This window comes from Lissotriton vulgaris, chromosome 10 (genome assembly GCF_964263255.1).
Source record: "Lissotriton vulgaris chromosome 10, aLisVul1.2, whole genome shotgun sequence".
In the NCBI taxonomy this organism is placed as follows: domain Eukaryota; kingdom Metazoa; phylum Chordata; class Amphibia; order Caudata; family Salamandridae; genus Lissotriton; species Lissotriton vulgaris.
In genome coordinates this window covers 47,766,792-47,826,485 of record NC_141698.1, presented here as the reverse complement: position 1 = coordinate 47,826,485, position 59,694 = coordinate 47,766,792, and the positions used below count along the sequence as shown (strand labels likewise).

Genomic DNA, 59,694 nt, shown 5'->3' with positions numbered 1-59,694 from the left:
ACTCTGTTTCCCTCAGCACTTTGAATTTCCTTAAGGTTTTTTTTTTCATTGTCATGCCTTGACATGTACATCATCCATTATATGCAAATGTGAACCACCTTATTTCCACACTGATTTTTTTCTGACCCGTTTCATAATTCACCTTGGCGATGTGTCACTCGCGTGGAACGCCATGTACTTCTCTTCCAGGCACTTTTCTCTTCCTGGTACTGACAGGAAACCTCGCCCACAGAAAGACATTTGACCTACCTGCTCATCACTGTCTGTCTTATAAAAGGACGTGAGAAGCCTTTAAATTCAAGAGAAGTCTGGGAAGGACACAAACACTGCTCCACCTCCAAGAACTCAGCGTCAAAACACAGGTAAGGAAGGTCAGTATATATTCTACAATTCTGAGTTTTACTGAGGAATAATTTCTTAGCCTCACCATGGGCCTGACTAACAAAGACCTTTGCATCTGTGACTCTGCATGATATGGCTCTCAAAGGTAGTGGGTAGTGTAATGGGCATTTAGTCCATATACAGCATTGTGGTGATAGAAACAGAGATTTTAAACAGCAATAAAATACTTTTGTTGAGCCGAGTTCTGACTTTTTCTCAAAAGGGAATAAGGCTGGGCTATATTTTGTTTTCAAGATCCTAAGACAAGCAGCCATAGATGAGCAGCGGGCAGCTTTCTTTCCTCTCCATGCTTGTGTGAGGGGCATTTTGCTTCCAATACATTAAAATGAGCAGTGTGGCTTGCCATAGTTGAGCCAAACCCACAGATAGTTATAAGATTGACCCTTGTCAGCTGTTGCTCCCTCAACATTACAAACAAACTACATTTTTTTCTGGCTAAGTATGACGTTGATTTACCTCATGTTAAATAAAAGATCATTCTAACAGGTAAACTGTTCCAAAGAGAGCCCTCGCCCCTCTGCAATCCTATTGATTCTGTCCAGGGTGGCAGCCCCATCATTATATTGGAGGGAGATTATGTTTACTTTGGTCAAGGTAAGACAAATCCAGACCTCTTGCATGCTTCCCTCTGGCCTATCGTCATACAAGGGAGATGAAATCCAATGTCATCTCAGAAGATGGACTTTCATCACAGACCTCCCTGCCAGGGAGTCAAGGATGTCTAAATGTGGCAGTCCATTCTAAGCCGGGAGCAGCGGAGGCTAGGGCGTCCAGAGTCTAGGCAAGTTTCCCCGAAGCAAGTATCTCATTAAACTTCTTTGGATAACAGTTTCTTTTGATTCTTTGACTTAACCATAAACCAGTTGCTAAATAATCTCCAATTCTCTAATATGCTTCATGGCCTCTTTAATACCATTCACATAGTGAGAGTCTTCCAGTTTTTTAAGTTCTCCTTTTCTGGCACCCCCTCTTCTGATGGTACCTGGGAGGTACTAATGACATCTCAAGCATTTCCATTGTTGCCAATGGTTATCCCGTTGCCATGTTCGAAGGGAACTAATGTGTGATCCAAGGGACCTGATTCCATGGGACCAATGAGCAACATGTAAATGGTGCCAGAACCATCAGTGTCATCCCAAAAATGTTGGGGGCCCTGGCAGATAAATAATTTGAAAATGTTCAGAGACTGTTATCCCATTATAGACTACTAGGTCTGACATTATAAGGGGTAGCATGAGGTCTGGAGTCATTTAGGGCCTCATCTGCTAGAAAAGGACGCAGCGCAGCTCTGCAAGCCATTTAGCTGCATACGTCATGCTGTGTCATTTTCAAAGCACAGGGATGGTTTGGATTAACGACAATAGGATGCATTCCTCTGCTTTCCCTTGCACTGGCACACACTTGGCTGCCATGCCATGCGCGGGCACCATTGCATCATTTTTCAAGGGTGCCTGCGGTGTGAAGATGATTGTTTTTGTGCGGTAAGGGACACCTTCCTGCACAAACACAATCATTGCAGCGCGGTGGAGAGACAGAATATCGAGAAAAGAAATTAGACTGACACAAATATCAAGTGAAAAATATTGTGGAATGGAAATATTGAATGCAAGAATATCATTGTAAAGGATATCGATTTTAAGGCAAATAATATCGACTTTTATAATATTAAGGTTATTAATATCGTTTTCAATAATATAGAGGCCCATTACGATGTCGTAATGTGAAATACCCCCACCATATTACGATGGGAGGGGGTATCGCAGCGGACGCAAAGTCCGTCCGCTGCTTTTTGGCTGGTCAGCAATTGTTCGGATTGCCAGCCGGGCAGGTGTGGGCCACTAATATGGTGGCGGTGCCCAGCAGGCACTGCCAACCATATTAGGATGTGTGTAGTGACAGGACCTATGTTGCAATGCCACCATAGAAAGGCTGGTTGTGTTTGGATTTAGGGGCCATTGCAGGCCCCCGGGGGTTTGGGAGGGTGCACTTGGGGGGTACCCATGTTATCCCTGGCAGTTGTCTGCACCAAGTGACAGGCAGCGCGTAATGCCATTTGGCACAATCCCAAATCTTTGCATCAAAGTACATAGGAACGCTCATGCTACACCCACATAATACCTAGTAGATGCAAAACACCGCAAGACAGCACTTTGCGCTGCCTTGCTTTACTTTGTATTTACTTAACCACACAAAGTTTAGGGAGAGGATGTAGCCTCATGGCTAGAGCAATCGACCTCGCAGCTGGGGAACCGGGCTCAAGGCTCGCTAACGACACTCAACATCCTGTGATTCTGGTCAAAATACTTAAGGCCAGATGTAGCAAAATCAGAAATACCGACTCTTAATTACCGAATTTTACCGATTCGGTAGTTAAGAGTAGGTATTTCTAATGTAGGTACCAATTCGGTAAATTTTACCGAATCGGAAAAAATCGGTATTTACCGATTCGGTAAATACCGAATCGGTATTTCCTATTGAATCCTATGGGCCTTGAAGCCCATAGGATTCAATATCAAATACCGATTCGGTATTTACCGAATCGGTAAATACCGAATTTTGCAAGGGTGCAGGGGGTGTCACTTTGACACCCTCTGGCACCCCTGTTTTAGGCTTGTGTGCCATGTGGCACACATACATGCCCTAAGGGCATGTATGTGTGCCACATGGCACAGGTGTACATGCACAGATGTGCATGTACACCTGAATCGGTATTTTACCATGCAATTGTATTGCATGGTAAAATACCGATTTTCAAAGCCCTGTGTCAATGTTAAAATTGGCACCTACATACCAAACATGCATTTTCGATAATTTTACCGACCGGTATATTTACCGATTCGGTAAAATATACAGAATCGGTAATTTTACCGATTCTGTAATTTTACTGATTGGTGAAATTACTGATTCGGTAAAATTACCGAAAATGCATGTTTTTTATCCCCCTACATCTCCATGGCCATTTACCGGTCGGTAAATGGCCAAAATCTCCCACCTACATCTGGCCCATAATCTCCCTGTGCCAATCTGTAACGAAACTGGTGCCCTTGTAAAGCGATCTGATACCTGATATCTTCGGTCTAGTTCGTGCTACATAAAGGTCCTAAAAAAACAAAACAAGTGGCTTTATATGGCTTAGTAAATACCAAAAATAGTTTTGCATTGGGGTTATGCCACAAAATTGGTGCAGATTGACACTAGATCATAGTACATTTACCTCTAAGTAGTTGGGTCTAAGTTGAGATGCACACCTAGTACTTGATGTACTGCAGCTGACTCAAGAGTAACATTTAGTAACAAGTAGCAGTACTTACTGTAGGTTTGTGTATGTCTTGCCAGCCTCAGGTTTTCCCAAATGTATGAAGTGAAAATATATACATGTATATAAACAGAAATTATTTGAACCACATTTCTTTATTCATTGCTTTCCTTAGCTATCTGATATTTCGGTTTTTTGTATCAGTGTATTTCAAATATAGGCTTTGCTCATTAAAAACAACAGTGGGTTTGATGGCATATACTTTTATCTCTTTTTTTTTAAACCGTCCGCTAAGAACAAATTTGAAGGCACTTGAATTTACCAGTGGCTGCTAGTCCCTATGTATATATAAGGGTTTCTTCACAGTGTTTCAGAGTAATCAAGACAGTTATTGAAAGGTACAATAGAGACACTGTGAACCATTTTTGGTATATATATTTCACCCACTGAAAACAAGCACAAATTAATAGAGCAGCAAAAGTGTATATGCAAATTTTTGAGTTCTTCATTTTTGTGGAAGATTTCTGAAGCAGTAGCTTCCCACTTCAGTGGTTCGTCTCCTAATGTCTCGAGGGGCTGCAGCCTGGCTGAGTACTTCAAACTGTTGCTTCTGACTTGACAGTGACATTCAGTAGTGACTTGAAGTACTTTATTGTGCAAAATGTTACACCTTTAGACTTTGCCAATGCTTGTTTTTTGACAGCACACTTCAGAAACTGTACCAGCAGCCAGGCTATACCCAACATCAGCTTTTGCCCAAAACCTGAAATGTGGTTCTCATTTTCCTTTTCATTAGAAAACTGCCCCTGCGAGCTACATCTGCTGACCTTCAGAAAAACCATGGACACAAGAAAGTGGGTCACACTAATGGCAGGTGTGCTTTTCCTGGGAGCTTCTTTCCCTGCAGAAGCCTGCAGATGTTTACCCTTCATCCTACAGAACTCTTATTGCAGTTCAAGTGCTGGTAAGTTTCCACATTGCTTTCATTTTTCTGAGATAGTTTTTATTTTGACAACACGAAGGAATGCACTCTCTCTCCACGTATTTTAGGACTTAGCTTGATAGCGCTAGTGATGTCTCATCGAGACATGCTGTATCTATTTTGTGGGATTCAACCTACCTATAGGCTTCCTATTTGCTCCCTCAATCGTCTCTACCATATTCCTTCTCCCCATTTGTCCTTGGCATGCATTTGTCATGCCACTCCCTGTGTTACCACTCCCTGAGAGAAGGAACTAAGGGGCCTATCATCAAGGACCAGTGTTAAAATTATCGCTGTTTTATTGGCAGGAAACTGCCGATAAAACGGCGATAATGGGCTTGATAATACGCCCTTGTTAATTCCCATAGAAGCCGATTTTGTGGTGTGAACATGGGCTTCTATGGGAATTAACAAGGGCGTATTATCAAGCCCATTATCGCCGTTTTATCAGCAGTTTCCTGGCGATAAAATGGCGATAATTTTAATACCGGCCCTCGATAATATGCCCCTTAGTACTAATATCTATCCTCAGCTGCCATTGTAGAATTTGTTAGTGGAACTACTTTTTCTTTACTCTGGAGCAGTCAGGACGAGCGCTCGTGGTTTACAGAGCTCTGTTGTGAACAGGACTGTAAATCTTGCACTTCTCTTCTCACATGTGTTGTGCATTCAAAGACCAAGGTCTATTTATTTCCCCTTGTCCTCTATGCTTCCTATCATTGATGCTTTCCCTGTCATTATGTGGTCTGGTTTCCCTTTTTAAACTAATGAGTCCCCGGGTTTTCGGAGTAGCTGGAAGCAGGAACACCTTCTGGTTTCCTTTGTTGAAGTTTACAAATCTTGGAGGGCCGATAAAAGCGATCACTGCTGACAGACTAATAAGTCCCTGGGTTTTACGAGCAGCTGGAAGCATGAATCCTTCTGTAAATAACTTATGAAGATGCAATCATGTTTTACTGATGTGCTCTCTGTGCATTCTCCAACCCAGTGTAAACAGACCTCCGATGGCTTTGTCGGGATCGCCTCGCACGCGCAGCCTGCAGTGGGCTGGGGACGGCCAAGCTCTGCATCTGCAGTGTGTGACGCATTGTCAACACAGTAATGGAGCACACCGGGGCTGGGCCACTTCACTCATGTACGATCCCGAGATAATAGATATGTGTTGTTGTGTTCCAGCTTACTTATGCTTGTGGCGCACTATGCGTGCAGCGTGACCACCACGTGACCTATCTAATAAAAGGGGTCTCCGCACGTACATACGCCAGTTGGCAACGACGTGCAGAGCCACCAACAGTTCCCCAGTGTCCGTGAGATTCATTTACGAATATAAGGCCACATGCTAGGCCCAGTACGTCCCAGGTGCCCTCTGAGAGTAAATTGCCCCGACACAACATGTGTGCATTGTCCGTGCGGAGAGTTTCCCTACTCCGAGGCAACCTCCCCACCAAAGTCGTGCAATCAGCAGTTCTCTGGCAGAACCAGATTAGCCGCTGTGATACAATGCATGTTGTTTTGATCACATGGTCAGCTCCTACTTTGTGGAACATACCCTGACTTTTTCCTGTTGCCTGTTATGTTTACATTCATTCATTTCTTGCAAACAAACACATCAAATACACACGCATTTTGATTTCCAGGAATACCATGATGGATACACCGGTAACTTTTAGTCTGACCTAAATTGTGCATTCACACATCTGAAATATTTATACACTGCCTGCCAACGTAGACCAGTCACACAGAAATTAAAACCACTAATGTGTACTTGGACCCCTCAGTTTATTCCCAAAGTGCATGAAGGCAAACAGTCACCAGCAGCATACCATGAACATACTGTGAAAATCCCACAGTGCTTGATTATTGGTCAGGGGGAAATCAGATGGGGGAAGCAGGTGGTGTGTCTCACATTGCCCATCTGTTAAAAGGGCTGCACATGGTGCCAAATCACAGAGTTTACCACAATGAGGTCTGCATTCTCTTTGGATTTATGTACCTGTTCACTGACACTTTAATCAGTCAATAATTATGCTCCCAAACCCCCTCCCAGGTCCTGCCAAGTGTCACGCAAGTTGCGTTAGGGTAACGCAGTTTTAGTAAAGTTTCTGCATTACTGCATAATTGGGCATTTGTCACATAAACAAGATTAAGAGAAATCTAAGCGGGATATCTCTTTTTTTCGTCGCTGCCTTGTTGTGGATGGCTGTACTCTGTTAATTAGCTGTCAGACAGTGACACTTAGTAGCAGCCAGCTCAGTTGATCAAAACAGTTGTAGGAGCGTTGCTGACTCATGAACAAGCGTAAATAAACACCTGGGAAGAGGCGCCTTTATCAACCAGGCCCGAGAGTGGTACAGAACTATGTTGCGGCTGCTGGTAAGAGTATTGGGGCCAAGTAGATGGGATGCTTTAACAAATGCTGTCTGTGGTGCGTGGGTGTCAAAATAAATCCTATATATTTATGTTTGCAGGTCCAATTTAAATAAATGAAAAAAGTGCATATCTGAAATGCCTTCAGGTGGGAAATGCCACTGAATGAGAAACACTATTTATATTTTGCAGCCCTTGTGTTTGTAGGCGAGGCAGTGATTGCAAAGAGGCCTTCTCTTATGCTCCTTACGCTTTTTGCCAGTTCTGACTTTGCAGTCTGATTGGTTCCCTATTAAATATATCAGGCTAAAGCACTTTCAGATGGATGCATTAAATGTGAATTGCATTTATGTGCAGGAGCTGGTACATTTCAAACTACAGTAAATAAATGTTGACCCGTCATAGGCATATCTACACAAATTAGCCAAGCTACGCTAATGTTCATTGTCTGTACAAGGTGGTGCTAGTGACCACTCCTTCCCTGCTCTGCAGCCCTGCCCCCTCAAACATGCTGCCGTAGCAGAACACAATAAAATTATAATAACTTTACGTTATTATCATTTTATTTTCTCCTTTCTTTTGCTGCCCGATGATGGTGAGTCGACACTCTTCTGCCTTAGCGGAGGAACCGCCACTGATAGGCACTTGAAGCACTGAATTTAAACCTAAAAGGTAAACACTCTTGTCACACTGCTCTATGTACTAAAACATATGCCGTGTGGGTTGAATGTGTGTGTGTGCATGTGTGTGTGTGTGTGCGTGTGTGTGTTTTAACACAAAGCAAAAGGGGATATATTGCTCAAGATTTGATCTGGGTCCCTCAGTCACTATCCAAGCACTGCGGTTGGAATTTGGACTGACAGGCATATCTGCTAACACTCCTGATGTTGTGATTTACTGTGGCTATGATGAGGTCCATTCTAAAAAGGCATTTCTGTGGGAGATCCTAAATGAACACTTTATAAGATTTAACTCTTCTTTTATTTTTATTTTTTGTAAATCACTTACTTACACGTACCTACATCTAACCGCTGTTAAGAGCCCTAGAAGGGATGCAATTCAACTAGGAAAAAAGTAAACCAAACCTAAACATGGTAGCCCAGAAGAACCCTGCGCTCCCATTCTGAATTGTGGTAGATTTGTTAACTCAGTCCAAGTCCTACACTGTTCACAGGCCAATCCGATCTTGTGTGTGAAATAACCTCCAACAGTCTCTTAGATGAGAGATGAGTCGTTCTGTGCTTACTGGGGTCCCGGAGTGTTCCTTCGGGTTATATGCAGAATTTTCAAATATCTCGAGGACATAGGCTCCCTAAAGTCTTTGACCTGGAATGATATAAAAGGGCCCAAACTTTATCAAACTGATCTAGCTAGTGGTCTAGGGTGCAAAAATGTTCTCCATTTCAAGTAGATCCCATAGTTTATTCAACCAGGATCTTAGCCCCACAAAGCTGTGATGACTTGTTCGGCTGCGCATGAGAGGAAAGCCATGGCCGTCCCTCCGTGGGACTTTAAGAGGAAAGTTTGTCTATTATGAAGAATTTATAGGTGGGTAATGGGAGTAAGCCAGACTAAAAACTTGTATTAATGCACGCCAGAAAAAACTTTGATTTGAGACATAGCCATGGTGGATAGGTAGGTGTTCAAGATCCGCCACACTTCTGCCAACAGTTCTCTGACTCAGAAGTATTCCATGTCCAATCCACACAACTGCACTCCACTCTACACCAAGCCGCTCAACTCTACCCTACTCTACACCACGCCACTCTATGCAACGCAATTCCAGTCAATGTCAATGCCACTCCACTCTACACCACTCCACAATCTTTGCAACGCTGTGCAACTCCACACAAAGCCACTCAACGCCACAACACTCCATGCAAAATGTCTCCACTCCATGCAATGCCACTCTGCTCAACGCTATGCCTTGCCACTCTGTGCAAAGCTGCTCTACACAACTGCAGCCCACTCAATGCAATGCCATTCTACTCTACCCAACTCCAATCTACCCCATACAACTGCACAACACTCTACGGAACTCCACTCTACTCTACTACATGCCACTTCACTCACCCCAACACAATGCCATTCAACGCAACACCACTCAATGCTACGCCACTTCACACACTGCCGCTAGTAAGAGTAAACAAGACGAAGACGTAATCAAAGGGGGTCTATAAATCGTGAAGCAGAAATGGGCCGAGAGCAACAATCAGTTATAAACAGGGGTACACCAGATCCTTCTGGCTTCAGCCCAGTTCTGTAAAGCATATGGGAGCCACACAGTCTCTTGACCCGCTCCAGACTTCCCTAGAAGCTTTCCTCCAGTCCAGTCACTCATTCTCACTCCTACCTGGCCCCAAAAGTCATCAGGAGGGCCATGTAGGGAAAGGGCAGTTGGTCCACCGTGATGGAACCAGGAAAGTAACAAGGAATGAATGGGGAGCAGCATATAGGGGAGCCTCTCGGCTTGAGTAGGCACCCCGCCAGTACACTTGATCAGGGTTGTGACCAGTCAATCTGGGCACACAGTCTGGTGCACATTGAGATCAAGTACTTCAGGTCACACGAAGTTGAGTTTCAAATTTCGTAGCTCCATGGAAGTGAGGCACTATGACCGGCACATGATATTGGTTGCACCAAACAATTCCGGTCACACACACAGGTATAATTCCAGCAATTTCCCACGAGGAAGAATGAGGCACTGCAATGGTTATGGTCCCCATCTCGAGGATAAGCAACCAGTGAATCAGCCACCGCACATAATGAGCATGCAGTCAGCGTGGCGCACGGGAGATATGTAGCACAGTGAACAAAGTGGAACACTTTGGATCCTGCAACCCGTGAATCCACTCACCACTAACAAGACACCTATGCCTGTTGAGTTTCCTGCAGTACAGGAACCACTTTGCTTTAGATGAGGGCATCTTCTTGAGCTCCACACCTGGCGCTCTGGTCTCCACGCACGATTCTTTAGGTCCAAGGTCATGCTGCATTGTCCGTTGGAACTCAGCATGTGATGGGCACTTGAGAGAGCACTGTCCTCCAGATGTCACCGGTAGATAGTGTGGGTCCCTCATAGGAGATCTTTGATGTACCTGAGACCTCTTTGAGAACAAGAGACCTGCGAACTGGTTCTTGGGGATCCCACTTCAGGGGCCCAGGTCAGCCATTATTCAGGAAGGGCACATAGTCCTTTCTAAGGGCAGCACTCCCCCATGTGCAAAACAGAGTCATCTGGCAATGTGCACCACGCAGAGCAGGTTCTCTAGTCCTGCATCCTCCACAAATAGATTTCTCCCTTGCGGTTGGGCGGCAGCTCATATTTATACCAAAGTAGGCATTTGAAGTTGGGGGAAGGGTCATAGGGTATCCCTTTGAACCACGGAGGCGTCCTCTAAAATTCTGTCCTTCTGCCATGAGGCAGCGGAATGCAGATCTCTATCTTTATGGGGGCTGTGATCTGGCTCCGGAGGCCAAGTGTCACAGTCCTTGCCCCTCATATATTCCGCTAGACCAGAAAATGGCTCAGGCAGGCCATTTCAATTGCATGCCCAGTGTTTTATGTTGGTCGCTGAAGAATACCCGGATCTGTCCCCCCGGCCTCCGGTGTTGACAGCAGAGAAAAATCCATGTTCTTATAAGTGACATTTCTACGCAAGTTATGTCAAGTTCGCCGTTACCCCTGGAAGGGGTTTGGCATTACAAATCCAGTGATAGGAATCATCATGAGGCTGCGTCACTTCAATCCACTATTGCACCTTGGCATACGGTTGGCCCATTCCCCATACTAACTCAAGGGAAGAGCAAGCCTCTGCGGTAGGGTAACACACATGGGTATTCCCTACCACCTGGGCAGAGAACACACATGAGTACCTGCCCAACCCTTAATCTTCCACTCTGAGTGGAAGAGAGAGGTCCCTTCAGGGTGGCCAGTGGATGTGCCAAGGCAGGACGAGTACACCTGCAATGGTGCTATCACAAACTTTCCAGGGCAGGTTGGACACATCTTTAAATGTGTGGTCCGTGAAAGAGGACACATACTTAAGCAGCACCAGCGAAGCAACTGATAACTCCCAGCCCACAATGTCAAGCCTGACCCACATTTAAGAACACCATGTCCGCACATCTTCATAACACATGTTAGAAGTGCACTTTCATATTACCCTACAGTGGGATAGTGCCCAGACCCCTAAGGCCATACAAGAGAACGAGTACCCACACTGGCCTGCAGTGCTAGCCTGGGGGCCTAATTCTCACGAGTGTCCTTGATGAGCCTGCATTGTCAGGCCCGCCGTAGTAGTACAGACAGCTGCTAGGCACATCCTTGGTGCCAACATGCACACCGGCTGCCATGGCAGGATGCTGGCTAGGGTCTATAAACATCACTGGTGTGAGTGCATTGACCAACCTGCACAAGCTGGACACATCACTGGTGCTAGTGCACTCATTACTTGGAATGAACGGCAGGTAATCCATTTCACACTCTCAGTGCTCTGTGCCCTATGGCCACAAAGAGGCCTCCGGAACCTCACAAGGTGTCCCATTGAGGAGAACAGACCTCTGATGAAGGGGGAATCCACTTAGGTGTTCTCCCCTGTTTGGCAGAAGACATGCTGTGTCCCTACCTGGCCACTCACCTACCCTAAGCTTCCCCCCTAGGCATGCTCACAGTAGGGGAAACCTTCTCAGGGTTGGATCACCAGTGGAGAAGCAAACCTGAGGATAAGACATGATCGACAGGCGAGTCGAGTGGGGCACGGTCAATACCACGTTCCACTACTCACCAGTGCGTAACCGCCCTGGGTACGTGGTGTACCTTTTTGTAGGGCACTCCCATGGACGACACTTCCATAATCATGTGCTTCCCACTGCAGTACAGTGAGAATGTGTTCAGAGTTTTGGGGTTGTGAACAGAGGGTAGGCAAGGACAAGGACGACCAAATGAAAAACATTCTAGGGTAATTACCTTAGGAAGCCCATGTTCAACATGGTTAAAAAATAATACTGAAGAATTTACCTAAATAGATATCAAATATTCAAGGGTTGTTCTTGCAATTGTTTTAAAATCTAGGTAGAGGAAATTCCTGTAGGATTGTGCTCTTAAGGGTTAAACTAAACTCTAGACATTGAAATCTGAGTCAGAAAAGGATGATTCCAGACAAAGGGAATGGAATTCAGAGAAAGGGAGGGATCTGATACAGTGATCACTCTCTCCCTACCTTTTCTCAAAATTTGCCAGCTATCTCTTAGAGACTTGGGTTTCATGTTTGCTTGTCAACGGTCCCAGATTCTGACAGTCTTTTTCCATATAGAGTGGGAACACTTATCAGGCAGTTCTAATTAGAGAAGTTTAAGGCATGTTGAATGTACCTAGGAGGAAGGAAGTGATTCAGGAGTGAGGGGGAGAAAATGGCCCACAAGTCTTACACTTTGCCTGATGAGCCAGGTGCTATCCATCAATTCCGGCAAACTAGGTGGTAACCAACAACTTGAAATTAAGTATGGACAAAAAATGTATGGGGCACTGACTGCATAGTTTGCGATTGGCATCAGTCTCTGGCCACTACCATAAGGCTATTCTTGTTATGGTTGGATTCATACTTCTTCAGTGGAGCATCCTCTTTTCCTGTGCAATCAGAGAGAGGAGCAGTAAGTGCGGAGTTTTCCATTCTAAGAGGAGAAAAGATACATGTGTTTCCCTGATAAAGTGAATGCAATGATGGTTGTGATGTCTGTGCTCCTTTGTTGAATGCATGCATATGTTTGGTATTTCACAGTGAGATATGCACTACTGTCTCATGCAACATCAGACAAATCTTCAGGGAGTACAACAAGCCCAACAGAATAATAATGCCTTTTCAATGGGGAGGAGGATACATATTGGGAAGATATGATTTAAACAGGTGATGATTTACCTGTCTTGGGAAGGGAACAAGTTAGGGGCTCAATCTAAGGTTGCTAGGAATAGAGACATTCAAAAGGGACTTGGGGTTGGGTGAAATGACTGGTGTTGAGCCTGGCAGATTCTGATTTGGGGAATTTGGAGATATATGCCCATGCTTAGCAGACCTCATATGCAATCACAGATTAAGGCATCAACTTGCTCATCGTACCCAAAAATAATTTGCATTTCATAGCATGAAAAGTGTTTTTCCTTAATTGTCACTTTTGAATTTTGCTAGTTCTAATTCAATAATTATTTTAATTTAAAGTACATTTGTAATTTACGATAATATAGTTTTAATATTGTTTGTATTTCATAAACTTTATTATTTATCCATACATTTCACCATATGGAGATCCCCACCCTAGTGATGAAGCTCTCATCCTACTTGTGAAATGTTGCTAGTCACTTAGAAATTCAATCTTCAGTGTTCTACTCCCTAACTTGAGGGGAGCAGAAATGTAAATATGCACAAATATGTAAATCTTCATGCTGAAATGGTGAACATAAAAAAAAGTGTTGACTTACACCTAGGTGCTGTAGTAGATTTACACATGACTACATCTACACATGCATTTTTACCTTTGTGAATTGGGCTAAATAGGGTGTGAATAATCTTCATGAATCCAATCATCCTGAATCCATGTTGGGTAAGTTCTACAACTGCCCCTCAATGACACACACAACCAGAAACAAAGCTAGGGGACATCTCTATTCACTAGCCCCTTGGGTGGGCTTTTCTTTAAATGAATAACCATTTTCTTTGGTGCTGTCATTTGGTGCTAATCATCTGTGTTTTATCTGACAGTCCTCAAAGTCAAGTTCCTTGAACCCGCTACAAGGCCTGCGCCTGACTCACAGGGCGTGCAAAAGGGCTACAAAGTTAAAGTCAAAGAGGTAAATACTTTTTTCTTTCCCAGAATTCATAGTGGGAAGGAGGCATTAAAGTGGTTTTGGGAGAAGGGCTCTGCTTGGGGGATTTACAAAAGGGAAGCAGATTTGACACCTAAAGTTATGCCTCTTCTAATAGAATCATTGGACTTTAGTGGCCAGGTTGCCACCTGCCCTCCCTCCTTAAAGATCTGGGTTTTTAACCCTAGGAAGTCTATGTCATGCTGAATCATTAAAATGCCAGCGGTAGTGGAGGTGACATCATAGATCATTTTGCCTCCAATCATTTCATGGAGTTGGCCCTTGTTCCCACCTTAGCCTCTCAACAGCCTCCTATTTGCTTTTTTGCAGTATAGCGGGGCTATTCAAATTGCATTATGTTTGTTGGGAATGGGGCTGCTTGGATGGAGCTGGAAGTTTTTATTTACTGTTAAGTTAAAATAATATATTTTATTTAAAAATCCTCCACCATTTATAGTCTAAAGTGCATAGAGTACTGTTGACCCCTCACCAGCAGTTTAGCACACATTACCTTTTTTCTCAAGGGATCTTCACTTGTTCACCTGTCTCTATAATCCCAGTGAAAAAAGACAGTAGGGTAAAGGTCTGTCCCTGGGTCACTTCAGCTCAGTTGTCAGGAGGTAACAGCTTATTTAATCTTGATGGTCTCCTAATGCCACACATTTTTATTCACATCTTATGCTAGGTCCTCAGAGGTGACAAGGCACTGGAAACACTGACGTTCATCGATGCGCAGTCTGGATCCTCTTGTGACTACACTCATCCTTCCGCTGAGTTCAACAAGGATTACCTGATCGTAGGTGAGCCATCTCTGGGGTTGTTTGTGGAAAAGACATCTTTATGCATTTCAAGTGGGGGGGGATAGGCATTCATCATGCTATAGTATCACTGCGTCCAATAGACAGTCACTGTGGTAGTAGTACATTCAGTACTTGAGCCCCCCACTTCCTACAAATATGTCCGTGCACTAGGTGAGCCTCCACCCTACTTCATCCACTTTTGAACATACCCCCTTGAGCTGCCTATACCACTTCCTCCAAACCTGTATATGCATTATGCGAGCCCCCTGACCCAATGACCCCATGGCACACACTCTCATGTGAAAAAATACTTGCTTGTTGCTCATCATAAGGGATGTGTTTTGATAATCATAAGGGATGTGTTACACAGTGATCACTTTCAACAAGGTTTCTAGACACTTGAAACAGCAAAGCTCAAAAGGATTTTATTTGAAGACATCAGATGCAAGAACTGGTGACACCTGGATTCTGAGATGCAAAATGTTGTCTGCACTATGCGTGGTAAGCGCCACGAGCGGTCTCACTGGTATTCATGTAAATATGCAACAAAGAAGGGAAGATACATGGTTTGTCAATGCTGCTGTATACAATTATTTAACAACCAAAACATATCCCACTTACAGAGCTATGCTGTCCTTTGACTAAGTTTGCTCAATATAAACACCATATACTTACATGCATACAATATTCTGTAAAGACTGCCTACTCCTTTATGAAATTGAGAAATTTGTCAGGATTTGAGATGGTTTGGAGAGCAAAGTCTTCACCTCTAGAGTTGTCCCTCTGTTACTAAGTCTGGTTCACTAAAGCTTACACAGTAAGCACAAGACCAGATCTGTGCCTTCACATCCAAACATGCATTATTGTTGGTTAGTAATACGCGTTTACTTCTCAGATGCCATGGCACAGCAGACTCAGCTTCCCGCCCGCTTGAGAAAGAACAATTGATAACATGGGACACAGACATGTCATAGTGCACTTGTTACAGTTGTAACATTCTGCCTGGCATATGGAGTTATTGAGAAACATTGGGCAAATATTATCAATTAAGGGCAATACATTATCGCTGCTTTTATCGGCAGGAAACTGCCGCTAAAGCGGCGATAATGGGCTTGATAATATGCCCTTGTGAATTCCCATAGCAGCCCAGGTTAACACCAGAACCACTTTTTAGTGATTTACTAGCTTCTCTCCTCTAACCTTGGGTTTCTAAGTTGAGTGCTATTCATTGTAAAGTGCTTCAACCCCGCCTCAGGTATAATAAACACTATATAAATACAATTTACAATTGCAATAATGAATTAAGCCTTGACTGCTCAACCTCAGGACCCTGGGTGAGTCAGATGCACACATTTAGCAATCAGCAAATCTACCTGGAGGGACATGGTAGCTAAGCCACTTGTACACTTGAGGAAAACAGTAATTTCTGTGCTCACTATGCTTTAACCCCACAATGCTCAGCACCTTGAGAAATTGCTTCGCACCACAGAGGTGATCCTTTCTTCAGAGCCCTTTAATTGAAGATCAGCAAAAAATGTTTAGAACACATCCCTGCTCATTTTCATTTGCTAAAGAATCTTAGCCTGCTTGCTTGCAATGTGTATCCCTGCCTTCTCCTACCATAAAACATGTTTTTTTCAAATATCCTAAGTAATGGTCTGTGTCAAAATTAGTTTTAAGCTGTATGATAGAGTCAAATAGTTTAGTAACTTTGAATATGTATTTATTTATTGTGCCATATGAATCAAAACATTGTAAATGAGACATGGCCCTTAAGAATTGAAATATAACAGGGAATTTTGATGCACATATCTGAATTCTACATGACCAGGAAAGGTAAACCCTTTTGGGCTTTTTTAGTCACTGTCCAATTTTCCATTTCCATTCATAATTTCTATCCCAAAATCAAGCAAAAAGGCTGTTTTACAGAAATGTGGTACTGCAAGTTCCATAAATCTCTTAATATTAAGGGGATAAGAGAATGTTGTGGTATCTATTTAGCATTTGTTTCATGCCCCCCCCCACAGAAACCTCGAAAACATTTAAGTAACTTTGAACTTGTCATGTAAATCAAATCATCCATTCTGGCAGGCAGCCACATTATTAACTTTGTAATCTAAAATAAGACAAAAAGATGCTGGACTAAATATGAAGTGTGACAAACCCTACCCTGCTAATTTTTTTTGACAAAGTGATTGTCAGACCCACATTTTGTCAGTACAGGCAGACAGGACTGTAAAACAAGGGTGTTGCCTTGATTGCCGTCCTTCGAGAATCTTTAAGGACACCTTCTTGTTCCTGCACTGACTTAAATACCTACTTCCTGTGGCTGGTAAATATCCACCCAGACCTGAATGCAGTCACCATCACCTCTGACACAGTAAAAATGTAAAACTACAGGCCTGTTTCAAGTTTGCAGCAAATGGGTAAACTCCTGTTCTGTAGCAAGGATTAAACCCCCAGATTCATCATTGTCATGTTTTGCGAGTCCTTAATAGCGATTTTTAAGGAATCGCTATTAAAGACTCGCAAAACGGGATTCATGTAGAAATCGCAATATTTATTGCGATTTCTACAGCTTCCTTATTTGCGATTCGCTAATTGCTAATCGCAAATAAGGATTAACTCCCCATTCATTCCTATGGGCCTAAAGGCCATAGGAATTAATGGGGAGTCATTCCTTATTTGCGATTAGCCAATAGCGAATCGCAAATAAGGAAGCGATTTCAAGGGTGCCAGGGTGTCCAAAGGACACCCTGTAGCACCCCTGAAATGGTAATATACACTGGTGTTGCGCACACACATGTCCAAAGGACATGTGTGTGCGTAACATACAACTTAAAAAAATGCACTAAAGTGCATTTTTCTACGTTTTCGCTATTTACCACGTAGTTAGACTTTCGCGGTAAATAGCAGCCCCAGATTGCGAATTCGCAATTTTAAAATGGTTCATGAATTGCATTTAAGGAATCTCAAATTGAGATTCCTTAAATGCAAATATTCGCAATTTAGCGATTTTTAGAATTGCGATTTTTGCAATTGGGATGATGAATCCCAAATGCAAAAATAGTGCTCGCAAAGGAGATGTGGCACTCTCATTCCCTCTAATAGCACTGGCAGGGCCCAACGTGCACGCCTGTGCACCATTATTCAAGGGTGTCTGCATGAGCCTAGGATAAGATTTGTGCTGGAAGGATACACTTCCAGTACAAAATAATATACTTAGACTCATTTTAAAACTTTTAAAACTTTGTATGTGGGCTGTATAGAGCAGCACACATGCAAAGTCGGTCAAGAAAGGAGAAATAAAAGCACTTCTCCCTGATAGCGCCTATTTGAAATGGCTGGTGGTATACAAAACCCTGTCCACTTTTTTTTATTAGATAGGGTTTTGCATCAAGAACCATGGGTGGTTGAATGGGAACGCCTGTGCACCAGCCCCTTAGTTTTAAGTAACACAAAGCTGCACTTTGCATTGCTTTGCATTACTTTTTAAGTAAATTTCCAGCGCAAGACAAGTTGTACACTACATAGTAAATTAGGAAGAAAAGATTTTGTATCTATTGAAATACGGTGCAAAATCTTAGTAAATTTACCCCTCACTCTGCCTTCTCCTCGCCTTTGCAGCAGCCTTCGTAAGAGTGCAGACTTGGGATTGCTTGCAGTCCAATCTTTGACTGTATTAGCACACATTCTTGCACTGTTTCTGCCTTTAGGTCATTGGAGTTGGTCTGAGAGTTAATACATAACTACAAAAAATATTTGTGACTATAAATCAGAGTCAAGGTTGAACAAACCCCAAGGATAAAGTTGAGAGTATCAGTACATTTTAGACAGAAAGGACAATAGGTGGGCTCCATTATCCTCATTGTATTTACCTTGTGTGAGCTGGGTGTTTTTTAAGTACATTGACGTGTGTGGTTGTTTGTGTGGTCATTGCCTCCATAAGTGTGGAATGTAATCTGCTCTTTTCTCCTGCCAGATTACAGAGTCAGAGTTCCTGGGAGTATTGGTCCTCACTGAAGCAGTGCTTAATTTGTAATAAAATAAGTGCCAGGGCTCTCGTCACTAACCCACTGCAGCTTGCAGTACACATTGCCCCTGCCAAGCTGCCAGTAATAGTAACAACAAAACTGCTAACCATCACACTCCTACAAGTGTTACAATTCAGACTAATACAGCCCCCCAAAGCTATAAGAATGGCTTGGACGACAGGTAATAGTCATTTAATGTATATTCAATTAATAATTGACTAGTGTTGTGGTCATCTGAGACAGAGCCACCTTGTGGCAGACCGTCACAAGTGCCGGTATTGACAATTGCATGCTGGTGCTGAGCATCCGGAAAACACCAGCTCAAATTAAGCACTGCACTGGAGGGTGACGAGTTGGAGGCTGAGTAGGTACATTGGCATCACCAACTTTGCAATTGTCTCCTCCACAGTTATTGACCATCAATCTAAGCCGGTCCCTCTGGGACTTTCAGAAACTGTCCCTATAAATCTAGATGTCCATCCACACATGCTGGAAGAGCCTTCCCAGATAATGCAGGAGCTTAGTACAATTCATTGTAATCAATGTATCATGGTATTTCCCTGAAATTCGCCTTAATCTACCTAATCCCACCTTGAATCTAAAATACTGTGCGAAACGAAGGTTCTTCAAATGATGCACTGTAGTACGAGAGGGTACGCAGCAAATGCTAATTGAAATTTGTTCCTTTCTCCACTGTCCATGAGCAGCTTCCGTCACTGCCAGCGGCGTCTCTGTGAGAGGTTGCACCTACATTGCCTCATGGAGCCAGCTGTCCATTGAGAAGAAGAAGGGCGTCGAGGGGGCCTACAACCAAGGATGTACTTGTGAAGTAAGTATGCCTGAGGCGCTGGGTCCTCTTCGTGCTGCTAAGTAAGGTGGAAAAGAGAGTTCCACCAGGGAGTGGGGCAGAGTGACTAGTGGACACAACATGAAGAGGAATTGGATAATGGATTCACACCGGTGCAGCCCGTGCAGGTAAGAGACATGTGAGGGGAATCGACAGACGACGACTAGGGAAAATTATTTTTGTAAATTTTTCCTCCTCCTCGTCTGTCAAATGGCCCCCCAAACACACCCCGCCCAACCACTCTTGCTGCGTGTTTAGATGGCGTACAGTAAACGCACTGATTCTGAATTGAGTTAAATCAATGTTTGCGTTATCTCCAGCCTGCATTACCATTATACACCTTGCGTGTGCGCATGTATCTTCTGAGCAAGCGCTACTTGATTCTGTAGACTTATAAATTGGCAGCACACTTGAAGAGTATACAGTGGCAACAACTACCTGTGTCATGCCATTCAGGTGCAAACGGTGATGCAATTCATAGTAATCGCCATTTTCACATTCCCACTCTTCTCTGATATTAAATAAAATCTCAAAACATATTGTTTGGGAAATGTAAAGATCCTGCCTTGCAGCAATTGCCCCAGTTGTGATCATCAGGCCGTCCGCGGCTCCTTCCTCTAACTCGTCGCCCTGCGATCACCCCACCAGACCTGCTTGCAAACCCTAAGGAAACTATTACTCTTGTACCCTAATAGCTACCCATTCATGCCCTGCCAGTCTCCTCCTGCCCTCATGCCTTATCAATCACTTACTGCTATCATACTGTGCCAGTCACTCCCTGCTCTCATTCCCTTCCTGTCACTCCCTGCTCCATGTCCTACCAGCCGCTGTCTTCTCCCATGCACTTTCTGTCTTTCTCCGGTCTCGCGCCCTTACAGTCACTTCCTGCTCCCATCTCTACCTATCATGTCATCCAAGTCACCTGCTTCGACTCCTAAACCCACAATCTGGGATATTGAGGACAAATCAGATCTGAAGCCCTGATGACTGCAGGTGTCCCTTCCACGGTGGCAGTCCTGAGGCTTCCTCCTATCCCAAGCCCCACTCTCAGCCTCATTGCTTACTGGGAATCTGCATTATTCAGTGTCTGAGTCTTCCCTCTACCGTCCAGACTCTGTGAGGATCCACCCTCATGGATTAAGGACAGTTATGAAGAAACATCAGAAGGAGAGAATTGTTACTATCCCGTCCTCTATGGAGGTCATCAAAGTAACCACAAGATCAACGAAAGAGTGTAGAACAAGATGATTTGTCCCTGCAATCTGGTTGCAGTGTTTTGCTGTTTTATGAGCTGTGAATGAGTTAGAATATGGTGTGAGATGTTTTGTTTTCTGAAAAGAGGTATGCCGTAAATTGGGCCTTCTATTCAGTTCATCGTTAAAGGCCATCCGTATATGGTGCAGGATCCACCCACAAAAGCTCTGACACTTTTCACACCCGGTTCATTGGTTAATGAAAGCTCAGAAACAGCAAATAACCATGATATCTGACCACTCCATAGCAGAGATAATCCAAGAAACTTGGCTGTTTTAGGAAGCTCAAACCCGAACACTACATGTGGAGTGGCATACCACAATTCCAAGGCCTTTTTCTTGACTTACTCATTAGGGCATAACTTTCCCCTAGGTGTAAATTGCAGCCTCAAAAACACTATAGAGCACATAATGTTTACCCTGGGCATAAGTCCCTCTTTGTGGTGCTCAGTATGGTGCCTCTGATGGCCTCTTTGTCTCTGCGCCCACATCCATCTTATCCCAGCCTGATGAGCGACCGCGTATTGCCTAACTCTCTGTTGCGCATCCATCATATAACTCAGGCGGAGGAGCACCTTGTTTCCCTCGAGGGAACATCCTCTTATAATGGCACTTGTAGTCTATGTGTGCTGGTACTATCTGCATTACAGAATGGGCTGCACAAGCAGCTACAGTACCTTCTCTAATACTACAGTGCCCCTTCGGGTGCAATAAATAGCTCCTGTCACAGTGGTTTGCAGAGGAAATGGTCACTGGGTGAGACCTACTGACAAGTTCCCACACACAAAAAGGAATATGCAATGTACTCTCATCCCCAAAGGTGAATAGGCGCCTAAATGGGATTGAAGATAATTTTATTCTCCTTTGCCACTTGCTCACTGATCTAAATACACATTTTAATCAATTAAAAAATATATTGTTTATCGCTCCACTCTCTTCTCTGGGTGTTTGTGGTTGAGGTAACTAGTGGCTGCTATAAACATAGCCATAGGGGCTATTTACTCATTCTCAGGACTTACAGGCTACCAGGGCTAGCTGCTTGCCCCAATTTCTCCCCGATCCACTGCAGCACCATGCTGATTGAGTGGAGGGAGGACTGGTTGGTATACTTGCTTTCGGTGTGCCATTCTTCGGATGCCATCTTGGGAGTCTCCCTCTCAGGCTTCATTTCCTCTGAGCATAAAAATGGAGGATGGTGCCGACGCGCAGCTGATGTTAGCAGCAGGTGCATGGCTGGGGCGCATAAGGCAAGCCCGTCTGCATCTGTCTGTGCCTGGATCGCGCCCAGCGCCTATCCCCCTGGTCAGACAACTCCAGACTCAGTGAGGAACATCAGGCATTCATGAGAAGTCTTATTAGCACTGAGTCTCCGCGATAACTGCCCCCCTCACATTATGTCCAATGCTTCCTCCCTGACCACACTCCATCACGTCTTACATTCGAGGTGCTCAAGATCCAAATTGGCAATATACTCAGCTCATACTGAGGTACCGGATCAGCAGAACAGCAAAAATGCTGGCCCCACATACACAAATATTACAAGTATGCTCTTAAATACAAGGTCCCTAGTGAAGCATCACCTAGAGCTTTCCGGTTTAGTTCAGGCGCAGCACGCAGATATTGTGTTTGTAACTGAAACATGGGCAGATTTCAATTCTGGCCTAGAAATTGTTGCGGCCAGCCCCCCCGGATTTGCCATTCATCGGCTTGATAGGTAAACAATAAAGGGAGCAGCGCTGGCTGTTTTTAATCAAAACCATTTTAAAGTTTCTTTCTAGCCATCAACATCTCCTGGCTTTGAGGTCCTAGGATTCTCGGTGCAACCCCTCAACATGAAGCCCTTTAGGGCCTGTTAATTTACATCCACCGGGACCTAGATGCGGCTTTGTAGAAAAGCTTCACACAATCCTCGAATTACCTATCCTCCATTCCTACTTCTTAGTGCTGGGAGATTACACCTTCCATCTGGAAAATGAGACTGACTCAGACTCTACAAAGCTGATCAACACTATGAATGAGCTCGGACTATCCTCAATCTCTAGAGGTCCGATGCACAGGGCTGGGCATATGCTAGATGGGATTTTTTCAAATCCTTCATCCATTAATATATTACCATCTCTCCCTCTTACCTGGTCTGACCACTGGGCAATTAATTGGCAGATAAAGACACAGAAAACCTCTTTGCACAGAGATGTAGCACAAGTCCCATGTAGAGCCTGGCATACAATTCAGCTGGCTGAACTGAAAGCCATCCTTACAACCACATCCTGGCAATCAGCTGACAACCTGGAGCAGAGTGTTGAAAACTTTTTGCTCTGGTAAATCTCGTTTTTTGACATCTTAGCCCCAGTCAAAGAAAAAATGACGACAAAGAAAGTCTCCCAGCCATTGTACAATGAGACCCCTAGGACATTGGGACGGGACTGGCGCAGGCTAGAACAGACATGGAGAAAAAATTATGAGGTTGAAGAAAGAACCATCTACAAAAATTAATTAGCTGAACATAAAATATTTATTTTAGCTGTGAAAACTTCCTATTACTCTGAGCAGATAAACTTAGCATGTGATGCAAATAAAAGTTTCTTTCAAGTCATAAAAAAATTGTTAGTACCAGCCAATCCCAATCCAGCAGTAATTAATAAAAAAATGTGTGATGCCCTTTTTGCTAGAGTGAATAAAATACTTTATTGTATTAATCATTTGATTACAATAAAACAGAAAAAAATGCGAGCATATAAAAATAAAATAATTTCAGTGATTTAAATTTCCTATACAAAGGACATATTTAATAATTGCGTATTTACACATATATATTTATTTATATATATATATATATATATATATATATATATATATATATATATATATATATATATATATATAAGTATATATATATATAAAGTCAAAAAGTCGTCTAATCAAATAATGCTTTAAAGGCATGCTCTAAGAACAGTACAGCCTTTATAACTGCACGGTCCTCTTTGAGCCTAAAACAGTATTGTACGGCCTCTGCAGTTGTTCTTATTTTAACTTTATTAAACAAGGGACGTAAATATATCCTCCGTATGGGCAGCAGCTTTGGGCAGACGCATATTAAATGTTCAAGAGTTTCCTTACCCATTCCACAAATCAGACATGCTTGTATACCTTAAAGGGCCTGGTTCCAAGTCCCTTCAAACTCACCTATTGGTATGTAAAATTGTCTACACCTTAAGTATTTCCGTTTTATGTAACTGGGTAGATTCCATCCCAAGTATTCTTGAGCCTGTATGGTGTATATATCAATTACTAGGTCCATTTGTTTATGCTTCCCAGCTTGTGGAAGATCTAAATTCCACTGCTTTGTAGTTAGCGTATTACATATTAGATTTTTCTGCCCATCTCTGGTCATTCGCCCCCTCTCCTGTATATCAGGCAGATCATAAGATCCTATTTCCATCATCATACTATATAGTTGTAAATCTCTGACTTTTTTGCTCCAGAGTTCTTCAAATATTAGATGTTTCAATGTGCATCGATCAGCCATGGCACAATCAATAATGCAGTTCACACAACTTCGCTTATGCAACAGTTTCAGAGATTTTAGAGCAAATTCCAATCTTATGGTACAATGTGGAGTTGCCTATCGCAGATGAAGTATGGTGCATACACATTTCATAAAGCATTTCTCAAGATCAAGAATGACTTTCTTATTTATTACTGGAGATGCATATAATAAGTACGGAAACATTTTCATTTGTAATGCTTTCAGTGTTGGATCAATAGCATTTCCTGCAAACATTTTCATAAATCTCGAAATTGATTTAGTAATAGCAGTTGATTTTACATTTTTACTAACTTTATGGCTTGACCATGATAGCTTGTTGCCAAAGATTACGCAGAGATAGTTGTATTGTACCACTACCTCAATTAAATTTTCTCCTATTGTCCATTTTTTAGGTTTTATTGACTGTCCAAAGTCACAATTTTTGTTTTTGACAAAATGGCTATCAAACCATTCACTGTATTATAGGTATGTAGTTGATTCAGTTGGTACTGGAATGCGTTCAGAGTTAGGGACAAAATTACTAAGTCGTCCGCATATACTAGGTATGGTATCTATTTACCTCCTTATTTAGGTGCCACACCCATATCGAAACTTAGCGCCAAATCTATGTCTGAAATTTAGAGAGAAAACAACAGCAGTGCAAACATACAGCCTGCTTAACACCATTTGTGGCATCCATTTTTGGCGACAGTGTATTGTCTTGAGCCAATTTCACCTGAAGCCATGTTTCAAAATGCAGGCCAATAATAACATTCAAAAGATTTTGATCAATTTCCCATGCTGTCAATTTACTCCACAGCCTTTGTTGGTTAACCTTATCAAACACTGTGGAATTATCCACAAAACAGGAGTATAGCGTTATTTTCTGTATGTCTGCTTTTTTTCCTAACTGGGCCAATGAAGTGATATTATCGATTACTTAACACCTTGAGCGAAATCTAGTTTGGGTTATTGGTATTGTGATGCCCTTGCCGACTTCTTTCAAGAAAAAGTAGCAAACATCTTCCACAAATTTGCCGCGGGTAGGACACCCATACAGCCGGAAGGGTTAATCCTGAACGTGGCATTAGGTCAAAACAGATTTTCTACCTTCAATTTTCTGTTTAAGGAACAACTTATGAATCTAATCCCATTAATCAAATCTGGTGCCCAGCAAGACCCTTGCCCTCCAAAGCTAATGCATATGATTCCAGCACAAGTGGCACAACATCTGAGGCAAATTTTCAATACAATGCTTGTGGTGGGTGTTTTCACTTCACATTAAAAATCTGCCTCTGTCCTGTCTCTGCTAAAAAAGGATTATCTCAATGCTCTGGATCTGAATAAATATTGTTCTGTTTCTAGACTTCCCTTTGCCGCCAAGTTGGTGGAAAAAGTAATAAATGAACAGCTATCAGAGAACATTAAAGAAAATTGTTTACAGGTTGATAACCAATACGGGTTCAGGGAAAACTTTAGCACAGAATTTGCCTTGGTGGTAGCCACCAAAGATATCCGTTAAACGCTTGATAAGGGCGGGGACTGCTGCTCTGATTCTGTTGGACTTGTCCGTGGCGTTTGATACGGTCAACCATGAGATTCTGGTTGGTCATATGCATACTTTGAGGATAGAGGATACAGCACTACGTCTCCTCCAATCCTTTCTAGCCAATAGGCAACAAAGCATGGCGTTGGGCAAAATTATATCCAGGCCTTTTCCCTGCCCTGTGGAGTCCCTCAGAGCTCGGTACTGAGCCTGACATTGTTCTATATTTACATCAGGCTGTTTGCTTCACTTTTTAAAAAATCATGCTTTTCTTTAGCATCATACGCCGATGACACTCCAATTGTGGTGTCACGAGCGAAACCTGAGAGTAACTTAGGCTCTGCATTTAGAACGTACATGAGCAATGTAAGCAATTGGATGGACAACAATTGTCTTAAACTGAACGCTGCAAAAACTGAGGTCATCATCTTCGGCAAAGCCCCTTCGTTCAGGAAGCCGAATGGTGTTCTCTTGGGTTAGACCTCCTTCCTGAACCAGCAAATAAAGTATATTTTACTAAAATGCATCACTTTTTTCGAAATGTACATTTGAAAACATTAACACACCTGGAAGCTATGTTTTCATATCTTCATGGCAAACAGCGTATTTATTATTTTATTTTCTTCTTCAGATCCGCCTCTGTTATTCCCAGCCTTGTCCAACGGCACCGAAGACATGCACATTAGAGGAATATACAGGTGGTGATGCTCAAAACAAGCTGAATACCCAGGTCTGTGCCCCCATCAACAGCACCACCTGCATTTGGAAGAACATTGAGTAGGACTAGTGTACCAGAGAGGCAGTCTCACTAATAAGAACCAGTGGATTAATTGAACCCCGTCTCTTCCATCCACCCTGTGGGTGACAAATACTGAACCAAATAAGTAGCGTTGCCTGTAGAGTAGCCTGTAGAGCAGGGTTCTCCAAAGTCGGTCCTGGAGGACTTGATCCAAGCCAGAGTTTTAGCATCTCACCAATTAAATAAATGTTTCCCAATAATCTTTACTAGAGTCCCTCTTAAATAGGGGCAGTAAAATAAGCTTTGTATACATAAGATTAAAAGCACAGAAAAATAATAGATGCAGAAAAGATTGTCCAGATTTCCCATCACATGGGCAAGAGGAAGAATCAAGGTTAGGTTGAAAGCCTGAGGGGAAGCATATCAAATACTTAACAGTTCCAGCCCCTATGTAAGGAGTCACCCTAAGAGACTGAGAACGGGTTGTACACTGCTATTTGTCTATTTTTGGGCCCCCTGCGTGCGGCCTATAGAGATTTTGCTATAATTGTTATGAATGATCTGTGGTTCACAATTAACTGCTTAATAAAAATATATTTTTTAAAACCAGTGCCAGCACTAATGCAGACTCATATGTCCAAAATGCGTGCATTTCGTTTGAAAACTAAATTACTTGCAAAACTTTTAAGTTGTTGAAATTATGTTTATTGTGAAGGGGCTGCTTTCTAACATATCTGTGACTTTGACCTGCTCCTCAATTTCTGTGGAACGCCTCCCTATAATAAAAGAATGTATTGTGGTGGCTTCAATTTTGTGCCATTTAAGGCACTGCTTCACTTGTGTTTCGTAAACTAATTAAGATGTCATAGTATGCAGGGTCATTATGGCTGCTAAAAGATTATATCAAATAATTTCTGTTAATTGTTTTTATTTTTATAACCAAAACATGAGTCACACATTTTCAATGAACTACATCTTGATTTTTGTTTGTATGATCAAAGTCCTATAATTTTAGCTTAGAATGCCCACTAGATGCTGAATTCAGTAATAGACACAATTTCATAAAAAGTGCTTTGCCTTATACCTAAGTCTCAAGTAATATAACGTTTTGATGACTCAGTTTAAGATCACTAAATATATAAATAGTACCCTACCTCTGAAAATACATACTGTCTGCACTTTATTTTTTTTGTTTAAAATGAACAAATGATAGCACATAAATAATGGAAAAATCAAGTGCAAACACTGATCTTACGAATGATATGCTCAGAACACTGCAATGTATTACATAATGTTAGAAATGGGGGTCTCTAATTGGCACTAGTTTGCACCTTTGTCCAAATAGCGACCCTTGCTTCTAGTCAGGGTAAGGGAGTTACGCCCTTCGACAACCCCTGCTCACCCCCTTGGTAGCTTGGCATGAGCAGGCATATCTCAGAGGCAATGTGTAAAGCATTGCTAAAAATAGACACCACACCAGTTTAGAAAAATAGGAAATGTTTATCTAAACCAAACAAGACCAAAACCACAAAAATCCACCATACATTTATCAAAATATGACTTTTGCAAGGTAAAAACAGTTCTGTCCATAGCAAACTATGGATCCCTCACTTTCAACACAGAGTACCTCGGATGCATCAAAAATCGCAAGCAAAAACAGACCCAGAGAAGGTGATGCACCAGTTCCTTACACGTTTCAATGTGCGGCGTCAGTTTCTTGCTCCAGGGGAGGTGATGTATTGGTTCCTTACTGCCACGGAGGGGAGGTGATGCAGTGTTTCCTTACTGGACTGGAGGTGATCCATTATTGTGAGCAGAGGTGATGGGTCGGTTTCTAACTGCGGCCCCAATGTTGTGGTAGATTTGGAACCCAGGTACGATGCGTTGTGCAGCGGGGGTGAGACACAGATTCACGTTGTCCAGCGTCAGTGGTGGTGCCTGTGCAGTGAGGCTTTGCAGGGCTTTGCGTTGTCCGGCATTGGTTGCGAAAAGCACGCAGCTGTGCGGCAGAACTTGGTGAGGCTTCGCATCATCTGGCATCTGTTCTGAGGAGTGCACAGCTGTGTGCCAGTACTTGGTGAGGCCGTGTGTCGTCTGATGTAGGTTCCGAGGCATGTGCAGCGGGGCTTTGCGAGGCTTCACGTTGCTTTGCTCCAGTTCTTACAGAGATGAACTGCAAAATCTGCTTCTGAGGCCCTTTGACCGGAGAGAGGCACCTCAGGAAAGGGTAGGACTCACAGATGGCAGAGTCCAATAGTACCAGCGACGTTGCAGGACGTCTTTTGTGTCCCTGAGACTTCTTAACAGAAGGCAAGCACACGCACACACCCTTGGTGAAACTTCACAAGCAAGATACACAGCAAAGTACAGTCCTTTGTCTTCTCCTTAGCAGAAACAGCCACTGCAGGCCAACCCAGCAAAGCATCCATACAGCAATGGGGCAGTTTTCCTAATCTTCTCAATGGCATAGGTTCCGCTTGAGTCCAGAACTATTCTAAAGTTCTGGGGTCTGGGTCCTATTATTTATACCACATTTTCATTTGTTCTCTTGTGGCAGAAAGTCTCTCAGCTCAGTCCAAACCAGTTCTGTCCCATATGCTCCAGCTTCTTGGCAGCAGGTGGAGCCTGCATTGTGCACAGAAGACAGGGCCTATTCAGGTGCAAGGAAAACTTTTCCTACTACTCTAAAGGCAGCCCATGTCTATTCAGCTCAGCTCTGAGTCATCCAGGAAAGGCAGGACACACCTCGAACCTGCCTTTGCCTGTCTACAGTGAATGCACATCCCCAGCTTCTGTCCCTCCAAAACCAGAGAGTCAATACACAACCCAGCAGAGGCACATAGAATGACTAAGCAAGATAATGCCCACTCTCTGAAAGTGGCATTTTCAAACACACAATTTAAAAAACATCTTTACGAAAAGTGTGTTATTAATTTCTGAGTTTAGAGAGCATAAACTTCATACTCTATCTTGTCCTAATGGAAAGTTAGACTTGTAAGATGTTACAAATAAACTCCCATGTTACCCTATGGGACAGATAGCCTTTCAATAGTGAAAAACAAAATGGTCAGTATTTTATTATCAGGACTTACCACAAACACCAGTACATGTCCTACCTGGCCCGCCACACTGCCCCTGCCCACAGGGCTACATTGGACCCATTTTAGAGGTGATTTAGATGTAAGAAAAGGGAAGGGCCTGGCTAGTGGGTGCACTTGCAATGTCAAAGTGACAGTTAAAAACTGTACGCAGACACTGCAGTGGCAGGTCTGAGAACTCTTTTACAAGCTACATGTGTGGGAGGCACAATCAGTGCTGTAGGCCCACAAGCAGCATTTATTTTACAGTTCCTGGGAAAACTCAGGGATGAGGTCACCAGGTCAACAAAGGCTCGAGGAGGGGGGCATGTGGCTCTCCTTCCCTTTAATTTAAAAACATGGTCCTGGGTAATAGAGTCCCCAGGGATTAATGAATCTCTGAGAGGGAGCCACATTGGCCCCCCTCCCCATTATAAAAATGTAATACCCTGGAGTGCCCAGGGCCTAGTGGCCTTTGTTAGGCTCGGGGAGGAGAAGCCACATGACCCCCATCTTTTAAAAGAAAATTAGGTCCTGTGCCAAACTCATTGGCCTTGCGCGTCAGTGGGTTGGCTTTGCTTATGGTGATAAAATATTACTTTACATTAAAGAAATCCCTAGAAATTCACTGAAAAAAAAACGTTAAAGGAACGTTATAGTAAGGTGAATTCGTCAGTGACAACAATAACATTCTGAAGTTTAAAAAAAAATAGAAATTCACCAGTTATAGTTAGCAGAGCACCCCACCATGCACTGCTTATGACCTCACATATTATATAACTCATAACATGTTCTATGACGTAATTTAGGACATCACTGATGAGATCTCAAATGACATCTCAGGTACTCCCCCAACAGGTTTAAGGTGTCATGGTACAACTACTCTGCCCTCTTATGTCTTTTTTTTAAATGTTTTTTAGGACTCAGGGCGGATGGATGCCACTTCTTCCTAGTTGAGGTGGTGGCAGCCAATCAGAACTCAGTTTGAGATCTGTCAGCTTTGTGGATCCCCCATGGCGTGATATAGGAATTTTTGTGAACCTTAATTTCTCTTAAACTACTGAAATGATTTACACCAAAACACAAGTGGCACTCTTTATGAACCAAGATCTACCTTTCTGCCAAATTGGTGCAGATCCGTTTAGCAGTTGGGCTATAGCTGTGTCTGAAGTTCCTATTGAAAAATGAATGGATAAAAAGTAGTTTGAGGTCTCCCCTTTTTCTCAGCCCCTGCTTGATGGACCACACCAAAACTTTCCATGCACACTCTAGGAATGTTTCGTGGAGATTCGTCAAACAGTACTAAAGTTTTTAGCAACACAAAAATGCATTTCGTATGGAAACATGATCCTAACTCTAACTACCCAGTGGCGACAGCCATTGGGTAATAGATAGATAGATAGATAGATAGATAGATAGATAGATAGATAGATAGATAGATAGATAGATAGATAGATAGATAGATAGATAGATAGATAGATAGATAGATAGATAGATAGATAGATAGATAGAGAGAGAGAGAGAGAGAGAGAGAGAGATAGATAGATAGATAGATAGATAGATAGATAGATAGATAGATAGATAGATAGATAGATAGATAGACTCCTCCCATATACCACCCTGTTATTAACAAACTCTTTTACTCAAGATTTGTCCTATTTGTACCATGTGGCACCTTGTCTTATGGGGAGAGTCTTATATCATATTTTTATGTGACATAAATATGAATAGGTTACTTCTTAATAACCAGGCTTACCTTTTGATTTCTCCTGTTTGCAACATGGGGCACCTCCTCATAGGTGCCTTCTCATATTACATTATTATGTATCATATTTGTACTGTGGAATTGCTTTTACATTCAGGGCAGAATGGATGAATACTCTGTAGATTGTTCATTAACCTGCACTATGGAAGGTTATTAACCCCTTCGATGCGTGTGACAAGGTCAGCTCGTCATGGGCGTTACCTGCGCTGTGCGTGTGACGAGTTGACCCTGTCACGTAACGCAGGATTTTCAAAATCGCAGCGCTCAGCGGGAAAACCGCTAGCGCGCATGCGGTTAAATATCTCTATCATTTTACTAGAGAATTGTGCCCATTATTGTGATAGAATATTGTGCATCAGAGCCACAGGTGAGTCACCAGTCATGGAATTCAAGCCATGGCTACAGAGATTATGCTGAAAATGAACAGCTATGGAAAGACATGGAATGGCGCCCCCGGCAATGTAGTAGGCCACAAATCCTCAGCTGTGTTGATCCATTGTGTTATACTCTGTAGCCAGCAGCTTTGATGCCAGTGGGCTCCTTGCTACAAGTTTTCAAAGCCTGAGCCAGCTCTGCTGTCAGAAATCAAATGGTTGCACCACCCAGAAATGGAGTGGGGGAACAATGGATTTTGTTGTTCTGGGCACAATTCCCCAAATTCTTTTACCTATTTCCACTGAAGCCAATTGTTAAAAGTGCGTTTTTTGCAAATTCTGAAAGAAAATGTTCACCGTGATGCTTGTACGCAAATGAGCTTGTACATGTGGATTTTGCCCCCCACTAATGTAGCAGTCGAGTTAGGATCAAAGGATATGACAGGCTCAGATTTCCAGAGCCTTCCCACTGCTAAACCGAGGGTATTGTGTACGTCTACATTTTTATATGTATGGTCCCCCTAAGGGCCCTATATATTAATGCTGCCTGTGGGAGTGATGTTTGTATATGGGTAGGTATCGCGGACATGAGGAGGTGGCTGCCACCAGGCCCATGTGGCTCACAGTAGCCAATAAATACCAAAAACTTGGGCTTTGAAAGTGTTGATGTGCACTTGCAAGGGGTAAAAGGACCCAGACAAAAATGTGGGTGAGCTTCCTAAATCGGTCCTTTTTATTCCTGAGCAGTTTGCAACTCAGGGCCTGATTCACAAAGGCAAACTTACACTTTCTTGTAAGTTTACAATTTTTTGGGTGGCTGAGATCCAGCACATAAAAAGATAGGACTTCCTGCAGTCATACAGATACTACTCGTAAAATACCTTTGTGAATAGGAAAAAAATTAAACTTACACAAATGTATATGTTTACCTGTGTAAATCAGACCCTACAAATTATATTTTACTTATAGTAGACAGCAACTGGAGGCCTTAAATGGCATACTGAAAACCTGCAGAAGGTTTTATCGGAGGATCCAAACATCCTTGGCCATGAGATGAATGCAACAGCAAACGCTTCTATGAACAGATGATTTATTAATTTGAAAGCGAGGGTAAGCTGAGTTTACACGTCCTTCCTATTGTGTATCATTTTTCAGGCAGGAGTGAAGATATTGTTTTTCCTTAAAGTGAGCATGATGTAGGGTAAGGAGAGGAGGACTCATGACAGATCTTCAGGTAACCAATGATTAGTTCAATAAGTTTCACTGAGATTCATTATGTGTAAAGGTTAATATGCGGTTAACCCGAAAAAACTGAATGAATCAGTCCTCCTGGACGCAGTTGGCAGTTTCTAACAAATTGAGATGACCTTATTATATTTTCTAAGCGTAATTTACAATTGTGAAGAGATAGACTTTTCTAGTTTGGTGACACTGGACTCACAATTTTAAATCACAACCTATGGTGACATTGGATTTTAAGCTACAGTTTAACAAATGCCACGTTTAGAAAGTTTGCATTTACTTACTTTAACCATTTGGTGCCTGCTGCCCTTCTCTGTTCAATCTGGGCTAGGCGACAGCTGGGCTTTGGTCCAGACGTCCACACACAAAGGAAGCTTAGGTGTATCTTGATGAGCCATCCTGGATGACTGGATGGGGAAACTGGGCACAGCCTCACATTTACACCTGAATATGCTATATCCTGTCCTACACAAAAGGCTGCATACCCCCCTGGAGTGATTCTTGGGCCTGGGCAGGAAGTGAGGACGTCTGTGAACTTCAAACCTTTCTTTGAAGTCCCCCCCACTTCAAAGGCACAATCGAGCATCAGTATTGGACCCCTGACACCGTGAATTCAGTACACTTCTGGACCTGTGATAACTCTGCCAGGAAGAACTCCTGTGCTGCTGCAGAGACTGCCACTCTGCTGGACTGCTGTCTCAGAGGACTCTTACCTTGCCGAGCTGCTCTACTGCAGGTTGTTCTCCTGCCTGGGTGAGAAGGACTGGGCCTGCATACGTTAAACACAGAAAGATTCCAAAGGCTTGCCTACTGTTCTAAGTTTCAGGGACATCAAAAACTTCAACTCATCCTGCTAAAGCACCTGGACTTTCCTTGCTGCAAGTTGTGTCCTCCAAAGTGGTTCCAATCCAGTAATGATCCCTTGGAAGTGTGTATAAAGTGCTGCTTCAACCAGTACCCATTCATCCTTATTGGAACCAGCGCCTCTAAGCCTTTGCTTGGGTCAAAATTCGTGCATCCTCCTCGTTGCATGGAGCAGACCAGGTGTGGCGTCTCTAGAACCAGAGCACTGCCTCCAGAATTGAGGCATCGTCTACTATGGGAGCAGCAGCTCTGCATCGCATTCGGAACCAGCACCTCTCACTCAGAACAGACACACAACACATACTTTGGCTGCAACTCGAATCTTCATCACTGACGATGCATCCCAGTTCAAGATACTTTGATTCAATGGGCCCAAGTGGGTCCTTGTATTCGGCCCATGCTCGTGTTGCCCTAAACTTTTGACTTTGCTTCAGTTCAGCGTGAACAAATACTCATTCTATTGATTATTGCTTCTAAAAGCTATTTTTCATTTATTTAAAAAAAATCATATCTCAACTTCTACTTGTAGGATTTTTGTCATTTTTGGTCTTCCTTAACTTATAAAATCATAATCTATTTTTCTCACCTGGTGTGGAATAGTTTTCTGGTGTTTTCACAGTGTTACTGTTTAAAGTGTTGCACAAATACATTACACATTGCCTCTTAAGTTAAGCCTGACTGCTCTGTCCCAAGCTACCACACGGTGAGCACAGGATAATTTAGGGTGTGTTGTGACTTACTTTTGTCAAACAGAATCCCAATTGCTAACAAACACATATTCTCCCGTCACTGGAGGGTCATCACTTGCTTCCCTAAGTCTAATTGATAAAAAGGAGGAAAGCGATGGGTTCAACTGTAACATGTCCACAGGACATATACATTATTTCGTGTTCTTTCGTGGACTTCCTGAAACTCCAGATTTCTACATTACTATTTACTATTTACTTCTTCCGCTGGGATTTTCCACAAACTTTTTGCCTTCAGCCTCCTGTTTTCTGACCCCATTTTTCTTGACTGTTAGGCCTCTGCACACTTTAGCACTGCTGACCAGTGCTAATGTGTATGTAGTCTCTCTTTTAAACATGGTAAAATTGCCTTACACCCAATTGTCACATTTAATTCACTTATAAGTCCCAAGTAAAGTGGCTCTCCATGTACCCAGGGCCAGTATATTAAATGCTACTAGTGGCCTGCAGCACTAATTGTGCCATCCACATAAGTAGCTCTATAAACATGTTTCAGGCCTGCCATTGCAGCTGTGTGAGTAGTTTGAACTGGCATTGTGACCTGGCAAAATGTACTTTTTGCATGCCAGAAATCTTCCTTTTTAATACATAAGGCACCCCTAGGATAGGCTGTAAACAGCCCATAGGGCAGGGTGCAACGTATCTAAAAATGTGGGTATTTAGGGCCCGATTCACAGAACTAACTTAAGACAAAATCCTAAACTTACTACTTTTGGTATTCACAGAAGTTAGGATTTTGTCTTAAGACAGACTTAAGACGGACTTAAGATAAAATCCTAACTTAAGTCTGTCTTAAGTCTGTCTTAAGACAAACTTAAGACCAAATCCTAACTTCTGTGAATACCAAAAGTAGTAAGTTTAGGATTTTCTCTTAAGTTAGTTCTGTGAATCGGGCCCTTACTTTTTAACTTTTACATGTTCTGGTAGTGATAACATTGGGTTACCTTATTACAGTTAAAAAGTGATAATTTTCAAGTGGGAGCAAATAGTAATATCACATTTGGTGTTTGCAAAACTGTACTTTAAAGCTATCTTTAATGGCAAAGTTATATTTTAAGTCACAGTTCTGAAAACACTGCTTATCGAAAATTGGCATTTTTCTTGTCAAACCATTTTTGGCCTGTAGTTTATATATTTAGGCCACATGACGAGATGTAGCTGGCAGTTGGTCTTTCTGATTTGCTCTCAGACAGTGAGACAAAGAAAGACTTGATGTTTGCAGGATGGGCCTTTTCTGACTTGACGAGGGGGAAGAGCTATATTCTACCACACTTGTACATCACAAAGGCTCTGCCCCAGCACACGTGCATAGGGTTTTAAACTAGTCTTTTGTGCCTCCAGGGAAGCTGGGGCCATTACAGGGAAACAGAACTTCCAAACAACTCTGAGGGGGGTGGGGGACCTCCTCATTCTTCTCCTACTTAAAAGTAGGAACCAAATACAAATATTGGACCTCAAACTAAAATCTTCACGGCACCCCTGGACCATTGGAAAACTAAGAAGGGCTGCTGTGTGGCTCTGCTGACAAAGGGACTGCTACTCTGCTGCCCTGCTGCCTGTTGCCGTACTTGTTGCAAAGGAAGACTGAGCCTGCATACTTCATCTCAGGCTAAAGTGACTCCAAAGGTCAGCAGACTGACCTCCTGTTCTCAACTACAGGGACATAACAAGCTTCAGAGGCTTTACTGCATCTGGCCATCAGACCTATTGCCTGGATCTGCATCTCGACCTGCCTAAGCAATGCTGGCCTCTGGTGGAGCATGCTCTTGGTTCCCAAGAGGGGCCCTCAGGTCCTGGACTCTTGGTGGGGCATCAGTTGGAGCTCCCCTTTCAAGTAAAGGGGAAAGCCTGACGTTTTGGACTCTTTGCGACCGCGAACGAGCCCGTTCACTCCAATATCTTGCTGCCCATGACAACCGCCAAGGCAAGGCTTTAGTGAACCCAGCACCCCGCACTACAGCAAGAGCCAGTAACATCCAGCAACGTAAGATCTGCCCCTTGCGAGGCAGCAGCGACAACCATTGGGGACCACCATCATGAATCCCCTGCAACAACTGTCCATGACGACCGACAGGATCTTTGCACTACAGCAACAACTGCCTGCAACCGTTCTTTGTGCTACAGTGACCACTCTCCCTGCTTCTTGCAACTACCTCCACTGCGTACTGGACAGTTCATGTTAGACTATAAAAGGTAACTCTCCTAGCAGGATTATTTGTGTCCCTGTATCCTGCTGATTAGATTTTTGTCCTTTTGGTCTCAAATAATTTATTAACTTTTACTCTATTCTTCTAAATTGGTTTCACATTTTTATTGCATTGCTTTTCTATTTTATTGCTGTTCAAAAGCTTTACGAATACGTTTCACATTGCCTGTAAGAATCGCTGCTTTTGTGCCAAGGTACCAGAGGATTAAGCGCAGGTAAATTTGGGGTTTTCCTGTGACTTTCCCTAACAGGATTGTGGTTTCTGCTTGAGTAGGGTTCCACCCCCTTCAACAAGACACCCAATTTCTGACAGTGAAGAAAAGCAGTGCATCATTGAGGTCATTGACGTTCTTCGATTAAAAGGGAGGTAGCCCATGTGAATACTTGCAGAGGTCCAGCATCTACAACGTACTTGATGACAGGTAATCCATCTCCATGCCTCAGCCTGAAGAAGGCAGTGTGAGCTGTTATTATGAAGGGCATTGTGATTTTGTGGGCCCCATAGAGAGCCCTTTTGCAATGCTCGCTTCTGGTACCGAAATTCCCATACACTTTCTCAGTTGCTTTTCTTTCCACATGAAAACGAAAATAAATGGTGCTCAGTAGCGTCGTGATTGGTCAGGGTAGCCTGAGTGCTTCCTGTTCCGGTTGAAGTGGAGGGATGACGATGAGGGGAGACGCAAAGAGGAAGTACGTTTTATTTATTTTTTTCTTCCCCAATGATGTGCAGCTTGAGTAAAATTACAAAAAAAGAAAAAAACCTTTGGAACAGCCGACTGACTCATCTTGTAGGCATGCACACCATGCATGCACCACGCAAATGGTGCAGGTGATTTTATTTTGTCTATTTAGTTACCAATCCGAGCTGGATCAGTAACTAAAAAGAAATAAAATGTACAAAATCTTTTTTTTTTAATGCGGGTGTGTCAGCAGAAGCAACATGAAGAGGGTAGGAGGAGTAGAAAAAACACTGGGCACGGTTGTAGGAAATGCAGAAAACAAAAATAAATGCTCCATGGAGAGCATTGGGAAAATGACTTCTAAATTATCACATAACAAATGGCAAAAACGTTTGATACTGTTAGTGGTGAGCCCCTAACTGAACCAAGTTGTGGAGAAATTGATGCCTGGTGCGGATGAATTTTTTTAATTTTAGGCATCGCCTGCACAGCGCTTGTGCTGTGCTTGCAAAATCTCTTGTATTTAAAATGTAAACAAATCTTTAAAAGGACATAGAGTCCGTCCATTACTTACCTTTACTTACCATTGGCAGGCTCTCAAGTGGCTCCGATGACGCACTACTTACCATTGGCTGGCTCCCAGGTGAATCCCACATACCTCTGGTTTCATTGTTCAGCACTTTCCTCGCCTCCGTCGTCTCCTGGGCTTGGAATCCAGTCTTCTCCTGACGTTGAGCTTGGCCCAAGTATTGCAATCAGTGGACTGTCATTACACTGTAAGATCCTGAAATGCAGGCAATCTTTATTTACTTTTGATGTGCATCTGTGCATTCGTGGCTGGCGAGGTAAGAGCGATGAGGGAAGTCGACAGAGGAAGGGATAGGTAAAAATAAAAAATTAAAAAATTAATATAACTACTTACCTTACGCTCCCAGCATTGCCGACTTGGTTATACGGCTAGCGCAAGGTAAGTGTTTTTTTTTAAATTTAATATACCGACACCGTCCTCTGTCGTCTTACCCCACCCCTCTCCCACCCCACTGCCTCACCACTCTTACCTGTGCCAGCCACGCCTGCATCTTTGAGGGCACATCTCTGAAGTCCCTTTCGTTCTGCCCTGCTTATAATGCGGTGTATGCTAACTCGTAATCTTTCTACTGAAACTGAGCAAGCAGGGAGACTACTTCATTGGTGATACTTTTGAGAGGTGGCTCACCATTATATTAAACATACACCTACATTTATGAAGGTCTGCTACTTGTTGCCATTGAAAACATTGCCAGCCAAATATAGATATCACTGATCTTTGTTTTGTTTAATACATTAGGCTGCAGTGTGCATTTCATCTCAAAAGTGAGCCTTGGCTGTCACCTTGTGGATCTCTTGTAAATTTCACACCAATGTTAAAAATACTGAGTTCTCTTGTACTTACTCCTCTTTCTGTCAGCAACATTACATTAATAGGGGTGTGCTGCTGAAAGGGCCAGGCCCACAAATTCTGGACCTATTCTAGAATTGCAATCCAATGGTTCTTTTTAGCAGCATGCAAGCGAAGAGGGGAGAAAGTAGGTATTAATGCCAATCTATTCAACAAGAATTTTCTCTGGTCACATAGTCACCACAGAGAACCATGTAAGGTTAGTTAATTTATTACAAAAACCACAGTTGATGGACAGAATGCAGAACAATGTCATACATTCACCCCAGTACAGAGATCTGGGCTTAAATCCATCGTTTTTTGCACTCCACACCACCCCAGTTCAGACATGGCCATATGCAAATCAGTCTGACCCTGTGCCTCATGGGAACAGTCCAGCCCGAACTGCCAAGCCATGCCTTCCCTGGACCGGAAACAAGCTTCCGAGGACCGGTTTCTGGCATTCCAGCCGTCTTCAGCCCGACTTGCTTGAATCCAGTGGTGTGGAGTGCATGGGACTCACGTCTGAGCATACCCATCCCACTCGGGGTGACAAATGCAAAAACCACAGTTGATGTACTGGGGTGAATGTACGACATTGTTCTGCATTCTGTCCATCAACTGTGGTTTTTGCATTAGTTAATTTATTACAAAACCAAAAATAACTGGACATAAAGACATCTCAAAAAGAAAGTGTAAAATACATCGGATTCAGCATAAAGCCGAATCTGCGAATCCAGTGTAAAAGATGTAGCATAAACAAAACAATTAATTCAATAGGAGGCACAGGATCCAAAAGCATGAATCCAAATTTCCCTGTATCGAGGGTTGATGAAAATAAAACATCAATCTATCCCTACCCTAGCACTAAATTGACATCCCTACTTAAACATCTTCAGGGCCAAAAGATAAAAGGTGTCAGCCTGTGGAGTCTTCCTAAGAAGTCTCTCCCCCATCGAAGGGTGGGATAGCATTAAGCTTTTGAGACAGAGCTCACTCTGAGATGCTCTCTCTCTCACAGGGCAGAAAAAGAAGTGGGCACTTTACCCACTTGCAATTTCCCATTATTACAGATATCCTTCCCAAGAGTCCTTGTGGGTCACGCAATCTACTCTGAATATCACCCAAACTGTAATTTTCCATGGGACCACAATGTTCTTCTTCTCACCATTTCAGACCTTGGTTCCCAAGCCTTCTTCTTTGCGGAGGACAACGGCCTTCTCTTATCAATTCAGACCAAACAATGTAACTTTTTCCCTCCTTGCCTGAGTAGTAAAACAAAGACATTATTCTAGGTAACATGAGCGCTTCTTTCACCTGCAACGCAAAATGTGAGAAAGAACAAATTCCATAGCACAAATGAAATGCAGCTATTAAATATAAAGTTAGAGCTTCAAGAGAAAAATACATTTCAAGCCTACAAGATTCAGCTAACATAAGAAAATGGCATGTGAGCTTCATGAAATTGCATAAGAAATTAAGGCACGTTGAATTATATGCTCTTGGGGATATAAGGGGCCTGGATGAGATTAATAGGTATCTTAGCGATATTTCGTCCCCCTCATTGTCTCTCGAGGAGAAGGAAATATTGGACGCTCCACTAGGATTGGATGAGCTTATTGGGGCCTTGGTTAGTCTCCCCTCAGGGAAGGCAGCGGGGCCAGACCAAATCCCTGTCGAATTTTATAAAGTCTTCCAGAATGTGTTAATGGTTGATATGTTCAATATTATGTTACATACACAACGCTGTGAACTACCACCAGAGTCCTGGGGAGGAGCGGACATCGTCGTTATCGCAAAAAAAGGGAAGCCACCAACTCTCCCTGGCTCTTATAGACCCATTACTCTGATGAACTCAGACGTTAAGGTGTATTCAAAAATGCTGGCAAAAAGGCTTGGAGGGTGTATTGAAAAATTGGCAAGCCCTTCACAACATGGCTTTATACCCGGTAAGAGCACAACTCAGCACGTTAGGACAGTAATTACTAGGTTTGATGCTGCAGGGGTCTCGGGCGATCCTATCGCGGCACTCCTTCTGGATGCCGAGAAGGCATTTGATAGGGTCGCCTGGGAATTCCTATGGGCAGTAATGAAGTGGAGTGGAATAGGTAAAGGATTCACAATGGCTATACAAGCTTTGTATAAAGACCCATCCGCAAAGATCAGAGTAAACAGGGGGCATTCAGAGGCAGTTAACATTTTGAGGGGCACGAGGCAAGGGTGCCCATCTTCCCCGCACCTTTTTGCACTTTATCTCGAGCCACTATTACGTAAATTGGAAAGAAATGTGGGGATTCCACCAATGATATCAAATGGTTGTACAATTAAATCTTTAGCTTATGCTGACGATGTGGCTATTTTAACCCCAGACCCAGACGCAGCTATTAGGTGCGTCGAAATAGAGGCTTACAGGTTCGGTCATTTGTCAGGATATAGTCTAAATAAGTCAAAGACGCAAATAGTCACGAACCAGTTTACAAGATGTGTTGACACTAGGGTGGTCGGATCTGCAAAATATCTGGGAATTGTAATAACAGCAAACCTGGATAATTTGGTAGAGATTAATATAGCTCCGCTACTGACCAAGGTAAAAAAGGATTTAGAGAGGATGAACAATCTGCATCTCTCTTTGGTTGGGTCTACTAATGTAGTGAAAATGGTCATGCTACCTAAATTCTTGTATTTATTTAGATCGATACCTCTTTTTTTTAAATCTAAATGGTTTAATACATTGGAAGGCATATTAAATAGGTTTATATGGGCTCACAGGAAAACCCGGAGGGCATATAGATTCATGTCTCTGCCGAGAGAAAGAGGGGGTTGGGGTGCGCCAGAATTTAGGTTGTACTACATGGCGACTGCTCTTCAATATATGCAGGGTTTGATAGGTGGTGGTGGTATTTTACAGAAAATAACTACTATGTCCACAGAAGTTTACGCAGCAGTACTAGGGCCAGAAGCAGCAAATTGTTTCCTGCACCATGTTGATTTAGGATACTTTAGAAGGAAATCAGCCAAAACTGTTCGAGCAGCCCTTAAAATTTGGAACTCCTTCTTGAAAAAGGCTGGCTTGGGTAGATATAATAGATATGTCAAATTATACAACAATAAATCCTTTCCTCCAGAAATATTCTCCGATTCAGTAATGTCTGCTTGGGAGGATAAAGGTATTAGGCAGATCGGCGATCTAAGGAATGCAGAGGGAGTAGCACAGTTCGATAATTTAGTAAGAAGATATAACATAGATAGTAGAGATTTCTTTAAGTACTTACAGGTTAGGAGTTTCCTGAGTAGTAAGCAAGGGGGTCCAGTTGGATATAACAGCAACGAGTTTCTGGAAAATATAACTACTGGAGGCGAGACCACGATTAGATCCGGCTATGCGCTCTTGTAAAGGTTAAATCAGATGACATAGATAAATATAGGAATAAGTGGGTGGAGAAAGTAGGGATAGAACCGGAAGCCTTTCAAGATTCATTGGATCTGGGTCGCACTATTCTGTGTTCAGCCCCCCTTCAATCCCAGCACTACAATACTTTATACTCACTCTATCATACGCCAGCTAGGATTGCCAAATGGGGGGGATCAGAAGGGACAACTCGTCCAAGATGCAATTTTCCTGAGGCGGATATTCAACATATGTTTGCTACCTGTCCCCAATTACATACTCTAATTTAAGGTATTGAGGGATTCTTGGATAAATCATTGGGGATTCAGTTATTTTTGACTCCTAGTTGGATTCTGTTGGGCATGGGAACAGAAGGAAACAAAGTCATTCAGTCTGACTTCATGTTCTTGGCAATGGCAGTCTTCAGATTAACCCTAGCAAGGGCCTGGCTAGATACGACGCCCCCCCAACTGCAAATTTGGTTGGCAAACCTAATAGCTGCTTATAACTTGGAAAAACCCATATATGCTAGGAAGGGAAGGATTGGAAGAGTTTGGGTGCAAGAATATGGGAACCCCTAGCTAAATGGAGGGACGGGATAGGGTAATGTGAGTATGTCTGCGCTGTCGTCTTAAATTCTATTTGTTATGTAGGAATATAAGGGGATGTTTGAGCAATTAATGTATAACACTGTGGCTATAAACTGAATGATTACTTTATTTGGGAAAGGTGCTGTTCTGTAATACTATAATGCTATTGTTTGTGAAGGAAACAAGTTACCGTATGTATAATGTATAATGTGTGTGTTAAAGTATAATAAAAATAAGGTTTAAAAAAAAAAAAAAAAAAAAAATTAAGGCACGTTCATTAAATATTTTTACGGACATGTAAAATGACACATTAATAAACACATTTATTAATGGATGATTGTCAGTTGCACAACACAAATTGTTCATGTTTCCTGCTAGTTACATTCACTTTCAACATTAATTCTTCATGTTAGTATTCAATGGCTCATCATATTTCATGGTATTACATTTCAAGAGCCTAATACTTGATGGTAACACGACAAAGGATTATATGCGGGTGCGCTCAACACGTGTGAATATCATGCACCCCTAATAATATAATGTGGTTTCTGCCACATCAGTGCTGTCCTCTTTCTATGTGCTCACTACCTATATTAGGAATTTTAAGAAAGCAGGAGTTGCACATAGTGATTTGGCTTTGTTAATGATTCTTTTGTAATGATGTACAGCAGCGTGGGCTGCTTTGCAACATGGCTGCTTAAAGTACACAAAAAAGCGCTATAAGGTGGTCACCGCTGGCCGTGCCATAGAGCTTTTATTTTTTGCTTACTTTGAGCCATGCCCCAAGGCAGCCTGCTCTACTGTGCTATGTCTTTAAAAAACATTGACATCTCCAATAGAACTTGCATAGGCGAAACCTATTGGCTTTGCCGATGCTTGTTGAACCTTTGTAGAGGGCAGGTGGCTGTAGCAGGGCAGCATGCATCCTGAATTGGCTCCTCTATGTTCGATACACATGTAGCTTCAGCCAAAAGTGTCACAGCAGGTAAAAAATGCTAAACTAAAACTTTTGTGGGCAAGCACTTAGGCACATTAGAGGGTAGAGTTAAGAATTTAATTCAGACACAAAGGCAGTAAATAGTACACACACTCAATATAGAAATCCAATACCAATTTATAAAAATGGCACATAATTTTATATATGTTAAGATACCAAGATCATTGGAATAGGGTAAGTACTTTTCGGGATATGATTTTTATAGTTTTCAGAAATGGACACCAATAATTTTTTGCATCAGCAATGTTAACCTATGGAGGAAAAACATGTATTGAATTCAGACACTTGTCAGCGACTTACAGGACTGTTCTTCAATGCTTAAGGTGAGTATTGAGCTAAGGTCCAAGGTCACATCAACAGGTCACATCGGGGGGCTCTGGGGGCAAAGGTATGTCATGGCTTTGGGTGTCCAATTCATTTCCATTGGAGAACGGTCCAGAAAGAAAGAGGCTGCAAGCAGGCACTGGGGCTCGACCCTTGAAATCCTCAGGCACTAAGGAACACTATTGGTCCATTTCCTCTCGGGCTGTGGGGCTCAGGTGCAGTGGTGTCTTTTGGCATTGGTATTCAGTGCTGTAGTCACTCAAGGTTGGAGGGAGCCTGCAAAAATAGGCTGCAGGCAACAACTGGAAATCCAGTCTGGGCAAAGACAAGCATGTGCTTCACTCCTGTGAGTTTGGGGACCTCGGGCTCCGAAGTGTGGTTGAATAGGTGGTTTGGGACGTTGGGTGGTGGCAGTCACAGACTCAATCTTTGTCTTGGTTTCTGTTGCAGATCCACAAACAGCTGGGGCACTCATGATGTGGGTCTCACTGTCCCTGAAGCACATCAACATGTAGGTTGGCCTTCCTCAGCAGTGGTGTCTGGTCTAGGTATAACAAGCCTTGGCTGCTGCAAGGGGTCCAGCACCCCTGGGATTGTTACTGTGCTCTTCTGGTCTGTCCTGGACCCCCACACTTTGAGGGAGGATGAAACTGACCTGTAAGAACACTCCTAGCTTTTCGAGGGTCATTGCTCTGTTGATAGACTCCTTAGGGGCAGGTGAGTGTACCGGGTCTTGATTCTTTGGTGTCTGAGGCTGCAGGGGAGTAGCTCCTCTACTCAAATGGATTTCCTTTGGCAATTTGTTGAGCACTGGTAGCCCTGAGGTCTGCACAGCAGCAGGACAAATCAGTTGCTCCACTAAGGTTGGGTACAGCAGACAGGTGGTGTTGGTGCCAAGTCATTTGTGCTCCTAGGTTCTCGGGTCAGCAGTCTTCTTCCACTCCTTCTTTTTTGTCCAATGAAATCCTCCTCCAAAATAGATCACAAAGTTTCAAGGTTAATCAATCCTTATCCAAACCTGTGCCAGTCACTTTAGGAGTACCGCAGGGATCATCCCTCTCACCCCCACTTTTCATGGAACCACTCACCAAATTTCTCAGCGCATTTAAGGTCCATTATCACATGTACGCAGATGATACACAACTCTACATAAAGATTATTTCACTTGAGGACATCAAATCTTTCAACCAAACGCTTCAAAAAACTCAGACCTGGCTGGCCGAAAACCATTGGAAGCTATACACCCTCAAAACCTCACTAATTGCTCCCCCCCAACCAATCGACCATCATCCTCGACTAGCTGAACTACCTAACAGCACTCAAAGGTCAACCACTCATTCTCGACTGAGCAAAATCACTGGGAATAACGTTGGGCAGATACCTAAATATGCAGAAATACATCAGTGCTTCAATAAATGGGGCATATTTTCAGATGAACACCTTGAGAAGACTATACCATTCCTGCCAGCAAATGACTTCAAACAGGTAGTGCAAGCTTTAGTAATCCCACGAGTGGAATATGGGAGTGTCGCTCTTTGTGGACTTCCCCGATCAACGAGGGCTCCTCTAAGTCCCACAATCAGCAGAGAAATTGTCACATCTCCCCGGACCTTAGAAGCCTCAACCAGATATCTTTAGAGACGAGAATTCATCTGAAAATCGAATTTATGACGCACAAGGCCCTACACCACAATACCCCAAGTTATCTATCTCAGAAACTGGTGCTTTCCTGTGGTAACAGCTCCACCAGTAGCTCCAGGAATCTCCTTCTGAAATCACAAAGATTTGCCAAGAAAAAAACATACAACCAGACCATCTCAGGAATGGCCCTCAGGATCTGGAATGCCTTACCCCCAGAAACAATACAAAATCCCTCTACTGCCTCTTTAAAAAAAAGAGTAGAATCTATTCTCATGGCTACGTTTACTAGAACTATTTATATATCCGTGTTTTTAGTTACTACTTTGTATTAGACCTCGTTCAAAAAGAAGTGAAATTCTTATCTCAAATTATTTATATAACCATGTAATATATCTGCTAACTTGTCTTTAGATACTACTGTGCATTAGATTCACTCATATATGTATTTGCCATGTCTGCCACTGTTCTTGTTCGCAAAATATATAAAACTTTCAAAATAAATAAATAAAATAGAAAATGTGTTATTCTGCACGAAGATACACGTGGGTGAATGTGCACTTTACAAATACAAATACAAATACACATATGTTAATAATTGGGAACTTAAAGACATGTACTGACTGGTTAAAAAAAAAGTTTTAAATTGGAATCTTTAGGAGTACTTCTATAAATGGATGTAGATTTACCGCTTTTTTAAATTTACAATCATTTGCAGTGTTAGGCTTGAGAAGCTGTGGCAGCCACAGGTTTCAAGCCATGCTACTGGCTGTTTCTTGTGAATTTTTGGTCATATTGGACATTTTTTGAAATTGCTATTTCCAAAATTTCGGTTTTTCACACAGTACATTTACTCAATGGAAAAAGCTGCTTTTTTCTCCAAAGGGGGAATATTTTTCTCCATGGAGAACCCCTTCACCCCCACACATTCAAATAGTTGTGGGATTTTTCATTTGTCATCTCATCCTGGAAGGAGAGTTACTCAAGTGCTTTGCTTGACCAAATCTCTGACACATTCCAAGGTGGAAAGGGTCACGAGTATTTGATGGGCCTTCACAAACTCTCAAGGCATATCATTGGTGATCCACCCACTATGCCGTCCTTACATGGGGTTCAATATTGAATAATTGTACAAAGATGAGTGTCACCTTTGGGTCACAAGAATGGAGGAAGCGAGGCGGTCATCCCGATAGCACGGGCCGTCCTTAAAGGGCCCGTAGTAGTCCACCTGTAGGGAAGACGGAGAATCAAGCAACTCAGTCTGGGCCGAGCAAGGGACCCCCTGACATTGAGACATAAAATAATGCAGTAATACATGCTGAGTATTCTTAGTAGACACTTGACAGACCTAAGTGTAGTAATTTTGGGTTGCAATTTAATATTTTGTGAAATGGGCCCACAATGTCTACACATTATGGGAAGGATGAATCCACTGTGAATATCAATGGTCTCATTTTCTTTTTTCTGGGGGATGGGGGAGTGTAACATACAACAGCTGGACAAAACAACATATCAACCCTCCTGGGACCTTATTACATAATGTGCTGTGGGAAAGTAAGGGCCACTTCCCGTGCCCTAGAGCACTTTGATGTAGAAGAAGGAGCCACAAAAGTTTGTATGGCCCTCTCTGTAATACAGATCTCTCTGGCTCTAAATGTGTACCACCTAAATGGGTGTTCATTGATTTGTATGGGGGAATTTTTTGCCTCTGCACTTGCAATGTATTATGGGCCTGGTACAGAGGGAAATGGCTATCAATCAGTAAGTGCACTGACTGTGCTAACAAGAGGTAGTGCAACCTAGCGAAAGACGTAGCCCCACAAAATGGGGGAAATTAGGTCCCATGGGACATTAAAGCACCCTCCTGCAGTCAATCCCTACACCCGCCTGTGAGGGGAACTCTGCCACCTTTGTAAAGCAGGCCAGGTTTCCACCTACCCTGTGAAAGATGGAACAGTTGCTTCAAACAGATGGTCTACCTTTCACTAAGGCTCTGCCTTCAGTTTGGTCACGAATTTGCAGCTGCCCTGGGGTCAGCACTTTAATTTGTAATGGGGAGTACATTGCTTCTTTGCACCAAGCGCACCTAATTAGAAATGAGCTAGGCCTAGGCGAGACAGTTTGCGATATGCATAATACTACCCTTGGTATTTTTATGCTTCCTATCACAGAGCTAGATTGAGAACTAAAAGCAGATGTTGCAAATGTTTTGATCACTGTCTCTTACTTCACTCAGCAAGTCCAATCCAATTGAAACATGATTTGTTTAGCTCAGCTAATCACTCAAGCCAAGAGGGTATTATTATTATTATTATATTCTTATATAGCGCCAGATTCGACCCCCGAAGGGGTATCTCCACGCTTGCCTTGGGACCCCGTCCCGACTTTTCCCTGTGAGATAGCCCCTACAGGGCATCCCCAAGGTGAAAGCCAGGCATCCCGCCGCGGGGGGCTGTTGTGGAGATCAAGCAAGCTTAGTGCCCAGAGTTGCAGAGTGTGAACCCATGATTAGGTCAGGCACCGAAGCGAGAATTATCGAGTCCATGGACATTTGAGCTCAAGACCCTGCCGCGTCGGGAATTGAACCCTGGTCCCGGGTCTGACCTCTGCTTCAGGGTCTGCCTGCTCTAACCAGTGAGCCACACTTACCCAGGTGCTAAGGTTCTTGCTGCGGAGGCTCAGCGGAACAGCCAGGCCTTGAGTCCTTTCCTGAATTAAAGCAGCAAGAGTGAAGTCAGGAGGTGAAGAGGGAGGTCACTCCAGGACATAGCCACAAGACAGGAGAAGAAATGACCTCCGCTGTGGCTTCACCATATGTGAGTGATGTGTGCAAGGTGAAGAGAGGCGAAGCACATGTGTCGGGAGGGTTGGTGGCAGTTCAGGGGGTGGTTGATGTATGCTGGTCCTTCACTGTGCAGAGCTCTGTATGTGTGGATCAGTATCTTGATGTAGCATCTCTTCTGAATGGGGATCAGTGGAGCTTCCTGAGGCAGAGGGTGATGTAGGTCCACTTCTGGAGGTCAAGAAAGATTCTGGCTGCAGAGTCTGTAGTCTTTTCATGAGGTGCAAGGTGATCCCTGGTTGGGGCTGAGGGATGATTCTTGAGGCACGCCACACATGACGCTCTTTTGTTTGGAGCTGTATAGAAGGAGGTGGATTCTGCTTGTTCTACCGGTGAGGAAGGAGGCAATCTGTCTGAGGACGTCTACTCGAATTCCAGTGTATTGGGGTCTCTTGATAAGGGTGTCTTGGGATACGGCCTTGAATGCCGCTGAGAGGTTGAGGAGGATCGGAGCAGCCATTTCTCCTCGGTCGAGGAGGGCTCTGATGCTGTCAGTAGAAGCGATGAAGGCAGTTTCGGTGCTTTTATTGATGTGGAAGTCAGACATGGGAGATGTCCAGAAGGATGTTGTTCTCCCTGTGTTCTGTGAGTTGGCAGTTGATTGCTTTTTTGCGGACCTTGGTGGGAAGGGGAGCAGAGGGATGTGATGAAAGTTCTTGAGTTTGCTGGGATTGGCAGTCAGTTTCTTGAGAAGCGGTTTGACTTCAGGTGTGTTTCCATTCTTCGGGGAAGGTGGCCGTGGTGATGGATGCATTGGGAATGGCGGTGAGTTTGTTGCTGATTGACTTGCTCCCAACGTTGAAGATGTGGTGGGAACAGGGGTCCGTCGGTGCTGCTGTGTGGACTGAGTTCAGGATGGTGGTGGTGTTTTGAGTGGTTATCTGGGCCAAGATGGTTAGCAGGTGGTCGGGGTTAGCCCCTTTGGGAGCAATGAGGCTGAGTGTGCCCCTCTTAAAAAAGCTTTGGCTATCCCAACAAAATCTAAAACAAATTTCCGGCTTAACAATTCATTTGACAGCAACATTTTCCAAAACTAATTGTTGGATAGAGAGCCATCAGCACAATGATAACAGTCAGAAATCTGCGCCCAAAGGTTGTGTGCTGTCTGGGTGCAGTTTATTGTTAGATGACAAATCTGAGCTTCATGCCCCCTGAATTGCACCAACTAAGTCACACCCCTGCTACGGCTTAGAAGGACCAGAAGGGACCCTGGTATGGATATTACTTGTGGAACAGGCTTCAGTTTTCAGGCTTCAGGTTCTCTGCAGCTTTTGCACTTTGCAAGGTGTGGATGCTCTAAACGTGTCCCTGGAAGTGATGCCAGAGTACCTGCACCATTTCACCATCACATTGCCAGCTGGCAAAGGAATGGAAAGAGACAGCAGAGGCTGCCAGGTGTTCCCAGATGCCAGCTCCAAAATAATTCTTATCCACCTCAATAACCGGTTTGAGCAGCAGGATCGTGCCAAGTCCCTGGAGGCATCAAACACACTGTGGACTTTGTATGCGAGGTTCCACTAAGCAAACAGGGCTCACATGAAAGAAATGTCACACTCCATCCTACGTCATTCCTGTACAGTCATGGAACTAATATACAATTTCACAACTGATGTTTCCTCCTGGCAGGGTAGACTAAACAGATTTGCGCAATTTATAACATTGCTTCTTCAGTACTAAATTAAAATTGCTCAAACTAGGTTGCCCAACGAAATAACATGTTGCGTGCCAAATTATAAGTTTCCCATGAAAGTTGACTGAATTACATAACAAGCACACAATCATTTCATTTGTCCCAGCCACTGATATCCGGAAGAACAATGCAAAGTTCAACCCAAGAACCCAACACTGAGGTCACCCTCCAGCCTAAAATGCTGTTATCCATAAGATAACTCAACAACTGCAATGCTGTCTATGGAGCAGTCACAAATACACAAATACAGGAGCCCCTTTGAAAATATTGAAAAGCAAAGTGACAAATGAAAATACACTGGCACAATTACAGAAAGAAAGTTATAAATATATGGAACAGTTAATAATACCGTCTACAACAAACAATACATTAAATGCAATTAATATTACAGACTGATGTTAAAAATATTTTGAAGTCATTTAAATACATCTGCCATACAGTCCTTTGAGTATAAACAGGTAAGCAGCACACCTGTGTCCTATTCATGCAGCAAGATTTTATAATTTTATCCGTTTCCTATTTTGTCTAGAAGCCTTGTCATCCCTCACAATATGTGTCACTAATGTCCAGTGTTCAGACCATTGGGCACAACCCATATCTCATCTCCTATTGGAAGGTCAGGGAAATGCAAAACCCATTTATTTTTATGGAGCATTAACAGAGGGGCGTAAATGTGTGTGGCGGGGGCCCTAATGTTCCTTGTTTTCGAGGGCCCCTCCCTCAGCCTTTAAGCTTTGCCATTGCATGCCGGGAAATTGTGTTCAATGTGATGGAATATGAAACAGCTAAAAGCTCAGGAGGACCCCTCTACTTTCCTAAGCAGAGACAAACAGAATTATAAATCTGGTAAATAAATATTGCTTGCAGACAGAGGCCCAGTGAAAGTGCATGGCAGGGACATAAGACAGGCCCCGGCAGTCCCTGCAGGACAGAAGGGCCCTCAACCCTTGGGGGGCCCCCATTGAGTCCAAGACCAATGAATAGCTGTCCGGTCTGGGAGACTCAAGAGCCATCACATTATACAAGGGATCCCCATCATTTTGTGTTACGCCAGAGCGATAATTCAATGCCAGATTCACATTGAGTTGCGTCACCCATTCGCCAAACAAGGAGATGCAAAGGTGACGCCATGACTAAGTCAAATTTATCAATAACTAGAATAATGCAATGCGGCTCAAATTGCTGTGTTGCGCCAGCCTGCCCTCCGGAGGCGTTCCTTTTGTAGAGAGTGGGCGATCGCATGCATCCATCCATGGATTTTGACTCATTCACAGATTTGCCAACACTAGTAAACTTGGGAATGCATCAAAATGCTATGCCTCCCCAGGGGAGGCACAACCAGGAGAAATATTGTCAGTTTTCCTCCTTGTTTCCTCTTTCTGCACACTTAGTGCAGCACACTTAGAAAGCGGAAAATGCCTCTGAGGTCTGTTTTTGTGCAGGATGGTGCCACTTCCAGCACAAAGACAATCCTGCCTTTCTACACAAGCTTCCTTGCACCATGATGCAAGGGTGCTTGCTCGCGTTGGTGCAAAGCAGCACATTGTGCGCAAGCTCAAGAAAAGGACAGGAATGCGCTGCATCATGTTAAAAACAGCGCATTCCTGCCCTTTCCCTTTCATGCAGTGCATCAATGCAGCTTGCTGTACTGCGTGAAATAATGATAAATATGCCTTGATGAGCTATACGAGTGCTTTACAGTAAACACATCCAGTATTACGTGAATCTTGCATAGAATATTGAGACAAAGCTTTACATTGAGCAGGGAACAAAAAAAATGAGAAGAATCATTGAGATGGATGTGAAGAAAACAGGAGGAGATGGGGATAAGAAGATTGCAGGGAGGGAGGACGGAAACATAGAGGGAAAATGGAGGAGAAACAGCGCTTACAACGCTGTCTCCACAACGCAGTGCCATTACAACACAGTTGTTACAACAACCGCTTTGTTAGTACACAATACCATTACATTGCAAGTCATTTCAACGACTTGCAGTAGGGGGCGCACTGGTATTGGATTTAAAATCCAAAACCTTCCCTGCTGTTGCGTAAACTGAAGTAGGAATAGTAAATAATAGTATTCCTGAGTCATACTGCAAGCACTGTTCCCAACAAGCTGCGCGGGTGAGCGCGCGCGCAGAGAAGTCACCCTAAGCGCGCAGGTTGCTGAATTTAGCGCGCACTCCAGCAACACCGTTCGCGCCGCCGCTTTTAAAATGCGAGCGGCGTGAAAAAGTACAATTTTCTCGTTGCGGGAGATTGAAAAAAAAAGCAGTCTCAAGGACCTACAATCAGCCCCGCAGCTGTGCCCTGTAAGAATCGTCATTGTGCACTACTTCAGGGCTGTTTGTGATCCTTTGTGTTGCGTTGCCTTCCTCCAGCTCTCCTGTCCTGTAAGGGAGAGACGAACGATCATCAAGACAATTAGTATAGACATAACACAGACGACTGAATGTAGCTCACAAGGACAGAAAAAATTAACAAGATTCTTCAAAAAGTTATTGCTGGAGAAACACCTGGGCCTTCAAAAATATTTTTGAAATGGTAAAACGTGCTGACCCACATTGATCCATGTTTTATACGATAGTGTGCGTAATAAAATGCGAATGACAAACATAACAGGCCATTGTGAAGAGAGCAGGTTGAAAGTCCTTATAAAAATAGTATATATATATATATAATTTTAGTAAAAATGGAAAGGCCTCGGTTAACAACCGAACTAAAACCAGGGACAGACACCAGGGAGCAAAGACAGACACCAGGGAGTAGGGACAGACACCGTGGAGCAGGGACAGACACCCGGGAGCAGGGAAAGACACCAGGGAGCAGGGACAGACACCAGGGAGCAGGGACAGACACCAGGGAGCAGGGTCTGGGAGCAGGGACAGACACCAGGGAGCAGGGACACACACCAGGGAGTAGGGACAGACACCAGGGACGGACACCGGGGAGCAGGAACAGACATCAGGGAGCAGGAACAGACACCGGGGAGCAGGGACAGACACCGGGAGCAGGGACAGACAACAGGGAGCAGGGACAGACACCAGGGAGTAGGGACTGAGACCAGGGAGTAGGGACTGACACCAGGGACGGACACCGGGGAGCAGGGACAGAAAGGGGGCAGGAACAGACACCAGGGAGCAAGAACAGACACCAGGGAGCAGGGACAGACACCAGGGACGGACACCGGGGAGCAGGGACAGACATCAGGGAGCAGGAACAGACACCAGGGAGCAGGGACAGACACCAGGAAGCAGGGACAGACACCAGGGAGCAGGGACAGACACCAGGGAGTAGGGACTGACACCAGGGAGTAGGGACTGACACAGACACCAGGGAGCAGGGACAGACACCAGGGAGTAGGGACTGACACCAGGGAGTAGGGACTGACACCAGGGACGGACACCGGGGAGCAGGGACAGACAGGGAGCAGGAACAGACACCAGGGAGCAGGGACAGACACCAGGGAGCAGGGACAGACACCGGGGAGCAGGGACAGACACCGGGGAGCAGGGACAGACACCGGGGAGCAGGGACAGACACCAAGGAGCAGGGACAGACATCAGGGAGCAGGGACACACACCAGGGAGTAGGGACAGACACCAGGGACCGACACCAGGGAGCAGGAACAGACACCAGGGTGGGGACAGACATCAGGGAGCAGGAACAGACACCAGGGAGCTTGGACAGACACCAGGGAGCAGGGACAGACACCGGGGAGCAGGGACAGACACCGGGGAGCAGGGACAGACACCGGGGAGCAGGGACAGACACCAGGGATAGACATCAGGGAGCAGGGACACACACCAGGGAGTAGGGACAGACACCAGGGACAGACACCAGGGAGCAGGAACAGACACTAGGGCGGGGACAGACATCAGGGAGCAGGAACAGACACCAGGGAGCTTGGACAGACACCGGGGAGCAGGGACAGACACCGGGGAGCAGGGACAGACACCGGGGAGCAGGGACAGACACCAGGGAGCAGGGACAGACACCAGAGAGCAGGGACAGACACCAGGGTGCAGGGACGGACACCAGGGTGCAGGGGCGGACACCGTGGAGCAGGGACAGACACCATGGAGCAGGGACAGACACAGTGGAGCAGGGACGGACACCAGGGAGTAGGAACTGACACCAGGGACGGAGACCAGCGAGCAGGGACAGACACCGGGGAGCAGAGACAGACACAGTGGAGCAGGGACGGACACCAGGAAGGAGGGACGGACACCAGGGAGCAGGGACAGACACCGTGGAGCGGGGACAGACACCGTGGAGCAGGGACAGACATCAGGGAGCAGGGACAGACATCAGGGAGCAGGGACAGACACCAGGGAGCAGGGACAGACACCGGGGAGCAGGGACAGACATCAGGGAGCAGGGACAGACACCAGGGAGCAGGGACGGACACCAGGGACGGACACCAGGGAGCAGGGATAGACACCAGGGCGGGGACAGAAATCAGGGAGCAGGAACAGACACCAGGGAGCAGGGACAGACACAAGGGAGCAGGGACAGACACCAGGGGGCAGGGACAGACACCGGGGAGCAGGGACAGACACCAGGGATCAGGGACAGACACCAGGGACAGGAACAGACACCAGGGAGCAGGGACAGACACCAGGGACAGGGACAGACAACAGGGAGTAGGGACAGACACCAGGGACGAACACCAGGGAGCAGGGACAGACACCGGGGAGTAGGGACAGACACCAGGGACGGACACCGGGGAGCAGGGACAGACACCAGGGCGGGAACAGACATCAGGGAGCAGGAACAGATATCAGGGAGCAGGGACAGACACCAGGGAGCAGGGACAGACACCGGGGAGCAGGGACAGACACCGGGGGAGCAGGGACAGACATCAGGGACGGACACCAGGGAGCAGGGACAGACACCGGGGAGCAGGGACAGACACCAGGGAGTAGGGACTGAGACCAGGGAGTAGGGACTGACACCAGGGACGGACACCGGGGAGCAGGGACAGAAAGGGGGCAGGAACAGACACCAGGGAGCAGGAACAGACACCAAGGAGCAGGGACAGACACCAGGGACGGACACCGGGGAGCAGGGACAGACATCAGGGAGCAGGAACAGACACCAGGGAGCAGGGACAGACACCAGGGAGCAGGGACAGGCACCAGGGAGCAGGGACAGACACCAGGGAGTAGGGACTGACACCAGGGACGGACACCGGGGAGCAGGGACAGACAGGGAGCAGGAACAGACACCAGGGAGTAGGGACAGACACCAGGGAGCAGGGACAGACACCGGGGAGCAGGGACAGACACCGGGGAGCAGGGACAGACACTGGGGAGCAGGGACAGACACCGGGGAGCAGGGACAGACATCAGGGAGCAGGGACACACACCAGGGAGTAGGGACAGACACCAGGGACCGACACCAGGGAGCAGGAACAGACACCAGGGCGGGGACAGACATCAGGGAGCAGGAACAGACACCAGGGAGCTTGGACAGACACCAGGGAGCAGGGACAGACACCGGGGAGCAGGGACAGACACCGGGGAGCAGGGACAGACACCGGGGAGCAGGGACAGACACCAGGGACAGACGTCAGGGAGCAGGGACACACACCAGGGAGTAGGGACAGACACCAGGGACAGACACCAGGGAGCAGGAACAGACACTAGGGCAGGGACAGACATCAGGGAGCAGGAACAGACACCAGGGAGCTTGGACAGACACCAGGGAGCAGGGACAGACACCGGGGAGCAGGGACAGACACCGGGGAGCAGGGACAGACACCAGGGAGCAGGGACAGACACCAGAGAGCAGGGACAGACACCAGGGTGCAGGGACGGACACCAGGGTGCAGGGACGGACACCGTGGAGCAGGGACAGACACCATGGAGCAGGGACAGACACAGTGGAGCAGGGACGGACACCAGGGAGTAGGAACTGACACCAGGGACGGAGACCAGCAAGCAGGGACAGACACCGGGGAGCAGGGACAGACACCGGAGAGCAGGGACAGACATCAGGGAGCAGGGACAGACATCAGGGAGCAGGGACAGACACCAGGGAGCAGGGACAGACACCGGGGAGCAGGGACAGACATCAGGGAGCAGGGACAGACATCAGGGAGCAGGGACAGACACCAGGGAGCAGGGACAGACACCGGGGAGCAGGGACAGACATCAGGGAGCAGGGACAGACACCAGGGAGCAGGGACGGACACCAGGGACGGACACCAGGGAGCAGGGACAGACACCAGGGCGGGGACAGAAATCAGGGAGCAGGAACAGACACCAGGGAGCAGGGACAGACACAAGGGAGCAGGGACAGACACCAGGGGGCAGGGACAGACACCGGGGAGCAGGGACAGACACCAGGGATCAGGGACAGACACCAGGGACAGGAACAGACACCAGGGAGCAGGGACAGACACCAGGGACAGGGACAGACAACAGGGAGTAGGGACAGACACCAGGGACGGACACCAGGGAGCAGGGACAGACACCGGGGAGTAGGGACAGACACCAGGGACGGACACCGGGGAGCAGGGACAGACACCAGGGCGGGAACAGACATCAGGGAGCAGGAACAGATATCAGGGAGCAGGGACAGACACCAGGAAGCAGGGACAGACACCGGGGAGCAGGGACAGACACCGGGGAGCAGGGACAGACATCAGGGACGGACACCAGGGAGCAGGGACAGACACCGGGGAGCAGGGACAGACACCAGGGAGTAGGGACTGAGACCAGGGAGTAGGGACTGACACCAGGGACGGACACCGGGGAGCAGGGACAGAAAGGGGGCAGGAACAGACACCAGGGAGCAGGAACAGACACCAGGGAGCAGGGACAGACACCAGGGACGGACACCGGGGAGCAGGGACAGACATCAGGGAGCAGGAACAGACACCAGGGAGCAGGGACAGACACCAGGGAGCAGGGACAGACACCAGGGAGCAGGGACAGACACCAGGGAGTAGGGACTGACACCAGGGACGGACACCGGGGAGCAGGGACAGACAGGGAGCAGGAACAGACACCAGGGAGTAGGGACAGACACCAGGGAGCAGGGACAGACACCGGGGAGCAGGGACAGACACCGGGGAGCAGGGACAGACACCGGGGAGCAGGGACAGACACCAGGGAGCAGGGACAGACATCAGGGAGCAGGGACACACACCAGGGAGTAGGGACAGACACCAGGGACCGACACCAGGGAGCAGGAACAGACACCAGGGCGGGGACAGACATCAGGGAGCAGGAAAAGACACCAGGGAGCTTGGACAGACACCAGGGAGCAGGGACAGACACCGGGGAGCAGGGAAAGACACCGGGGAGCAGGGACAGACACCGGGGAGCAGGGACAGACACCAGGGACAGACATCAGGGAGCAGGGACACACACCAGGGAGTAGGGACAGACACCAGGGACAGACACCAGGGAGCAGGAACAGACACTAGGGCGGGGACAGACATCAGGGAGCAGGAACAGACACCAGGGAGCTTGTACAGACACCAGGGAGCAGGGACAGACACCGGGGAGCAGAGACAGACACCGGGGAGCAGGGACAGACACCAGGGAGCAGGGACAGACACCAGAGAGCAGGGACAGACACCAGGGTGCAGGGACGGACACCAGGGTGCAGGGACGGACACCGTGGAGCAGGGACAGACACCATGGAGCAGGGACAGACACAGTGGAGCAGGGACGGACACCAGGGAGTAGGAACTGACACCAGGGACGGAGACCAGCAAGCAGGGACAGACACCGGGGAGCAGAGACAGACTCAGTGGAGCAGGGACGGACACCAGGGAGCAGGGACGGACACCAGGGACGGACACCAGGGAGCAGGGACAGACACCAGGGCGGCGACAGAAATCAGGGAGCAGGAACAGACACCAGGGAGCAGGGACAGACACCAGGGAGCAGGGACAGACACCAGGGGGCAGGGAAGACACCGGGGAGCAGGGACAGACACCAGGGATCAGGGAAAGACACCAGGGACAGGAACAGACACCAGGGAGCAGGGACAGACACCAGGGACAGGGACAGACACCAGGGAGCAGGGACAGACAACAGGGAGTAGGGACAGACACCAGGGACGGACACCAGGGAGCAGGGACAGACACCGGGGAGTAGGGACAGACACCAGGGACGGACACCGGGGAGCAGGGACAGACACCAGGGCGGGAACAGACATCAGGGAGCAGGAACAGATATCAGGGAGCGGGGACAGACACCAGGGAGCAGGGACAGACACCGGGGAGCAGGGACAGACACCGGGGAGCAGGGACAGACATCAGGGACGGACACCAGGGAGCAGGGACAGACACCGGGGAGCTGGGACAGACACTGTGGAGCAGGGACAGACACCAGCGAGCAGGGACAGACACCGGGGAGCAGGGACAGACACCAGCGAGCAGGGACAGACACCGGGGAGCAGGGACAGACACAGTGGAGCAGGGACGGACACCAGGGAGGAGGGACGGACACCAGGGAGCAGGGACAGACACCGTGGAGCAGGGACAGACATGAGGGAGCAGGGACAGACATCAGGGAGTAGGAACAGACACCGGGGAGCAGGGACAGACACCGGGGAGCAGGGACAGACATCAGGGAGCAGGGACAGACACCGGGGAGCAGGGACGGACACCGTGGAGCAGGGACAGACACCATGGAGCAGGGACAGATACAGTGGAGCAGGGATGGACACCAGGGAGGAGGGACGGACACCAGGGAGCAGGGAGCAGAAAGGCACCAAAAACGAGTGGGGCAGAGGGCAGAAGGGCACCAAAAACGATAGGACAGAGGGCAAGAGGGCATAAAGGCACAACAACGAGTGGGACAGAGGGCAGAAGGGCACCAAAAACGAGTGGGACAGAGGGCAGAAGGGCACTAAAAACGATAGGACAGAGGGCAAGAGAGCATAAAGGCACAACAACGAGTGGGACAGAGGGCAGAAGGGGACCAAAAACGAGTGGGACAGAGGTCAGAAGGGCACTAAAAACGAGTGGGGCAGAGGGCAGAAGGGCACCAAAAACGATGGGACAGAGGGCAGAAGGGCACAAAAAACGAGTGGGACAGAGGGCATTAGGCCACAAAAAACGAGTGGGACAGAGGGCAGAAGGGCACTAAAAACGTGTGGTACAGAGGGCAGGAGGGCACCAAAAAGGAGTGGGACAGAGGGCAGGAGAGCAGCAAAAATGAGTGGCATTTGGCGCCGCAGACAAGCGAGGTTCGGTTCCTGGCGCACATAGCCATGGTTG

The 59,694-nt window shown here is 45.3% G+C and overlaps 1 protein-coding gene across 2 annotated transcripts; it reads left to right on the top strand.

The window, feature by feature from the left end:
• Window positions 1-224: 224 nt before the first annotated feature.
• LOC147684571 (metalloproteinase inhibitor 1-like) lies at window positions 225-27,221 on the top strand. 2 transcript variants are annotated; one of them, XM_086940410.1, is made up of 6 exons: window positions 225-362; window positions 4,455-4,622; window positions 13,763-13,851; window positions 14,552-14,666; window positions 19,408-19,529; window positions 26,504-27,221. In XM_086940410.1, the coding sequence occupies exons 2-6, from the start codon at window positions 4,499-4,501 to the stop codon at window positions 26,651-26,653; spliced, it is 600 nt and encodes a 199-aa protein (XP_086796536.1). In that variant the 5' UTR covers window positions 225-362; window positions 4,455-4,498; the 3' UTR covers window positions 26,654-27,221. The 2 variants fall into 2 exon arrangements, with proteins under 2 accessions (XP_086796536.1, XP_086796537.1); XM_086940411.1 differs by having other exon boundaries at window positions 306-371.
• The last annotated feature ends 32,473 nt before the right edge of the window (window positions 27,222-59,694 follow it).

Bases quoted from the DNA above. Each gene is read 5' to 3' on its own strand.
- LOC147684571 (XM_086940410.1), top strand. From the start codon at position 4,499: ATGGACACAAGAAAGTGGGTCACACTAATGGCAGGTGTGCTTTTCCTG. The intron at 4,623-13,762 runs GTAAGTTTCCAC...TTTATCTGACAG, and splicing joins TTATTGCAGTTCAAGTGCTG to TCCTCAAAGTCAAGTTCCTT. The intron at 13,852-14,551 runs GTAAATACTTTT...ATCTTATGCTAG, and splicing joins ACAAAGTTAAAGTCAAAGAG to GTCCTCAGAGGTGACAAGGC.